Source organism: Rutidosis leptorrhynchoides, chromosome 4, assembly GCF_046630445.1.
Source record: "Rutidosis leptorrhynchoides isolate AG116_Rl617_1_P2 chromosome 4, CSIRO_AGI_Rlap_v1, whole genome shotgun sequence".
Taxonomy (NCBI): domain Eukaryota; kingdom Viridiplantae; phylum Streptophyta; class Magnoliopsida; order Asterales; family Asteraceae; genus Rutidosis; species Rutidosis leptorrhynchoides.
Window position 1 is genome coordinate 219539690 of NC_092336.1, and position 65311 is coordinate 219605000.

Here is a 65311-nt window from a genome sequence, read left to right on the forward strand (position 1 = left end):
AAATTTCACGAGATTCTGTTATTTTTATGTATTAAAATACATTACAATCAAATTAATGAACGTTTTAGAACAATTGTGTCAGTTAATCTCCTGTTAATTAAGAAATTTGATGATTTTCTGGAAATTTCATTTCAAATGTTCTTGAGAAGTTCTGCTCAAATTGATATTCAAACATAATTTGTTGTTATATCTGAATCACTTAAGTTTCAGTGTGTTTTTTATTTTCTCGGAAAATTCATTTAACATACTTTTGTCGGGAAATTACAATTCCACAACCAACTCTAACAAACCACCACAAAAATCTGACACAAGGTTGAGCCAAACCCAAAAACCTTAGGTCACTTTGTTTGATCTGTGTACTCGGTCACATGCACTACTTAGCTCAGTCAATTGTCCTAACTACAACTCTTGATAACCGGTCATCAGGTAAACCAAGGTTCAACCAAAAACCGATCACAAAATCTAAAGCGTCGTTTGGTTGAAACTTGAAAGAATGGTTTTCGAATGAATGAAATGTGTCAAGGGAATTGGAATTCGAAGAATTGGAATCCGAAGGAATTGGAATCCGAAGGAATTGGAATCCGAAAGAATTGGAATTGATAAATTCCATATAATATGAAAAGATGTGCTTTTTTATTTACAAGAAATGAAATTGAATTCCATTTTAGAAAATAATTAAAAAGTTATATAAAAAGTTTTAGGTTTTAAATTTTCGATTTCATTTTTAGACTTGCATTTCGGTTTTAGATTCACTAACCGAAAACGCGTGGCAAAAAGGCGCGGCAAAAAGGCGCGTCAAAAAAGCGCATCGAAAAAGCGCAGTGAAACACCACAGCTAAAACGCATGTCGGAAAACGTTCGGTGGAAACCCCGGGCTGAAACGCCGGGGCGAAAAGCGTCACGATAAGCGAGTCGAAACGCGTGTCGGAAAAAAACGCAGCGCCGAGGAAGCAAGCGAGAACGCGCCTCGAAAAACCGGCCTCGAAAAACGCACGTCGAGAACGCACTTCAAAACAGGGCGTCGAAAACGCGCGTCAAAATGAACAAAAAATATAAATGTAAATATTTGAAGTCGTTTTAATATTTCATAGATTTAATGTTGAAGAAATCCAAATCCACCAACATCCTGAAGGAATAAATATTCCATAGATGAATAAATCTCAAAGAATTTGATTTCTTCCTAAATATGTCAAATAAACGGAGCGGTGTAAGAAATTAAATTGCAATTCCATCAAATTCCCATGAGATTACGTGAACCAAGCGGGACCTAAGTTTCTCGGGAAATCAAAACACACGAGAATTTATTCTCGAAAACTGAATCAAATCAAATCATAAAACTAGCTTCTCGGTGATTTCCACAATCAACTTTCCACAATCAACTCATGTCGTATTTCGATTTGTCAAGAATTTAACAAGAAAATTTTCTCGGTAAATCGAGTTCTTGAAAAATAACCGGATACCAAGTTACGGGCATTAGTTCTAAATTTAAACCATTCTGAAAATTAAGTTCTTTCTTGATTGGAGTATCAGATTACAATTTAGACGAATACAGCAAGCAAATTGATAAAGATTTATCTTTAGTGAATATACAAGCCTCAAAGCTTCCACGACATTCTGAATGAAGATCACCAAGACACCAAATGTGCATCAATGACGATTTCAGCATGTCTAAAGAATCCTAAACTTTAAAACTTCGAAGAAGTCATCAAATAATTGTAGATGAAACGAAAAATCAATCAACGATCATGAACGAGTATGTCATCAAAGGAGAAAGATTATAAAGACCTTAAAGTTCAAGACCATAACTCATTCTACATTCAACCTTAGAAAGCTCATTCTACGTTCAACCTCTGAAAGATAAGTCTTCCAAGATCAAAGTATAGAGATAATCCATAACAACTCACATCTATCTAGGGGAGGTTGTTAGGGTTATGATCATTAAAATATGCATTTGTGATGGGGTTAAGTCTTTGTAAGGGAGCTTTAAACACAAGTCCCCCACCTTTATTCCATACAACTTACACCCCTAACACATAGTAAAATATCTAAACCTACCCACACACACCATTATCTTTCAAACTCTCCCCAAGCTTCCATTCACCATTGATGGAACATAAGCTAGTAGATTACAGAGTTTCCTAATTACACAAATTAAAGGAAGCTATCGAATTGTAATCATAAGTAATCATTTGACTATTGATAATTTATATGATTACATTTCCGTATTACAAACTGCAGTTCCTCAACAGATTAAGATATGCACAAGCAAACACACAACGCTTACAATGAAGAGAGCAGATTCTAGAAGGGCACTAGGTTGAAACCATACATTGGTAAGTAAAGCGGCTTAACTAGTAGTGTGCACACCAAATATCAGAAGTAACCCCATTGTAGGTTGTTTACCTCCATAAGAACTTGTTTCCATTTTAGTACAGAATCAACTATATCGATTTGAAGGGTGGTTCCAGAGCCAAATAGTGGTAAATGAAATCATGCTTATAATAAGATTGATAGTTTAGAAGAAAATAACATCATTCAAAATCAAATTAAAAGTTCATAACCCGGATCAGTTAGTTACTCGTGTCAAGTCTTGAAATATTGAAATCAATTTCATAACTCATCTTCATAAAACTTTAGAGACTCAAAATCACTTTTAGTCAAATGATGGATTTTTACATATAAACCATACATATTTGATTACTAAGAAAGCACACCAGCTGTTTGTTAATATGCCAATGAGAAATTTATAATTGTAGACCAACTGTAAGAAGCTCACAACCAGTAAGCATCGATCATGATACATAAACCTTACCATCTTTGTACAAAAAATTATAATGAACAAAAATAAGTGCCTATAACCAGCAATACAGATATACACAGCAAGAAATTATTAAACTACAGAGCAAAGCATATAAGTATTAATTTAGTTATTGCGAGAATCAATCAATCAATTACAAATTAAAAACCCTACCTTAATTACCGTTCACAAATCGTCTGTGAAGCTGAGAAATGAGAAATCCAAAACTGTGCGAATCCTTAATGAGAGTGGCAAAGAGGATAATGAGAGATGAGAAATCCAAACACCAGATTTATTATTTATTATTATTATTATTATTATATTATTATTATTATTATTGAAATGGTAAAGAGGATAATGAGAGTATACCAGATCGATCTCCTTGTTAAATTAGTTTGCGAAACCTGAACTGTATGCCAATTTAACCTTTTTTAAGATTTAGGATTGTAATGTAATTTAATGTAATGTAATTGGGTTAGACGCCTGTTAAATTTGAGTTGGAAAAAACAAGTCAATAATGAGTTGGGTGTTATTGTATTTTATGAGTAATTAAAAGACGAGATGGTGATATTGTACGGTTATAGTTCTATACAACCGTATGACAAAAGATCGAGCTTAATGTATACATGTATGTTATCCGATGAAGATTGCAGCTTAATTGAAACGCCCCGTTCATATCGATTATAAACGTTACATAATAGTTGATTTCATTGCGAGTTATTTGACCTCTAAATGATACATTTTACAAATATTGCATTCGTTTTTAAAGACAAACTTTCATCACATCGAAAGTTGACGGCATACATACCATTTCATAATATACCCAACTATAAATGACTTAATAATTAATATTATTCTTGATGAACTCAACGACTCGAATGCAACGTCTTTTGAAATATGTCATGAATGACTCCAAGTACTATCTCTAAAATGAGCAAATGCACAACGGAAGATTTCTTTCATACCTGAGAATAAACATGCTTTAAAGTGTCAACCAAAAGGTTGGTGAGTTCATAGGTTTATTATAAAGCAATAAAATTCTGTAATTTTGATAGACCACAAGATTTAAATGTTCATGGTACAAATGAGCCCGAATCCTATACCCGCCTGTAATGTACATGCGATACCTTTTAAATACAGTACACATATCTCGTGTACGAAATCATTTTTCAAAATGCTTCATAACCGTACACATATCTCGTGTACAAAATATCATACACATAACGTGTGTATAAAATCATTCTCTCGATACATAACATTCACATTTCTTTGCTTGCTTTCGATGCTTGGTAACCGACCTTAACATTTAATGCGCATCATAAATATCCCCAAAATAAACAGAACTTTCAGTCTGTAATCAATATATATAAACTTCGAAGTACTAAACACCACGCCCACTAGATCTTCCGTCTAGTGAACATTTTGGGTGGGGGTGTTAAACCCGGTAGCTACCTTTAAGATTCGCGTGAATTAGGGGTCATACCCGTTTCCTAATTCTTAGGTTACCAAGCTATAATAATCAGAGGAAAATATTCACATCAATTAGTGGCAATTATAACGTCCAACTAATTCAAATATAATAACCAACAGAACCTCTCGTCTGTATAATAATTCATTCGAGGAATGTTTTGCTTGTGTCTATCTCGTCAAACATTTATAAAAACATCTCATGTATTCTCAGTCCAAAAATATATTTCAAAAGCATTTAATAAAACAGTTATAAAAACAGCGCATGTATTCTCAGTCCCAAAAATGTAAAGAGTAAAAGGGAATCAAATGAACTCAATATACTGTATTTTGTAGTAAAAATACATATGACGACATTGAACAATGCAGGGTTGGCTTCGGATTCACGAACCTATATCATTTGTATATATATTAATACACATAATCGTAACCGAAAAAGTTTATATATATATATATATATATATATATATATATATATATATATATATATATATATATATATATATATATATATATATATATATATATATGTATATATATAATTTATTAATTATATCATTTTTATATTAATAATAGATGTATGTTCCATATATTCATAAAAATATTAATTCTGCTATGTTATATGTATTAAATATATCATTTTTTAAATAGTAATCATAATATTAGTAATGGTAAAAATAATAATAATAATAATAATAATAATAATAATAATAATAATAATAATAATAATAATAATAATAATAATAATAATACTTAATATTACTAATAAAAGTAATAATGTTAATAATAGTGATTTTTATAATAATACTTGTAACAATATTAATTTTACTGTTAATGATAGTTATGATAATGATCTTAGTAATTACATAATATTAATACTCATTATAATTTTAATAAAACTACTTATAATAATAATAATAATAATAATAATAATAATAATAATAATAATAATAATAATAATAATAATAATAATAATAATAATAATGATTATGATACTTATAATGATAATTATAATACTAATAATAATTATAATAGTAGTAATAATAATCATAATAATAATAATTATAAAATGATACAAGTATTAATTCTAATGAAAATAATAATAACCATATTAATATTAATCATAATAATCATAATAATGATAACAATACTTATATTAATCTTAGTAATAATAATAATAATGATAATACTTGATAATCTTAATAATAACAATATTAATAATATTTATAGTTTCTATAATTTTAATAATAATAATAATTGGTAAATAATAATAATAATAAAAATTTTAAGACTAATAATAATAATAATAATAATAATAATAATAATAATAATAATAATAATAATAATAATAATAATAATAATAATAATAATAATAATAAAAATCTTTGGTATTGAAAAACTACCTCAAATAAGCTTAAAAAAATTAGTTGCCACTAGCAGGGCTTGAACCTCTTGCTCACACTCAAACACACTTAACCATCCTGCCAAACTTGTTTTGCTGATTTATAATGCAAATCCAAAATATATAACTAGTTTCTGTTTCACTCGAATTCATCATCCTCTTCACCAAAATTCAAACAATCAAAATAACTCAAAGATTAAGATAACGTATTTATAGTTTTGTTAAAGACTTATAAACAACAACAAAAATATAAAGTGGTATTATTTATAAACAAGAAAAACGAAAAAAAAAATTGCTGCTTGCTGCCGTCGCTGTTATGAATGAGAAAAAAAACTTTGATTTCGAGAACGTTTTGGACAAATGTTACAACACGAAATAAGTTTCAAATCATTCCTAAAATCTATGGGAATCGTCAATTTAACTGAAAACATCACAGAAAGTTAGAATTTGATTGAAGAATGAAAGTTGACTTTTAAAAACCAAAATTTTGACTTCGAAATTGGAACTTGATATTAGGAATTGGAACTTCAAATTTTGCAGATAGTTTTATTAAATGATTTTTAACTCAACTGCAATTATGGATTTTGAAATTAAATTCGTATTCAAGTTTTTGCAACAACAAAAAATGACACAACAGAGTATTTGAGCTTTATTTCATAAATTTTTGTTTTATTTTTCCTAAATGCAGTAGAGGGTAGTAGTATTTAAAGGTAATAATCGAATAATTGAAGTAGTAATAAGGTACCATCGATTTTGTTTTGGATTCACAATTTGAAGTGGACGTTTACTAAAGCAGAAGGAAGGACAGAAAGAAAAAAATAAAAAAAAATAAAAAACAGGAATTGATATGCAACTGATTTTGTTGTGTTCTGTGATTCAAATTCGATTTTGTTATCAATTTAGCGACAGAAACAAGATTCATTACAGTTGATGGAGAAGTAAACGGGTTCTAGTTCTTGGTATATATATCTGTTTATATATGATTTGTATAAATAAATAAATAAGTAATTTAATAATAATATTAATACTAGTAATAATTATATAAGTAATAAAAATAATAAAACTAATAATAATGATAATAATATCAACAATAATAATAATAAATATATTACTAATAATAATAAATTATAATGATACTAAAATGATAATGTTAATAAGTTTAATAATAATAATCATAATAAAAATGATATTAATAATATTATAACTAATACTAATAATAACACTACTTATAATAATATTAAAAATGATATTACTAATGATAATCAAAATAAATTGTATTACTTTTATAATAATGATTCTTAATGGCAATGGTAATAAGAATATCTAATAATAATACTAATATTAATCATAATATCTAAAATTATAATTTTACTACTAGTTATAATGATATTAACCATGATAACAATAATATTATTAATAATAATACTATAACAAATCAAATGTATCAAATTTCATATTATAATTTTAATAATTTTAATAGTACTGATATTATTATTAATAATAATAATGAATGTAAAAATAATGTAACAACTATAATTAAACTTGTAATTACATTTAATATATTAATTTTACAATTTATTACTTATGTAATGTTTACTAATTATACAATATATAATTGAATTATTACATATAATAATACTTATACATAGAATTCCTATATATTTATGTGTATAGATTTATTACAACATACACATCTTTCATCACCAAGCAACTCAGATCCTCCGATTCTCAACTAGGGTTTCGAAACGGTAACAGCAGAAGCGTACGTTGTTGAATCAAAGTAAGTCGCGAAGGAATCACTAATTAATCAACAAATAATCCACGTTTCCATCTCAAATCCTGAAGGAATCACGCAGAAGAAAAACCTAATGAGGAGATCTCCATCTTTAACCTAATTCAAATCGCTACCACAACTCCCTCAGCTTCCGTCACCATCCACCGTCGCCAGATTCTCGCTTCAATTGCTCGGAACTGTCACCACGTCCCACCGCCTATCACAATTCGCGTCCCTGAGGTGTATACAACTTTTTGGTTTGATTTAAGATATATACAACTTTTTTTTTTTTTTTTTATGATGATGCTGAGTTTTGATGAGTTACTGCAATTTTTTTAATTTCTATTTTGTATTTGTATGTTTGATTTGCAGTTCCTCTGTTCCGGTTACCTATTGTGATTTTGTGAGTGTTTTGGATGCACACTAGGTGTTCGATTGAATGTCAGTGAGGCTTCAACGTTCTTATCTCAATGTAAGGAACCTTTAACTTGAATGCCTCCAAATTCTTATAAACTTGGATGTCATAATATGTTCCTTTTAGAGTTGGTTAGAAGAAATAAGTCCTGGAAGAAAGCATTCTATCAGTGGAGTGAATTGTTAACATCAAGATTTAGTGGTGAATATGAGAAGACAATCTGATGGATTTACATCTTTATTAGAATTGGAACAAGTAAATTCTTCGATTATACAAAATTATGGTATCCATTTTTGGTTGTTGAAAAAGGGCGTTGGTGGTTATTCATTGTATTGCCGACACTTGCACCACCTCCGCCGTTGTTTTTATTTGTTTCAGAACTTATTAGGTAATTTTAAAATAATCACTATCTGGTATATGTCAGTTGAATATGAGTGAATTTTTATACTGACATTGATTGAGCATTCAATTTTCAATTTCATTGAGTGAATGTGTTATACCGACATTTAATTTTTTCAATTTGTTTTGGGCATGTTGTAGCATGTGCCTTTGTTTGTAATTCGGTTTGCCTTCATATGGTACTAATTGACGCTATTTGAGATCTGCCTGTACGTATCTTTATTTTCAAGTTCGATAAGTTCATTTACGTCTAATTTATCGTTATCATACTTTATTCGTATTGCTATGATTTTTATGTTTTTTGTAATCACAGCTCTTCACGACATACAAACACTTCATTTGTGATGCTTAAGATCGACTTTTGTGGGATCTTGCGATTGATTGATTGCAGATACAATAGATGAGGTATGGCATTTGCACCTGCAAATAAGAATACTACAACTTTGGGTACAGGTCTTATACGGGCTAAGGTTTTCATTTAACTTATATCCATTTTTTACAACAGGATAAAGTAAGTATTACTCGGTCCTCTGGTCGATCGATGATTTTGGACGTTTGAATCGATCGACATGGTGAAAGGTTAGGGTTTACTTTCAGTTTGTTTGTTGCAATTAATTTTTAGAGTTGTCTATATTTGCAGGTTTTGTTTTTTTGAAAACGGGTCTTGAAATTATATTGGTTAAAGTGGGAAATCATGATGCATTTGGGTCATAATTGTCCATTCTGACCCGTTTACATTATTTTTTGTAAATTCGAAGTTGCTAACAGGTTTATAAAGTCATTTTAGAGTTGTGGAGTGATTTTTTGTAATCAATTTTAGTTGGTTTTTATTTGTATGTATGGACATGTGTGTGTACAATTGTAGTTTTCAATTTGTGTGCGTGTGTTGTGGTATGATGTTACTCTATGCTTTCGTGAAAGGCATATATATCTTGTAAAAGATTTGTTCTTTGTTTTATTTGATATATTATTCGACTAATATATCTGTTCAGATTTCAAATATTTTACTTGATAGATTTTTCAATTAAATAGCGGCATTCTTGAAATCATTCATCCTTCTTTTTATAAACTTGAAGGATGTAGAGGCTGTAATGGAATCAAGACACACAAAAACAATATTTCCTTGCAAAGATGCGTAAGAGAAAGGATGAAGAACGTGAATCAAATGACCCTCTAATGGTTAGTTACATCTATGTAAGTATGCAATTTTTTTTTACCAGAGGTGTCTAAATGGGTGGGTGGGTCAATGGGTTAGAAATTAGGAAACTTGCTGGACGAGTCCAAAACTATTGTTATATTAATCGCTATAATCTAATGATTTATATGTTCGAGGTGTGTTACTTACACTTGAACTATGGTGTGTTTGTTATTATGTTGATTTACGACGTGTTAGTTTGCATGGGACGATAGTTAGTAACAAAAAGTAAACAATCAGTTTCTAAAATTGTGTTGGGGTGGTGCGTCATTTGACCTAATTGTGCATGTTAGTAGGTATGGAATTTTGGATAGTTATGTGACGACCCGGGAATTTCTGACTAAATTTAAACTTAATTCTTATATGATTTCGATACGATAAGCAATGTATGTAATGTTGAGTCTCCAAAAATTTTGAACGGTTTTCTTTTATTCAATTGATCTTCGACTGTTCTCGACGATTCACGAACAACTAAATGTAAATAGATATATGTATATATATATATATATACATATATATATATATACATATATATATATATACATATATATATATATATATATATATATATATATATATATATATATATATATATATATATATATATATATTTAATTACATATAATAATTTGAAATATTAATTGAACTTATGTATGAGTTAGTTGTTGGAAATAAATATGTAAAATAATATGCGATATAATGAAAACTATTATTACAAATGTATATATATATATATATATATATATATATATATATATATATATATATATATATATATGTATATATATATATATATATATATATATATATATATATGTATATAAATATGTATATAAATATTAACACTCGGTTGATGTTTTGTTAGTTTTAATATAGATACTGTACATGTTCATGAAGGATTGAAATAAAAGTTGGACTGTAAATTGATTACAAAGATTTTAGATTTGTCAAAAATATTTTTACCTTTTTAAGATTAAATATTAGTACTCCGTACCTATAAATTGGAACAGAAAATAAATAATTATCGAACCTTTTTGATCAGGTTTCAAACAGTTAATGAGTGAAATAATTAAATATATTTAATCTAAAAATTTGAGATTTTTAGAAACACTTTTATATTTTAACTGTTTAGCAACGGGCACGATATTATATCATAATTAAACTGTCGGCACAAGAAGTTAATATTAAAGGGCTGCTAATTTGTTGTAACACGTTTTCTTTCTTTATGATTGACTACTAACATGATTATTATATTATTACTTGTCTCCAACTATTTCCTTTATAATAATAAAATGGTTTATGGACTAGAGTAGTTTGAGTATTCTAGTTCTGTGTTGTCTAATTTTTTTTATATATACATCTTCATATTGAGACTTAAAGAAAAACAAAAACCAAACACTTATCTTCTTGAATTACCACCTTATTACTTCCTCGATCCCTATTTAATCATCACCTTTAATCCCTCTAAAAATCGATCACCATTGGGTATGGTTAACTGAGATCACTACACCACCTTACAACCGAGAACAACCTTTCACCTAACTTGCATCGAAACCCACCATCTTGGTGAACCCACAAACCTTAACGACATCACCTGGCCTCCGTCACTTGCAACGAGTCACCCTACATCACCACAACCCTTCCCATCTAAAACCAACCCACTTGTAATTGCCGCTACTGTTATAACCACAAGAACCACCGCCACCTCCTTCATCACCAGACCTCCATAACCATTAATCAAAAATGTTACAATTGTAATTTTTATGTTTCTGTCGAGCCAAAGCCAAAGAACCACCACACCAACTTTGGCGACTAAGTCATTGCTACTACTGTTCGATCACCACCATGGACCTTCGATCATCTCTCTAACTCTCTCCCTCTCATCATCTTCCTCTTCTCTCTATCTTATTCCCTCTCATTTAACGATTTCTGTCCTAATCGATATGCAACACTCAATAAATGTTGCACGATTTCTAAAGAGCTACAAGGCCTGTTAACATCACCATCAACACCGTCGGCCACCTCGCACACACTTCATCGAGTCATCACTAAAAAAAAATTCACCACTATAACCGCCACCATCAATCATCTTAAATAACCATGATCACCATAACAAACCCTATCGAATTTCAATTGCAACTCTATTATACTACTGCTGTAAAGCTTCGAGAACATCACAATCATCGCGAGCTCCTGTTTGTTTTCTGTTTCGAACAAATAACTCAAACCCATCACCACTTTCGTCATTCACCACCCCATGCTTAAACCATCATCATAAAACCCACAACCCATCTCCAAAAACATGTTCTGTGCTCGACTTATTTACTTTGTTGTAACCGAACACCACCCATTTAACCACCATCGGACACCCTCATAAGTCACCATCACCACCGTAAAACACTAAACTCTTCCTATTTGTTAATTTAAAACCAACTGTTTTGCTATTTGTTATACGAAAACCACTGCAGCGTTTTCTTTTCTTTGTAATTCAACCATCTATCACCTTCATCTCTCTCTCTATTCTAGATTACTAACATTAAAACCCAAAACCCTAACCCACTTGTTCAATCTCTTTCTGTCCCAGCTGCAAACCGATCAAAATACTGCTGTTGCTACTCTCCTGTATCTATTTTAATAAAAGAGGTTGAAAATATTACAGCGAGAATGAAGACGTTGAATAGGGAAAATAACTAGCGAAGAAGAAGAAGATAAAGATGATTTTTGTGAGGATAATAACGTATGGTGTTTACATGAGATGACCCGACCCAATCCATAGGGACGAATACAATAACAATTGATAACATTGCGAGGTACTTGACCTCTATATGATACATTTTACAAACGTTGCATTTATTCTTAAAAAGGCAAACTATCATTACATCAATATTTGACATTTTCGTCTAACATTTCATAATATCCAAATGACCTAATCTGTCATTTACTTATTTATATTCTCTATTGAACTCCAATGACTCGAATGCAACGTCTTTGTATCATGGCTTAAAAGGTCCCAAGTAGTATCCTTAACATGAGCTAATGCACAGCGGAAGACTTAATTCATACCTGAGAATAACATGCTTTAAAACGTCAACATAAAGTTGGTGAGATATATAGGTTTGATGCTAGCAGCGTTATAACAATGGAACACAAGATTTCATATATAAACATTTTAATAAAAGTATTCTAAGTGGTTGAGCACTTGGTAACCATACTTAACATTTAATCACGTCGCATATTCCCTTTATTATGAAATCTTACTACACCGTACCAAGGTGTAGTCACGAAACGAAGTACTGTGCAACCGTTGAATACTGGTCGTCCAGTCCGGTTGGGGTTGTCAGGCCCGATAGATCTATCAACAGGATTCGCGTTTACAATACCGCTGTAAATATTAGTTACCAAGCTACAGGGAAGTATGCCAGTGGTACAACTCAACGTAGAATATATTTTTCAGTTACTTGTGTCCATAGCGTAAAACATAAAATACATGTATTCTCATCCCGAAATATTTAGAGTTTAAAAGTGGGACTATATACTCACTTTTGTCTTGAAGATATGTAATTTCGACTTGGTCTCCGATTGATATCAAGAACCTATCCATATATAATATATCAATACCTTTTCTTTTTAAACAATCGTCACATATATATACTTATAATACTTTTAATACTTTTAATAATTCCTTAGTCCGTAGTTAGCAGTCCGATGTTAGTAATTCAATTTTAATGGTTCATATTTAGTTGTTTAATAAACCCCCAATGAAATAAATAAAACCCCCATCGTATATGTATTGGTCGAGATTAATCTTGACCCATGGTACCGGTGTTGTCAAATGACGTGTTGCGTACATAAAGTACCGGTGTTGTCAAATGACGTGTTGCGTACAATCATGGGATCTTATGATTAATCTTCTCGTATTGTTTACGGGTGATCCTGAACCATATAAAATTAAATTATGAGTACATATGTATAAAATATCATGTTACTTTAGGAAGATGTGATTTATTTAATTTTCTCCAATTATTTTCGTGGCTAAACTAGTCTTGGATATCCGATTTTGTTTTGGTCATAATTTCTTCGTTACAACTCCGTTTTCGTTGATTCAACTTTCCACTTCCTTGGATCGAGTCCCTCTTTAAGAATATGAACTGTAAATACCTTAGTTTGTATTCGAAATCATAGGTCATAGGTCAAATTTTGGTGAAACTTATGAAGTTAATCATTTTTGTTACAAAAACATCATTTAATGACCATTTTTCTAAAAATACTTATACTATGAATTAAATCATGAAATTTTTATGTGTTAACATATTCATAAGAAATATCATTTTTCCAGAATATAAACCTCCAATTCAAAGTTCAAGATGGTTTTTAATTATCCAACCCAAAACAGCCCCCGGTTGCACTCCGACGTCATAAAAACAGTTTTTAAGGTATTCTTTGAAAAACCAAGTTATACCTTGTTAAATTAGCATATATTTAAGTTATATTACAGGTCTTGAAGTATTTTAAAAGTTAAGTTAGAAGGATCTATTTAGTTTGCAAACAAGTTTGAAATCATTCAAACTATGTTTTTGTTGTTAAAATTGTATACCATACAATAAGATAGCTATATATATATGAATCGAATAAGGTTATGAACAAAGTTACTACCTCAAGTTACTTGGACAAGATTTCTGTAAAAGATGAGTAAAAACCTAGAACAAAAAAAGTGATGAAATTGGATGAAAGATTGGAAGCAACTTAAGACATAAACTTGAATTGAAAGTTGTATTTTTGTAGTGTTTTTGTTGATCTTTTTATGGTGGTGTTTAAGGTGATTCTTGAGAGGATTTTTGCTGGAGTTCTTAGAGAGACATGAGGCTAGTAAGTGTGTGTGTTTAGCTAGAGAAATGATGTTCCAAAAATTGAAAATGGATGCATGTATTTATGGTGGTGTAAAAGGTGTATAAATTTGTAATTTTGTGAAAAGATCTTTTAATCATGTGGAATTGTCATACTAAATAACAAAAGTAGTTACCTTATACATAAGGCATGAACAAGGGCTGGTTGGTGGTGATTTGATGTGTATATACCAATAGTAAATACGTATAGAAGCTAGGTATGATACGAGTACATATACTCTAGATATACGTATAGAAATCTTGTGAAAAATGGAATGAGGATTCAAATATAGCTATCTTTTGTGAATATACTTATATTGTTTTATGTATTTAAGTCTTTAAAAGTGATTAAATACATTATATATACGATATATGTATAAACATTATAGGTCATAAGTATTTATGTCAAATAACGTTACGTATAGTTATCGTTTTGAAAGCTTAAGTTAGTAGTTTCAAAATATACTTATAACTTATTGTTATTAATACAAAATGAGATATTTAAACATCCTTAAATCATGTTAAATATGTATATATACATATATATACACAAACGTATAATTAACATATATTGTATAGTTCGTGATATCATCGGTCAAACTAGACGGTTAAACGTTATGTAAAACTCTTTTCAAAATCATAAATCTCAACAATTTAGATTGCTTATCATGTTGGTAAGTTTTAATTTATGTAAATATTAATCTTATAAGTGTAAAACGATCGGAAAAATCCGGGTCGTTACAGTACCCACCCGTTAAAGAAATTTCGTCCCGAAATTTGGTAGAGGTTGTCATAAATAACAATAGGAATGTTTTCATGACGAATATGAGGTATTAATAGAGTTTTATCATTATTGGAAGATATGGATAAAACGATTCGGTCATGTGAAGCGCACGAGTGAAGCTATCACAAAAGAATGAAATGAGTGAATATAGAATTGTTTTAACCGATGTCGAGATTAGGATTGATTTCCAGAATTTAAGGGATTTAAAGAAAATCTTATGTAATAAGATTTGGTTCTTCGATGATTTAGAAAACAGGATCTCCTTTGATTTAATGCGATAATCTGTTTCGATTTCTTTGTCGGATATTTCACTATAAATCCACCTCCTTCCCTTTCTTACTTCCATACCTCACATCTCTTACTCTTCCTCCTCTAATTCATACCTTAAGGTATCCTTTAAAATGCTTCATCCCGTTCTGATTTTTGTTATACTTCTAACTTTCATATCTTTCATTCTTCTCTTTCATCTACCGCTAGAAGAATCTATTCACTTTTATGATTTTCTTGGAATTATAATGTTTCTAATTCTCCCGTGTCTTTACGTCGCCATACGTATTGATACACACGGTTTGTAGTTTCTGGGTGGTTATTGGGTTTGATATCTTTCCTTATATTTCGATGCTCCTGCTTCTGTTTTCCATAATCATTATCATCCATAGTTAATACTCTCTCCTATTTGTTGTAATCTATACCCCAATTTCTATTTTGGGACTTTGTCCCTTCGTTTCTTCTTCCCGTCCTTGAGTCAAGCGATCAATAGTTCGAAATTCGTAGGTATAAAATTCGGAATGAACATAGCTAATGCTCTAAGAAAGGAATGGTAATGGCACGATTTTGATTTGTCAAATTACCAGAATATCCAGGAAAATAGAACTATCAAGATGATTTGTTCTTAATATGTTTCGGAATTGGATAGAATGTAAAAGTCGTGTAACATGGCACATGATGACGGTACTGTGAATCATCATATTCCATTAGAAACTTAACATGACTTACTGTAATATAATGAAGTTGATCAAGTTTCATTATATTATACTAGTTCATGTATCAGTTCCCAACACTGCTTCAGAACATTCCTATTTTAAACTTGAAGGATTTAGAAACTAACACAGTTTCCTTTATATTGTAACGCAGATATTACAGAGAGATAAATGATTTCAGATAAGGATAGTGGTGAAAATATCTTCAGAAATATTGAGGATATTTATAATGAAAGATATGATAATATCTTGGAATTTCTAATGTCGAAGGATGATGATGAAGATTGACCCGTAAGGGTTTAGATTCAGAAGCAAGGTGTTTGCTACAGAATCGTCATAATTCTTTATGTACAAGTTTAGTCCTTGTAACTTGTTCAGAGTCTCCTTCATGGTTTGTTCAATCCGGTTTTCAGTACCAATTTTCTATCGAGCGTTCCTAACACTTCCTTCTTTTATCATCAACATTTGGTCATTAAGACCTTCTACAACATGCTGCTTCGTCAGTATTTTCAAAGTTATCGGATCTGGGTCATTGGTTATCAAACCAAGATGGTTTAAGGAGAATTGTATTTTTAGATGATTAAACGCTGATGGTAATATGATGGAATATAAAAGGTTCTCCGGTAACGATGGCGAAAGAACAACGTATATATATATATATCGAGATTGTAATAAGAGTAGTCTTACTGAGATATCGAAGTGGAGCTGTGACAAAATTAGTTAATTGAAAAGGAATCGCGTGATTGTTTTTGCTAATGGATGATAAGGAATTCGATGCGGATACGTTTTAACTATAACTTCGAGTTCAAAAATTTTTAGGTGCATAATTGTATGCATAAATCTTTATTCCGTAGACGAGGTGCGGCTGGTTGAACTTCTCGATCGAGATGTTTTCAAGAATCATGAAAAGTTGTGAATGCGAATTGTAATCGTCAAGATACAAATGAGGTTTAAAATAGAATTAAGTGGCAAACTTGAAGGATTGTTTAGTTTCATATGTAATAATCATCATTTTAACTCATTTTTAATTGTCCAAAGTTAGCAGTCCAATAGTCCGATTGTCCAATGGTTCAATAAATTCATATATGAACTAAATATATAATATTCGAATTACTTAATACGTATCGTGACCCGTGTACTGGTCTCGGTGTCGATCACAACTCAAAGTATATATATATTTTGGAATCAACTCCGACCCTGTATAGCCAACTCCCACCTTCACATATAGAGTGTCTATGGTTGTTCCGAAATATATATATAGATGGATCAATATGATAAGTCGAAACCTTGTATACGTGTCCCGTTATTTAAAATGGGTAAAATAAATAAATATATATCATGACCCATTATACAACGTGTTGTCTCAGAATTAATCCGACGTGTTGTTGTACATGTGTCCCGACGGTATGTAAAGTACAGAAATTAAAATTGCAAGAATGTAAATTGCGATAAATTAAATATTAATCAGTTAGCTGGGAACAGTTAGCTGGAACAGTTAGCGTGTAATCCTATCACAATTTCAATTAATTAATTCATCTGTTTCTAACAATTTTTATTTTGCCAATGTTTCTTCATTATGCCACTTGTTGGATTCGGATAGGTATAAATCCAAATATGAAATTTAAATGGAAATGGTTAATCTGGGGTGAACGGATACGTATATCGGTAATTGTAAGTAGGATAATAAATGATCATTGAATCAGATTCGAAGAATGTACAGTGTAACTTGTTAATGTGAATTCTAAATATTCCTTGGGTACTACCCACCCGTTAAAATATTTTCATCATTAACAGTTTGTACGAATGAAATTTTTAATTACAATCTTTATGAAAATATATTTGCATATATATTTTCTTCGGAGGTAACTATGAATTTAATGAGTCAATAAAATACTCAACTCATTTGATTTATCGTTATTACTAGATTACATAATCTCCAAAACATTAGAGATTACATAATCGTCATGTCGAACGAAGAACGATACGTAAAGAAGAGGTAATCGGTGTAGAATGATATGTAGAACAAAGATCATATTCGAAGTTCAGATGATGATGTTGAGGTACGTGGTGCTGATGTGATTGTTGGTGGTGGTAATGATACGGTTGGTGTTGATGCTGATGATGTCGTTGACGTCGATGATGCTACTGGTACTGAAGATTGCGAGGTTGATGTTGTTAACGGTACTGGTTATGCTGCTGGTGCTGCTGCTGGTGTTTGTAACCTTCGCACCGTGTTCTCCAAAGCCGTCACACGAGCGCGAAGTTCGTTAATTTCTGCTAGTACACCAGGATGATTGGCGGTTGGAGTGAGCGAATGAACAAGATCCGAAATATGGGATAGGATATAATCGTGACGAGATACTCGAGAAATGAGAGAGAAAATGGTTTCTCGAACAGGTTCGCCGGTAAGTGCTTCAGGTTCGTCGCCAATGGGGCAATTCGGTGGGTGAAAGGGATCACCTTCTTCTTGTCTCCAATAATTTAGTATACTACGAACCCATCCCCAATTCATCCAGAATAGATGATGAGAAATTGGTTGATCCATTCCAGTGACGCTGCCTTCGGAGCCCGAATGGAAATCCATATCAGCGTAGCTGTCGGAGTCGGAGAATTCGAACTGGACGCGGAGTTCATCTTGTACAGTCGGGGAAATGAATTTTTGGTTTGGAATAGATTATAGGAGTTGGGTTTGGTATTCTTCAATACATAATTTACATATGTATTTATAATACTCAAAATCCCGTGAATTACGGAGAATCTTTGAAATTCGTCAGGCAATGTCTATAGCAACAGATACGCTAGGATACGAATTTTGTCTATACACTATCGATGCACCAAATGCAGTAAGACGTGTCTAGACTTAAGAATACTAAGCAGGCAATTCTTAAGGATGATAAGCAGATGATTTTCGACTAGATATGATAAGCAAAACTTTTGACATGTAGACACGGTCAAAGTCCAGACTCACTAATGCATCCTAACAACTACCAGTTAGACACACTAATGCAAGGCCTGGTTCGCTAAGACCAACGCTCTGATACCACATGAGATGACCCGACCCAATCCATAGGGACGAATACAATAACAATTGATAACATTGCGAGGTACTTGACCTCTATATGATACATTTTACAAACGTTGCATTTATTCTTAAAAAGGCAAACTATCATTACATCAATATTTGACATTTTCGTCTAACATTTCATAATATCCAAATGACCTAATCTGTCATTTACTTATTTATATTCTCTATTGAACTCCAATGACTCGAATGCAACGTCTTTGTATCATGGCTTAAAAGGTCCCAAGTAGTATCCTTAACATGAGCTAATGCACAGCGGAAGACTTAATTCATACCTGAGAATAACATGCTTTAAAACGTCAACATAAAGTTGGTGAGATATATAGGTTTGATGCTAGCAGCGTTATAACAATGGAACACAAGATTTCATATATAAACATTTTAATAAAAATATTCTAAGTGGTTGAGCACTTGGTAACCATACTTAACATTTAATCACGTCGCATATTCCCTTTATTATGAAATCTTACTACACCGTACCAAGGTGTAGTCACGAAACGAAGTACTGTGCAACCGTTGAATACTGGTCGTCCAGTCCGGTTGGGGTTGTCAGGCCCGATAGATCTATCAACAGGATTCGCGTTTACAATACCGCTGTAAATATTAGTTACCAAGCTACAGGGAAGTATGCCAGTGGTACAACTCAACGTAGAATATATTTTTCAGTTACTTGTGTCCATAGCGTAAAACATAAAATACATGTATTCTCATCCCGAAATATTTAGAGTTTAAAAGTGGGACTATATACTCACTTTTGTCTTGAAGATATGTAATTTCGACTTGGTCTCCGATTGATATCAAGAACCTATCCATATATAATATATCAATACCTTTTCTTTTTAAACAATCGTCACATATATATACTTATAATACTTTTAATACTTTTAATAATTCCTTAGTCCGTAGTTAGCAGTCCGATGTTAGTAATTCAATTTTAATGGTTCATATTTAGTTGTTTAATAAACCCCCAATGAAATAAATAAAACCCCCATCATATATGTATTGGTCGAGATTAATCTTGACCCATGGTACCGGTGTTGTCAAATGACGTGTTGCGTACATAAAGTACCGGTGTTGTCAAATGACGTGTTGCGTACAATCATGGGATCTTATGATTAATCTTCTCGTATTGTTTACGGGTGATCCTGAACCATATAAAATTAAATTATGAGTACATATGTATAAAATATCATGTTACTTTAGGAAGATGTGATTTATTTAATTTTCTCCAATTATTTTCGTGGCTAAACTAGTCTTGGATATCCGATTTTGTTTTGGTCATAATTTCTTCGTTACAACTCCGTTTTCGTTGATTCAACTTTCCACTTCCTTGGATCGAGTCCCTCTTTAAGAATATGAACTGTAAATACCTTAGTTTGTATTCGAAATCATAGGTCATAGGTCAAATTTTGGTGAAACTTATGAAGTTAATCATTTTTGTTACAAAAACATCATTTAATGACCATTTTTCTAAAAATACTTATACTATGAATTAAATCATGAAATTTTTATGTGTTAACATATTCATAAGAAATATCATTTTTCCAGAATATAAACCTCCAATTCAAAGTTCAAGATGGTTTTTAATTATCCAACCCAAAACAGCCCCCGGTTGCACTCCGACGTCATAAAAACAGTTTTTAAGGTATTCTTTGAAAAACCAAGTTATACCTTGTTAAATTAGCATATATTTAAGTTATATTACAGGTCTTGAAGTATTTTAAAAGTTAAGTTAGAAGGATCTATTTAGTTTGCAAACAAGTTTGAAATCATTCAAACTATGTTTTTGTTGTTAAAATTGTATACCATACAATAAGATAGCTATATATATATGAATCGAATAAGGTTATGAACAAAGTTACTACCTCAAGTTACTTGGACAAGATTTCTGTAAAAGATGAGTAAAAACCTAGAACAAAAAAAGTGATGAAATTGGATGAAAGATTGGAAGCAACTTAAGACATAAACTTGAATTGAAAGTTGTATTTTTGTAGTGTTTTTGTTGATCTTTTTATGGTGGTGTTTAAGGTGATTCTTGAGAGGATTTTTGCTGGAGTTCTTAGAGAGACATGAGGCTAGTAAGTGTGTGTGTTTAGCTAGAGAAATGATGTTCCAAAAATTGAAAATGGATGCATGTATTTATGGTGGTGTAAAAGGTGTATAAATTTGTAATTTTGTGAAAAGATCTTTTAATCATGTGGAATTGTCATACTAAATAACAAAAGTAGTTACCTTATACATAAGGCATGAACAAGGGCTGGTTGGTGGTGATTTGATGTGTATATACCAATAGTAAATACGTATAGAAGCTAGGTATGATACGAGTACATATACTCTAGATATACGTATAGAAATCTTGTGAAAAATGGAATGAGGATTCAAATATAGCTATCTTTTGTGAATATACTTATATTGTTTTATGTATTTAAGTCTTTAAAAGTGATTAAATACATTATATATACGATATATGTATAAACATTATAGGTCATAAGTATTTATGTCAAATAACGTTACGTATAGTTATCGTTTTGAAAGCTTAAGTTAGTAGTTTCAAAATATACTTATAACTTATTGTTATTAATACAAAATGAGATATTTAAACATCCTTAAATCATGTTAAATATGTATATATACATATATATACACAAACGTATAATTAACATATATTGTATAGTTCGTGATATCATCGGTCAAACTAGACGGTTAAACGTTATGTAAAACTCTTTTCAAAATCATAAATCTCAACAATTTAGATTGCTTATCATGTTGGTAAGTTTTAATTTATGTAAATATTAATCTTATAAGTGTAAAACGATCGGAAAAATCCGGGTCGTTACATTACAGCTGTCTTACCCTCGCTTTATTACTGCAAAAACGTGTTTATATATTTTTTTTGCGGCATACCACCGAACTATCCAGGCTATTATCAAGCCTTCTTATTACTTGGTGCTAGTGGGCCGTAAATCTGGACTGTTGGGCCGTAAATGATGTTGGGCTCGTAAGTGTATGATGATAATGATGACAGACTAGAAAGGGGTTAAAGGATTAAATCCGTAATTTAATTCAGAAAATAGGAAACAGAGGGACGGTTGGATGTATGGTCGCGGAACGAGAGGTTGTGGGTTCGAGACTAGGCAGAGACTGTTTAATTTCTTTTGGAAGCTTTTTCTTTTAAAGGTAGTTTTATTATTATTATTATTATTATTATTATTATTGTTATTATTATTATTATTATTATTATTATTATTATTGTCATGATGGTTAGTGTTATTATTATTAGTGCTATTATTATTGTATTATTACTACTCGTGTTATTATTATTATAAATATTATCATTTATATTATTAATGTGAACTTTCATTATAGGTATTTTTACTACTAAAAGTTATTATCATTAATATTATTTTATTATCTTTTTGTAATTCTTAAAAACTATCATTTTCATTATTATCAGTAATATCTATATTATCATTATTAAAATAATTATAATTATGAAAATAAAAGTTTAAAAGACTTGGTTAAAATAATAATAATAAAAATTGAAGATTTTATGTAAAGATATATTTAATATACTTAACTTACCTATACTTATATTATTATGTACAAAGTAAAAATATATAAATAAATAATAAAACTTATATATTATTAAAGATATAAACTACATCACTAATAATAAAATATATATATCTATTCGATTACAAGTATACGTTTTAATACATATATGAATGATATAGGTTCGTGAATCCGAGGCCAACCCTACATTGTTCAATATCGTTATATGTATTTTTACTACAAAATACATTACTGTGAGTTTCATTAATCCCTTTTTAAATGCTTTCGCAATATATATTTTTGGGACTGAGAATACATGCGCTGTTTTTATAACTGTTTTACGAAATAGACACAAGTAATTAAAACTACATTATATGGTTGAATGATCGAAATCGAATATGCCCTTTTTAGATAGTCTGGTAATCTAAGAATTAGGGAACAGACACCCTAATTGACGCGAACTCTAAAGATAGATCTATCGGGCCCAACAAGCCCATCCAAAGTACCGGATGCTTTAGTACTTCGAAATTTATATCATGTCCGAAGGAGGATCCCGGAATGATGGGGATATTCTTATATGCATATTGTGAATATCGGTTACCAGGTGTTCAATCCATATTAATGATATTTTTGTCTCTATGCATGGGACGTTTATTTTATGAGAATTGGAAATATGAAATCTTGTGGTCTATTAAAATTATGAAAAGATTGTTTATGTTAAACTAATGAACTCACCAACCTTTTGGTTGACACTTTAAAGCATGTTTATTCTCAGGTATGAAAGAAATCTTCCGCTGTGCATTTGCTCATTTTAAAGATATTACTTGGAGTCATTCATGACATATTTTGAAAAGACGTGGCATTCGAGTCGTTGAGTTCATCAAGATTAATATTAAGTCAATTATAGTTAGATATATTATGAAATGGTATGCATGCCGTCAACTTTTGATGTAATGAAATATCGTCTTTTCAAAAACGGATGCAATGTTTGTAAAATGTATCATATAGAGGTCAAGTACCTCGCGATGTAATCAACTGTTGTGAATCGTTTATAATCGATACGGACTTCGTCCGGATGGATTAGGACGGGTCCTTTCAGTTGGTATCAGAGCGGTGGTCTTAGCGAACCAGGTCTGCATTAGTATGTATAACTGATAAGTTGTTAGGATGCATTAGTGAGTCTGGACTTCGACCGTGTCTACATGTCAAAAGTTTTGCTTATCATTTCTAGTCGGAAATCATCTGCTTATCCTCCTTAGGAAATTACCTGCTTATCATTCTTAGTATAGACACATCTTACTGCATTGATTGCATAAATAGTGTATAGACAAAACTCATATCTTAGCGTATCCGCTAATTCATATCTTAGCATATCTATTACTGTAAACTCTGCCTGACATATTCCGTATATTCCTCCGTAATTTATGGGATTTTAGTATTATATATGCATATGTAACTTATGTATTGCAGGGTACTAATCTACATCCTATAATCTATTTCTTATCGAAAATCCTTCATCTGATCGTACGAGATGAATCCTGCAACCAGTTCGAGTCCCTCAGATTCCGATAGCTATTCCGATAGTTATTCCGACAGCTATTCCGACATAGATGTTCACCTAAGTTCTGAAAAGAGCGTCATCGGCATGAATCAACCAATCAGCCATTATCAATTCATCTGATGGGTTCGTAGTCGACTTAATTAATGGAAATGCGCAGAAGGCAATCCCTTCCACCAACCGAATTCACTTCTTGACAATGAACCTGGAGCGTTTACCGGCGAACCTGTTCGAGACACCATTTTCAGTCTCATTTCCAGGGTAACTCGACAAGATTATATTCTATCCACAATTATGAACCTTATTCATCCGCTCGTTCCGACCGACAATCATCCTGGAGAAATAAGTCAATGAACTTCGCGCTTGAATAATCAATTCGGAGGATATGGTGCAAAATGTACCAGCTTCAGCAACATCACCGGCACCAACAGTACAATCAATAACAGCACCAGTACCATCAACAATCCATACTTCAATATCATCATCTGTACTTTGAGTAGGATCTTCGTTCGACATGTCGAATATGTAATCTCTAAAGTTTTAAAGATTATTTATTCTAGTTCCAACCGAAAAGCAAATGAGTTTAATATTATATTAACTCATTAAATCCATGAATACATCTGAAGAAAATATATATGTATATATGTTTTCATAAAGATTGTAATTAAAAATTCTCTTGTACAAACTGTTAATGGTGAAAATATTTTAACGGGTAGGTAATACCCGAGGACTATTTAAATTTCACATTAATAAGTTACATTGTACGTTCTTCGAATCTGTTTCAACAGTCATATATTATCCTACTTACATCCACCGATATACAAATCCGTTCACCACAGAATAACCATATTCATCCAAATACATATTTGGATTTTGACCTATCAGAATCCAACAAGTGGCATAATGAAGAAATAATGGACACAATTAAAATTGATTAGAAACAGATTAATTAACAATATGAAATTCTATTAAGAATCCACGCTAACAAAATCCTAGCTAACTGCTCCTAGCTAACTGTTAATTCCGTATTACCATTTAATTATCGCAATTTATTTATCGCAATTTACATTCTCGCAATTTTATTTATCGTCATTTAATTTCTGTTATTTACTTTACGCACTTTGTTTATCGTCATTTAATTTCTGTTATTTATTTTACGCACTTTAAATATCGGGACATGTATACAAGGTTTTGACATATCATATCGACGCATCTATATATATTATTTGGAATCACCATAGACACTCTATATGCAGTAATGATCGAGTTCTCTATACAGGGTTGAGGTTGATTCTCAAATAATATATATACTTTGAGTTGTGATCGAGTCTGAGACATGTACACGGGTCACGATATGTATTCATTAATTCGAATATTATATATTAAACTATATATGAATTATTGGACTGTCAACTGTGGACTATCGACTAAGGACTAATAACATTGGACAATTAAAATGAATTAAAATATTGATTATAACATATGAAACTAAACAATTCTTCAAGTTTGCCACTTGATTTCATCTTAACCTCATTTGTATCTTGACAATTACAATCTGCGTTCAAACCTTTCACGAATCTTGGGAACACCTAAATCGAGAGGATGAACCAACCGCATTTCATCTACGGAAAGAAAGATTTATGCATATAGTTATATACCTGAAAAACTCTCGGAAACCGAGTAAACATTTAACACATGGCTGTGTTAATCCCTTTAGTGTTATTATTACCCAACATAACTTTGCAATTCCTTTCCAAATTAGCCAATTTTGTCACAGCTCCAACAAGTCAACTTCGACTTTTCACTCAGATTAACTTATTATAACCCTGATATATAAGTTGCCTTTCGTCATCGATACCGGAAAACCGTTTATATCTCACTACATTAGCAGTAAACTTACCAGCAATATCATTGATCTTTGACTTTATGAAAAGTTATTATATTCATTGAAATTCTATCATCTACTCATCTGCATCTGATAACGAGAATTGCCGTACCAAACACCGAGAATCAGCAATCAATATTTTGAAATCTCGCAGCATGTCTACATCAACAGTTATATGTAAACATATAACATTTATCTCCTAGAATTATGACCTTCCATTCTGAAATTCTGAAAAGCACCCAGTCTACAAGTCAATACCACAAATTCTGAAAAAGCTGAATACAGCGGCAAAAACTGTACACGATCTTAACCGACGAAAGTTTGATGATAAAGAATGGAATATTGAAAACATTCAATAGAAAATTTAGTACCGAAAAGCGTATTATACGAAACTATGAAGGAAGCCGTGGACAAATCACAAAGAATAAGTTTGACTTCAAAGAATCCAAATGATTCAATGCCTGCTAAACTCTTTAGTGAATATCTTGCTCCTTACTCTAAACCCTTGCAGATAATAGTCTCCATCATCCTCTGATCTTGGATATTCAAAGATATTATCATATCTTTCATTATAAATATCCTCGATATTTCTGAATATATTTTCATGACTAATCTTATCTGAAATCATTAATCTCTTCGTACTATCAGTAGTACATCATATAGAAACTGTTAGTTTCTATATTCTGTAAACTTTCGAGCTTAAAATATGAATGTTATTGAAATAATGTTGGGAACTGATGCATGAGTTAGTATAATATAATGACACTTGATCAACGTGATTATATTATAGTAAGTCCTGCTGAGTTCTAATGAAACGTGATGATTCACAGATCATAACGTCATCATGTGCCATGTTACACGACTCGTTCATTCTACTTCACCTCCGAACATATCAAGAAAATATATTCTTGATAGTTCTATTCTCAGTGATTCTGGTAATTTGACAAATCAAACCGTGCTATCACGTTCCTTCCTGTTTAGAACATTATAATTATTCGAAACTCTATATCTACAAATTCTGGACTATTATTCGCTTGACTTGAAGTCGGGAAGAGAAAACAAAAGCATAGAGCTTTGAAATATAAAGGAAAATATAAAACCCGATAACAACCCGTAAATTACAAACCGTGTATGTCAATGTTTATCGCAACATAAAGACACGGGAGAATTAAAAACACTATAACCCTAAGAGCGAAGTAGAAGAACACAGATTCCTCCGGTGGTAGTTGAAAGAGGAGAATGAATGTTGCGATAGTCAGAATAAGAACAATGATTAGAACTGGATTAAGCATTTTCACAATCCTTAGAAATATAAATCAAGGAAAGAAAATATAGAAGTGGTGAAAATAATGGGACGGTAGAGGTAAATTTATAATAAGATTATCCGACATAACAATCGAGGCAGATATCCGCATTTAATTTAAAAGATCTTAATTACCTTATTCAACGAAGAATCAGATCTTTTAGATTTCGAAGATTTTCTTTAAATACCTGGAATTTCAGAAATCCACCGTGATTACGTCAAAAAGTTAAAGCTCTAACTCAATCTTTGTAACAGCTTCACTCGTGCGCTTTACATAATCAAATCGTTTTATCTATATTACTCAATAATGATAAAACTCAATTTATCAACTCATATTCGTCATGAAAACATTTCTATTGTTAGCCATGACCACCTCACTCAAATTTCGGGATGAAATTTCTTTAACGGGTAGGTACTGTGACGACCCGGGAATTTCTGACTAAATTTAAACTTAATTCTTATATGATTTCGATACGATAAGCAATGTATGTAATGTTGAGTCTCCAAAAATTTTGAACCGTTTTCTTTTATTCAATTGACCTTCGACTGTTCTCGACGATTCACGAACAACTAAATGTAAATAGATATATGTATATATATATATATTTAATTACATATAATAATTTGAAATATTAATTGAACTTATGTATGAGTTAGTTGTTGGAAATAAATATGTAAAATAATATGCGATATAATGAAAACTATTATTACAAATGTATATATATATATATATATATATATATATATATATATATATATATATATATATATATATATATATATATATATATATATATATATATATATATATATATATATATATATATATATGTATATAAATATGTATATAAATATTAACACTCGGTTGATGTTTTGTTAGTTTTAATATAGATACTGTACATGTTCATGAAGGATTGAAATAAAAGTTGGACTGTAAATTGATTACAAAGATTTTAGATTTGTCAAAAATATTTTTACCTTTTTAAGATTAAATATTAGTACTCCGTACCTATAAATTGGAACAGAAAATAAATAATTATCGAACCTTTTTGATCAGGTTTCAAACAGTTAATGAGTGAAATAATTAAATATATTTAATCTAAAAATTTGAGATTTTTAGAAACACTTTTATATTTTAACTGTTTAGCAACGGGCACGATATTATATCATAATTAAACTGTCGGCACAAGAAGTTAATATTAAAGGGCTGCTAATTTGTTGTAACACGTTTTCTTTCTTTATGATTGACTACTAACATGATTATTATATTATTACTTGTCTCCAACTATTTCCTTTATAATAATAAAATGGTTTATGGACTAGAGTAGTTTGAGTATTCTAGTTCTGTGTTGTCTAATTTTTTTTTTATATATACATCTTCATATTGAGACTTAAAGAAAAATAAAAACCAAACACTTATCTTCTTGAATTACCACCTTATTACTTCCTCGATCCCTATTTAATCATCACCTTTAATCCCTCTAAAAATCGATCACCATTGGGTATGGTTAACCGAGATCACCACACCACCTTACAACCGAGAACAACCTTTCACCTAACTTGCATCGAAACCCACCATCTTGGTGAACCCACAAACCTTAACGACATCACCTGGCCTCCGTCACTTGCAACGAGTCACCCTACATCACCACAACCCTTCCCATCTAAAACCAACCCACTTGTAATTGTCGCTACTGTTATAACCACAAGAACCACCGCCACCTCCTTCTTCATCACCAGACCTCCATAACCATTAATCAAAAATGTTACAATTGTAATTTTTATGTTTCTGTCGAGCCAAAGCCAAAGAACCACCACACCAACTTTGGCGACTAAGTCATTGCTACTACTGTTCGATCACCACCATGGACCTTCGATCATCTCTCTAACTCTCTCCCTCTCATCATCTTCCTCTTCTCTCTATCTTATTCCCTCTCATTTAACGATTTCTGTCCTAATCGATATGCAACACTCAATAAATGCTGCACGATTTCTAAAGAGCTACAAGGCCTGTTAACATCACCATCAACACCGTCGGCCACCTCGCACACACTTCATCGAGTCATCACTAAAAACAAATTCACCACTATAACCGCCACCATCAATCATCTTAAATAACCATGATCACCATAACAAACCCTATCGAATTTCAATTGCAACTCTATTATACTACTGCTGTAAAGCTTCGAGAACATCACAATCATCGCGAGCTCCTGTTTGTTTTCTGTTTCGAACGAATAACTCAAACCCATCACCACTTTCGTCATTCACCACCCCATGCTTAAACCATCATCATAAAACCCACAACCCATCTCCAAAAACATGTTCTGTGCTCGAATTATTTACTTTGTTGTAACCGAACACCACCCATTTAACCACCATCGGACACCCTCATAAGTCACCATCACCACCGTAAAACACTAAACCCTTCCTATTTGTTAATTTAAAACCAACTGTTTTGCTATTTGTTATACGAAAACCACTGCAGCATTTTCTTTTCTTTGTAATTCAACCATCTATCACCTTCATCTCTCTCTATTCTAGATTACTAACATTAAAACCCAAAACCCTAACCCACTTGTTCAATCTCTTTCTGTCCCAGCTGCAAACCGATCAAAATACTGCTGTTGCTACTCTCCTGTATCTATTTTAATAAAAGAGGTTGAAAATATTACAGCGAGAATGAAGACGTTGAATAGGGAAAATAACTAGCGAAGAAGAAGAAGATAAAGATGATTTTTGAGAGGATAATAACGTATGGTGTTTACAGCTGTCTTACCCTCGCTTTATTACTGCAAAAACGTGTTTATTGTAACATCCCGCCTTTTTCCGTCAATTTTCCGTTTAACTATTTAAGTTCCGTTATATGTTTATAACACATCTCGTTAATACGCGTTGTAAATTATCATGTTTAGGTAATTTAACGCACCCGCAACCGAACTCGAGGGACTAGTTCCGCCAAAACACCTAAGTGGTGACTAGCTTTTGACTAAGTCAACCACCTCCCCACCATTATCCATTCATTTCTCTTTTTCTAAAATACTTCCATATTTTTCTCTAATTTCATCAAAAGGAAATCATCATCCAAATTCGTTCAAGAAGGATTCAATCAAAACAAATTACATATTTGAACTCCTCGTGATCTCCTCTTCGATTCCATACCGATTTCATCAATTTTGGGTAACTTTCTAAAATCACTAATTTTATGTGTTCTTGAGATTTTTGAGTTATAAAGTTGTTAATTAGTGTCTATGGCTCAAGTCTAGTATGATTATGTGATTTGTATGCTTGTTCTTGCAATTTTGATGTAACTAGTTCATTATGAAAGAACACTTGCATAATCTTGAGTTTTAGGTGTTCATATGATGTTTGATGATGAAAGTTCATGTTTTAATTGTGTTCCTAACATCACTAGCTTCAAATTGGTATGTAGGTTGACATGGATTAGTTTCATAATCATGATTGTTGAATTTGTGATTTTGGGTTAGGGTTTGATAGAAGTAAATTGAATCTTGATGCATTAAATGCTTGATAATGTTAATTGTAAGTGTTAGGTTGTGTTGTATGCTTAATTACCTTCGAAACGGCATATCGTTCATGTAATTTGGTTGCCAAATCATTAAATTGCATTTATGACTTGTATGCATTGAATGAGGAACATTAATTGCGGTTTTTGGTTGTTGCAAGTGGAAGTTTGATTGATGATATGTGTTTAGTTGTTTTACTCGTCAAAATACCTTTCCAACGATGTATGATAGGCGTTATAAGTGTTTGCGGGTCAAGAGTTGTGTTAGAAAAGGTTTTGGTTCGTGCACACTTTGAAAAACTGACCAGAATTCTCTGCCCAGGTAGTGGCGCGGCGCGCCCCATCCCCGCGCGGCGCGCAGAATCACCTGGCCAGATTCTGACCTCTAGGTCCCATTTCACGTGAAATGTTTGACTAGCTACCGACCTCCGATTCACATGAAACTTGTTTTAATATACTTGTATATGAATAATTAGCATGGAAAAATAGTCCGGGACCCGACCCGAACATGTTGACTTTTTCGTTGACTTTGACCCGACCAAGTTTGACTTTTTGTCAAACTTAATCAATTAATTATGCAATCTTTCTAACATGCTTTTATACTTGTGTCTTGCATGAAACTTGATGATTTGATTCACATGCTATATTAAATCGAGTCGTATTGAGCCATAGGACTAATTGAACATCTTTGACCCTTCGTGACTATCGTTATTGATACAACCTATTTGTTTAGGTCAAGACTAGCATTGTTCTTTGCACACGTTACTTGTCGAAGTACTTTTTGGTTCGTGCATACAAGGTGAGATCATAGTCCCACTTTTACTCTTTTTGAACTTACTTTTGGGATGAGAAAACATAAACGTTCTTTTAAACTACGTGAACACAAGTACAGGGAAAACAAACATTCTACATACGAGTTTGAACACAAATCCTCAATTCGATTATCATTAGTTACATCAGATGGTGTAAGCGAGAACTTATGTTATATGGCCATATGGGTTTGACAAACCCTCACTTCGGACGGTTCGCTACCGTCTACGGGTGAAATATATTTTCGGGAAACAGTGTATGTTCTAACACTATTATTACGGGGTTCAACGGACGGAATGTTAAGCTTTGATAATTGAGTGCTCGTGAATATTAACTTTTAGAATGTACTATGACTTTATCGATGTTGCAAATCTTGTGGTTCAACTTACTTTTACTCACTTACTTATTTAAACCTATGATTTCACCAACGTTTTCGTTGACAGATTCTCTATGTTTTTCTCAGGTCCTTGAACTTAGGTGATACATGCTTCCGCTCATACTTTTTGATACTTGCATTGGATGTCGAGTATACTTGTATACGTGGAGCGTCTTTTTGACTACTTTTAATTGTGTCGCACGTGTTTCATACAAACTTTAAACATTGTTATGTACTTGTTATGGAAACTACTTTTGTAAACCTTGAAACATCCTTATTTATGAAATGAATGCGACATATTTTTCGGTCAAACTTTGTTATAAAGACTTACGACCATGTAATGGGACCATACGTAGATGACGCCGTCATTTGACGATTTGTCGGGGTCGCTACAAGTGGTATCAGAGCCTTGGTTGTAGGGATTTAGAGTTCATTAGTGTCAACCCCGAGTCATAGGGTACATTGGTGAGTCTAGACTACAACCGGCATATAGACTTGACATAGGAATTACTTGACTACTTGTGCATTTATACTCGAACTCTCTTACTCATATCTACTCTTATTCTATCTTAATCTCGCGTTGTATAATTAAATTGGCACGCCACCTTGACTATATGAAGTAATGTCGCATGCACATATGAGTTAGGGTAATATAATTTCCGGGATTATATTACGGTGACACATATGAACATTCCGACATTATGACATAAAGAATTTAAGGCGGGTCAAGGATAATTTTCTCTCTATCTTTATTCCATATCACGGTTAGTATTATTTAGAATACTAACCAACGGTATTCTTTTGTTTTGAAGGAACAATGCCTCCTCGCCGTGTACGACGCAATGAAACTCCCGAACAAGCCTTACAACGCATGATAGCCACCGCCGTGGATGCGGCCATGGCCGGTCACTCGTCTAACAACAACAATAACACCAACCACAACAACAATAACCAAGGAGCCGGTAACTCTAGCGAAGGGTGCTCCTACAAAGCTTTCATGGGGTGCAAACCTCACACTTATGATGGAACCGGGGGACCGGTTGTGCTTACTCGTTGGTTTGAACAAACGGAGGCCGTCTTTAGTATAAGCGGATGTCGAGACCAAGATAAGGTCAAATACTCCACCCACACTTTCTCCGGTGTTGCTCTAACTTGGCGGAACACCTATGTTCAATCGATGGGGACCGATGAAGCTCACGCCCTTTCTTGGGCCGATTTGAAGGAAAAGATGATTGTTGAATACTTTCCGCGTGAAGAAACCCGAAAGCTCGAGCAAGAGCTAAGAGCTTTGAAGGCGGTCGGGAACGATCTTAAGGCTTACAATCTACGCTTCGCCGAACTATCTTTGATGTGTCCTAGTCTCGTTAACCCCGAATCTCAAAGGATTGAGCTCTACATGCACGGTCTTCCAAAAAGCATCAAACAAGGGGTGATGTCATCCAAACCCGCTACTCATCAAGCCGCTATGAACATGGCCCGCCAATTAATCGAAACGGTTGACGAAATCGTAGTGCCGGCTCCTAAGGCCGAGGACAAGTCGGGTGGCAACAAAAGGAAATGGGAAGCCACTCCATCAACCAACTACAACAACAACACCTTCACCAAAAAGCCTTTCAACAACGACGGCAAGAAGGGTTATGTCGGAAACTTACCTTTTTGCAACAAATGCCACAAGCATCATCACGGCGAATGTAACAAGCTAGTTTGTCACCGTTGCCAAGGTGTTGGTCATAGGGCCAACAATTGCACAAGCGCCGCCCCCGTTGCTCGAAAGGGGCCCAATCCTCCAAAAACGGTCACTTGTTACGAATGTGGCCAAACGGGCCATTATAAGAACGAATGCCCGAAAAAGAAAGCCAACCCCAACAACCGAGGCCGAGCCTTTAACATCAACACCGAGGAAGCCCGAGATGACAATGAACTAGTCACGGGTACGTTTCTTCTCAACAACTCTTATGTTACTTGCTTATTCGATTCGGGTGCCGATAAATGTTTTGTGTCTAAGACTTTGGTTCCTACCCTTTGCACTCCACCACACCCTTTAGATACTACTTATTCCATCGAAGTGGCCGACGGAAAACTCTTAAGTGCCGACACATATTACCGGGGGTGTACTTTGAACATTTTGGGTAAGGAATTTGAAATTGACTTGATACCCATGGAATTAGGGAGTTTTGATGTAATAATCGGTATGAATTGGATGGTCAAAAATAAATCTCACATTCTTTGCGATCTTCACGCAATCCGAATTCCTATCGAGAATGGTGAACCATTGATTGTCTATGGCGACAAAAATTGCACCGGACTCAATCTCGTTTCGTGCCTTAAAGTTCGAAAGCTACTTCGCAAGGGTTGTTTCGCGATTCTTGCTCACGTTAAGAAAGTCGAGGCCGACGAAAAGCGCATCGAAGATGTGCCAATTGTTAGTGACTTTTCCGATGTATTTCCCGACGGATTACCGGGTCTTCCACCTCATCGACCGGTTGAATTTCAAATCGATCTTATTCCAGGAGCCGCACCCGTAGCGCGTGCACCGTATAGACTCGCTCCATCCGAATTACAAGAATTGCAAAGTCAAATCCAAGAGCTACTTGACCGTGGTTTCATTCAACCTAGCCATTCACCATGGGGCGCTCCGATTTTGTTCGTCAAGAAGAAAGACGGATCCCTACGAATGTGCATTGATTATCGTGAACTAAACAAATTGACGGTTAAGAACCGATATCCCCTTCCTCGCATCGATGATCTCTTTGATCAACTACAAGGTTCTCGTGTATATTCAAAAATCGATCTCCGCTCGGGTTATCATCAACTAAGGGTTAAGGGGGAAGATGTCTCCAAAACCGCTTTCCGGACTCGTTATGGTAGTTATGAATTCCTTGTCATGCCTTTCGGTCTCACTAACGCAGCGGCGGTGTTCATGGATCTCATGAACCGCGTGTGCAAACCTTACCTCGACAAATTCGTTATCGTGTTCATCGATGATATTTTGGTCTATTCTAAAAGCGAAGAGGAACACAGAGAACATCTCCGACTCGTGCTTGAACTCTTGAGAAAAGAACAACTCTATGCCAAGTTCTCCAAGTGTGAATTTTGGTTGAAGGAAGTTCAATTCCTCGGTCATGTTGTAAGTGATCAAGGCATTAAAGTCGATCCCGCGAAAATCGAAGCCATTAGTAAATGGGAGGCTCCTACTACTCCTACTCAAATTCGTCAATTCTTGGGTCTCGCCGGATACTATCGTAAATTCATCAAGGACTTTTCCTTAATCGCTCGCCCTTTAACCGCGTTAACTCACAAGGACCGAAAGTTCATTTGGTCATCCGAACAAGAAACCGCTTTTCAAATCTTGAAAACTAAGCTAACCACCGCCCCTATCTTGTCACTTCCCGAAGGCAATGATGATTTTGTTGTATATTGTGATGCCTCGAAAAACGGTTATGGATGCGTATTAATGCAACGAAAGAAAGTCATTGCTTATGCCTCTCGACAACTCAAAGTCCACGAACGAAACTACACGACACATGATCTTGAACTCGGTGCCGTCATCTTTGCACTTAAGTTATGGAGACATCATCTTCTTGGTACCAAAAGTACCATCTTTACCGATCACAAAAGTCTCCAACATATCTTCGATCAAAAGCAACTAAACATGAGACAACGAAGGTGGATTGAGACCTTGAACGATTATAATTGCGAGCTTCGTTACCACCCCGGGAAGGCAAATGTAGTGGCCGATGCCTTAAGTCGAAAGGAAAGAGCGGTGCCTCTTCGTGTCCGAGCTTTGAATATCACCATCCACTCCAACCTTAATAGCCAAATTCGGGTAGCCCAAGATGAAGCTCTTAAGGACAACAACATCGCACGCGAACTTTTAAACATTCTCGTCTCCCGATTCGAAGTTAAGGAGACCGGACTTCGATATTACGCCAGAAAAATTTGGGTGCCTAGATATGGCGATCTACGAAACCTCATCCTAGACGAAGCCCACAAATCGCGATACTCGATTCATCCCGGCGCCAATAAGATGTACCATGACCTTAAAGAACAATATTGGTGGCCGAACATCAAAAAGGAGGTTGCTAGATACGTCGCCAATTGTTTGACTTGCGCTAAAGTCAAAGCCGAACACCAAAGACCGTCCGGGTTACTTCAACAACCCGAGATCCCGCAATGGAAGTGGGAAAGGATCACGATGGATTTTATCACCAAACTACCGAAAACGTCGGGCGGTTATGATACAATTTGGGTCATTGTTGACCGTCTCACCAAATCCGCGCACTTTCTCGCCATGAAAGAAACCGACAAAATGGAGAAACTTGCACGACTTTACATTAAAGAGATTGTAGCCCGACACGGAGTACCGTTATCGATTATCTCCGACCGAGATGGTCGTTTCGTTTCTAGATTTTGGCGTACGTTACAAGAAGCGTTGGGAACGCGTTTGGACATGAGCACCGCATATCATCCCCAAACCGATGGGCAAAGTGAACGTACAATACAAACCTTAGAGGATATGTTACGAGCCTGCGTTGTTGATTTTGGAAAAGCTTGGGACAATCACTTACCTCTCGCCGAATTCTCTTACAACAATAGTTATCACGCGAGTATTAAGGCCGCACCTTTTGAAGCGTTATATGGTCGAAAATGTCGCTCTCCTCTTTGTTGGGCCGGAGTGGGTGACGTGCAAATTTCCGGGCCCGAACTCATTCACGAAACAACCGAAAAGATTCTTCAAATCCGAGATAGGCTTAGGACGGCCCGGAGTCGTCAAAAATGCTATACCGACAAAAGACGCAAAGACCTCGAATTTCAAGTCGGTGACCGCGTCATGTTAAAAGTCGCACCTTGGAAAAGTGTCATCCGTTTTGGGAAACGTGGGAAACTAAATCCGCGGTATGTTGGTCCTTTCGAAATCTTAGAGCGTGTTGGAACCGTTGCTTATCGTTTAAACCTTCCGCCTCAACTAAGCTCCGTCCATCCTACTTTTCATGTATCTAACTTGAAGAAGTGTCTCGCCGAGCCCGATATCGTCGTCCCTCTCGAGGAACTTACTATTAATGACAAACTCCATTTTGTGGAGGAACCGGTTGAAATTGTGGACTACGTCGAGAAGGAATTAAAACAAAGCCTGATCCCGATTGTTAAGGTCCGATGGAACGCCAAAAGAGGACCCGAGTTTACTTGGGAAAGGGAAGATCAAATGCGAAAGAAACACCCTCATCTATTCCCGGTTCCGGAAACGTCAGATTCTGAGGAAGAAACTACGATTACTACGCCTGCTTAAATTTCGGGACGAAATTTCTTTTAAGGTGTAGGTAATGTAACATCCCGCCTTTTTCCGTCAATTTTCCGTTTAACTATTTAAGTTCCGTTATATGTTTATAACACATCTCGTTAATACGCGTTGTAAATTATCATGTTTAGGTAATTTAACGCACCCGCAACCGAACTCGAGGGACTAGTTCCGCCAAAACACCAAAGTGGTGACTAGCTTTTGACTAAGTCAACCACCTCCCCACCATTATCCATTCATTTCTCTTTTTCTAAAATACTTCCATATTTTTCTCTAATTTCATCAAAAGGAAATCATTATCCAAATTCGTTCAAGAAGGATTCAATCAAAACAAATTACATATTTGAACTCCTCGTGATCTCCTCTTCGATTCCATACCGATTTCATCAATTTTGGGTAACTTTCTAAAATCACTAATTTTATGTGTTCTTGAGATTTTTGAGTTATAAAGTTGTTAATTAGTGTCTATGGCTCAAGTCTAGTATGATTATGTGATTTGTATGCTTGTTCTTGCAATTTTGATGTAACTAGTTCATTATGAAAGAACACTTGCATAATCTTGAGTTTTAGGTGTTCATATGATGTTTGATGATGAAAGTTCATGTTTTAATTGTGTTCCTAACATCACTAGCTTCAAATTGGTATGTAGGTTGACATGGATTAGTTTCATAATCATGATTGTTGAATTTGTGATTTTGGGTTAGGGTTTGATAGAAGTAAATTGAATCTTGATGCATTAAATGCTTGATAATGTTAATTGTAAGTGTTAGGTTGTGTTGTATGCTTAATTACCTTCGAAACGGCATATCGTTCATGTAATTTGGTTGCCAAATCATTAAATTGCATTTATGACTTGTATGCATTGAATGAGGAACATTAATTGCGGTTTTTGGTTGTTGCAAGTGGAAGTTTGATTGATGATATGTGTTTAGTTGTTTTACTCGTCAAAATACCTTTCCAACGATGTATGATAGGCGTTATAAGTGTTTGCGGGTCAAGAGTTGTGTTAGAAAAGGTTTTGGTTCGTGCACACTTTGAAAAACTGACCAGAATTCTCTGCCCAGGTAGTGGCGCGGCGCGCCCCATCCCCGCGCGGCGCGCAGAATCACCTGGCCAGATTCTGACCTCTTGGTCCCATTTCACGTGAAATGTTTGACTAGCTACCGACCTCCGATTCACATGAAACTTGTTTTAATATACTTGTATATGAATAATTAGCATGGAAAAATAGTCCGGGACCCGACCCGAACATGTTGACTTTTTCGTTGACTTTGACCCGACCAAGTTTGACTTTTTGTCAAACTTAATCAATTAATTATGCAATCTTTCTAACATGCTTTTATACTTGTGTCTTGCATGAAACTTGATGATTTGATTCACATGCTATATTAAATCGAGTCGTATTGAGCCATAGGACTAATTGAACATCTTTGACCCTTCGTGACTATCGTTATTGATACAACCTATTTGTTTAGGTCAAGACTAGCATTGTTCTTTGCACACGTTACTTGTCGAAGTACTTTTTGGTTCGTGCATACAAGGTGAGATCATAGTCCCACTTTTACTCTTTTTGAACTTACTTTTGGGATGAGAAAACATAAACGTTCTTTTAAACTACGTGAACACAAGTACAGGGAAAACAAACATTCTACATACGAGTTTGAACACAAATCCTCAATTCGATTATCATTAGTTACATCAGATGGTGTAAGCGAGAACTTATGTTATATGGCCATATGGGTTTGACAAACCCTCACTTCGGACGGTTCGCTACCGTCTACGGGTGAAATATATTTTCGGGAAACAGTGTATGTTCTAACACTATTATTACGGGGTTCAACGGACGGAATGTTAAGCTTTGATAATTGAGTGCTCGTGAATATTAACTTTTAGAATGTACTATGACTTTATCGATGTTGCAAATCTTGTGGTTCAACTTACTTTTACTCACTTACTTATTTAAACCTATGATTTCACCAACGTTTTCGTTGACAGATTCTCTATGTTTTTCTCAGGTCCTTGAACTTAGGTGATACATGCTTCCGCTCATACTTTTTGATACTTGCATTGGATGTCGAGTATACTTGTATACGTGGAGCGTCTTTTTGACTACTTTTAATTGTGTCGCACGTGTTTCATACAAACTTTAAACATTGTTATGTACTTGTTATGGAAACTACTTTTGTAAACCTTGAAACATCCTTATTTATGAAATGAATGCGACATATTTTTCGGTCAAACTTTGTTATAAAGACTTACGACCATGTAATGGGACCATACGTAGATGACGCCGTCATTTGACGATTTGTCGGGGTCGCTACATTTATATATTTTTTTTTTGCGGCATACCACCGAACTATCCAGGCTATTATCAAGCCTTCTTATTACTTGGTGCTAGTGGGCCGTAAATCTGGACTGTTGGGCCGTAAATGATGTTGGGCTCGTAAGTGTATGATGATAATGATGACAGACTAGAAAGGGGTTAAAGGATTAAATCCGTAATTTAATTCATAAAATAGGAAACAGAGGGACGGTTGGATGTATGGTCGCGGAACGAGAGGTTGTGGGTTCGAGACTAGGCAGAGACTGTTTAATTTCTTTTGGAAGCTTTTTCTTTTAAAGGTAGTTTTATAATTATTATTATTATTATTATTGTTATTATTATTATTATTATTATTATTATTATTGTCATGATGGTTAGTGTTATTATTATTAGTGCTATTATTATTGTATTATTACTACTCGTGTTATTATTATTATAAATATTATCATTTATATTATTAATGTGAACTTTCATTATAGGTATTTTTACTACTAAAAGTTATTATCATTAATATTATTTTATTATCTTTTTGTAATTCTTAAAAACTATCATTTTCATTATTATCAGTAATATCTATATTATCATTATTAAAATAATTATAATTATGAAAATAAAAGTTTAAAAGACTTGGTTAAGATAATAATAATAAAAATTGAAGATTTTATGTAAAGATATATTTAATATACTTAACTTACCTATACTTATATTATTATGTACAAAGTAAAAATATATAAATAAATAATAAAACTTATATATTATTAAAGATATAAACTACATCACTAATAATAAAATATATATATCTATTCGATTACAAGTATACGTTTTAATACATATATGAATGATATAGGTTCGTGAATCCGAGGCCAACCCTACATTGTTCAATATCGTCATATGTATTTTTACTACAAAATACATTACTGTGAGTTTCATTAATCCCTTTTTAAATGCTTTCGCAATATATATTTTTGGGACTGAGAATACATGCGCTGTTTTTATAACTGTTTTACGAAATAGACACAAGTAATTAAAACTACATTATATGGTTGAATGATCGAAATCGAATATGCCCTTTTTAGATAGTCTGGTAATCTAAGAATTAGGGAACAGACACCCTAATTGACGCGAACTCTAAAGATAGATCTATCGGGCCCAACAAGCCCCATCCAAAGTACCGGATGCTTTAGTACTTCGAAATTGATATCATGTCCGAAGGAGGATCCCGGAATGATGGGGATATTCTTATATGCATATTGTGAATGTCGGTTACCAGGTGTTCAATCCATATGAATGATATTTTTGTCTCTATGCATGGGACGTTTATTTTATGAGAATTGGAAATATGAAATCTTGTGGTCTATTAAAATTATGAAAAGATTGTTTATGTTAAACTAATGAACTCACCAACCTTTTGGTTGACACTTTAAAGCATGTTTATTCTCAGGTATGAAAGAAATCTTCCGCTGTGCATTTGCTCATTTTAAAGATATTACTTGGAGTCATTCATGACATATTTTGAAAAGACGTGGCATTCGAGTCGTTGAGTTCATCAAGATTAATATTAAGTCAATTATAGTTAGATATATTATGAAATGGTATGCATGCCGTCAACTTTTGATGTAATGAAATATCGTCTTTTCAAAAACGAATGCAATGTTTGTAAAATGTATCATATAGAGGTCAAGTACCTCGCGATGTAATCAACTGTTGTGAATCGTTTATAATCGATACGGACTTCGTCCGGATGGATTAGGACGGGTCCTTTCAAGTTAGACATTGTAAATTGTCTTATAATCATGACATATAACTTGACTTGCAAATAAACATTTTCAATTGAAATAATAGTAGTTGACTGTTTCTATGCTATGTTTAATTAATATGGACATGTAATTATAATAATTTATGGCATCTCACAAACCTGCTAATGTACTACGTTATGAGAATATTGTAAATACGTTATGCCCTTATAGCAAAACCCTTTTATAGTTAATTAATTAATTCTTGATTGGTTGATTATTAATTATACAGTGGTTGATACTCTATTTGATATATTTTGGTTTTATTTAGCAACAATATTGGGATCCTCTCATATTACTGAAAAAATTAGCCTGAAAAAATTAGCCTGCATTCGATAATCAAAGCTCCACGTAATCATCTACTACTATAATTGTGATAGTTTCAGTTTGCATATCATGGAGGGCTATATTCCTCTGCTCTTTAATTTTCTTTAAAACTGAGTCGGGAATCTGACTTGCTGGAGAACATCGACAATGGTGGTGGTGGTTGGATGTAATCTTTGCTTGAAAGAATGTATTGAACTTGTGAGAAAACTATACAGTTGATGTAAAAAGCTTACCCTACTGTATTCTTATTGGATGACTTTTTTTAAGAAATAGCATATGACATAGAAACAACTATTAATAATGTTGTTGAGGTACGTACTGACATTCAACCTATGATTAGTTATCTTATAATTTGCAAAGACTAACCACATGTTTTGTATTCTATTGTTTTAGTATCAAGTAAATTATTGATGTTTCTAAATCATTTCCACTTTAGGAGCTTTCTGGAATAATAAAATCGTTAGCATATTCAAACTTTCATTTGTTTAGTTGTTTAAAGTTGTTACCGCCTCTAAGTCACCTGAATCTTAAAACAGATTTACATTTATCCCTTAAAATTTTTAGAGATTTTCTTCATGTTCACTTCATCTTATGTATTATGGGGTAGGTTTTTGACGATGGAATTTTCTATCATCAGAGGAGTATATTGGGCTGGATGACTAATAAGTACATGTTACCTGTTGAAAAGGATGATGCTGCACAAAATATTACTAACGAGAATTTTTACGATCAGAGCTGCTAACGAGATCTTTACGGTATGCTAACAGTCTAACGAGATCTTTACGATTAGAGATGCTAATCTTGATCGTTGCGTCATAGAATTCCGCGTCGAAAAGGTTTATGGGAATTTGTAAAAAGTTATTAGAAGAGACATCTAAATCATCTCGAGCTCATAAAAGTTTTATGGGAAGAGATTGACAAATTGACCAAACTCTATTTCTCATAAACTATTTATGTGAAGAGACTTGACAAATTGTCATTAATGTGTATATTATTCAAATGTACAAAGAAGAAGCTTCGTAAGTATGCAAAGAATCAGGTACATTCTTACATTGTATTTTATTTTATTTTATTGTTTTACCCTAATTATTACTGTGTTCATATATTCATATATTAATTGGATACAACTTTTGGTATTGTGTTGTTTGGGCCAATCTATAAGATTGTATATCTTAGTTTTAAGTACCTTCTTGTGACACTTTTTAAAAAAAAGTAAATGATTTTGAAGCACATGTTTCGAACTTAAAAAATTTGGGTCTTTGGTACTATTCATCTCTAAAAATTTTTGAACTTTGGATGCAGTTTCAATGGGTTAACGTGGACTCTCTTTTATGGGACGGATAAAGTATTACATTGCAAAAGATAGAAGAATTACTCGAGATAAGGTAAACAACATTGGCGTTGTTACAACTAGCGGCTATTTCATGAGACTAAGGGTGCGTTTGATAAAACTGAATGATTTAGCGCTGAATGGTTCAGAATCTGAATGATTCAAAGTCTCTGAATAAAGTTTGTACTGAATGAAAATAAGCTGTTTGATAATCATTTAGAATGAACGATATAAACTGAGTAAAATTACCTTATTAAAGTGTAACATGAATAAAGTATTCAATATACTTGTTAGTTAAGTGTTCAGAATAAGATTTAAGGAGAAAATTACAAAAGATTTAGGCTCTTAATGGTTAAGAGAGTGTTTCCTCTCTGAATGGTTCAACACTGAATCCTGAACCATTCAGCACCATATGTCATTCAGAGGTCAGAAACAAATTCACTGAATGCTGAATGGTTCAGCATTCAGCACTGAACCATTCCATTAAGAGGCAAACAAACGTACCCTAAGTAGTCTTTTATTAGGCTCTTCCAATACCTTGATAATTTCAACATTGTCATAGACATATTTTAAAGTCTTTTTTCTAATTACATTTTGCATAATGAATACTCTTATATAATATATAATTGTATTATGTTCATTGAAATTTAATCTATGTTGCTTAACGAATTCACTCACAAAAGTACTTTTGACATTGTCCGTATAATAGCGTTAATTGATATATCATTTTAACATTTACCCAATCTAATTTGTAAACTATTAGCTCGCTTGTATAATTTTATTTCATTATATAAGTGTGATGTTGCAACTTGCAGTTCATTACTAGATAGAAATATCAATGACTTGAAAGTGCCACTTGATGATTTAATTAAAAAATGCTTGACTATAAGTGTTCATGTTCATAATTTTTTTTAAATGTTTTGCATTATTTGTTTTAGACTCCGTTAATTGCAGGATGCTCGGTTCAGGTTGTTGAAGTTAACATGGTTAGAGTTCAACTAAGTAAGTTTATTATACTCTTTTTATGAAATTGCAAGTTTTCATTGTAAGACCTGAACATAAACTTTCATGATAATGCAATTAGGTTGATAAAGTATAAGGGTGGATATAGTTGATGTAAGCTTCTGAAATACTACAAGATATAGCATTGTCAAGCATCATTCTCAAAGGTGGCAAAATGGGAGAGGTGCTCGGGTTTATTTTAGCATTTTGTATAGATACTTGGTGTCATATATATGATTACACAAAGCTAACTGATCAAACCAAAATCGTCCCGTGGAGTATAGATTTCGGGTTTGAGTGCTTAATTTGAGAAAAAGAGTAGGTTGATTGTTTTTGTCAATACCCGTCCAAAATCTTCCTGAACGAACACAATAACATATGGTACCATCGCGATGAACTGACGTCTATATTGAGACGACCCGACCCAATCCATAAGGACGAATACAATAACATATGATTACATCGCGAGGTATTTGACTTCTATATGATAAATTTTACAAACATTGCATTCGTTTTTAAAAGACAAACTTTCGTTACATCGACAGTTGACAGGCATGTAAAGCATTTCATAATATATCCAAATATAATTGACTTAATAATAATCTTGATGAACTCAACGACTCGAATGCAACATCTTTTGAAATATGTCATGAATGACTCTAAGTAATATCTCTAATATGAGCAAATGCACAGCGGAAGATTTCTTTCGTACCTGAGAATAAACATGCTTTAAAGTGTCAACCAAAAGGTTGGTGAGTTCATTAGTTTATCATAAAGAATCATTTCATAATTTTAATAGACCACAAGATTTCATACTTCCATTTCTCATAATCATACGTCCCATGCATAGAGACAAAAATATCATTCTTTTGGATTGAACACCTGGTAACCGACATTCACAATATGCATATAAGAATATCCCCATCATTCCGGGATCCTCCTTCGGACATGATATAAATTTCGAAGTACTAAAGCATCCGGTACTTTGGATGGGGCTTGTTGGGCCCGATAGATCTATCTTTAGAGTTTCACGTCAATTAGGGTGTCTGTTCCCTAATTCTTAGATTACCAGACTTAATAAAAAGGGGCATATTCAGTTTCGATCATTCAACCATAGAACGTAATTTCGATTACTTGTGTCTATTTCGTAAAACAGTTATAAAAGTTGCGCATGTATTCTCAGCCCAAAAATATAAAGGGTAAAAAGGTAAATGAAACTCACCATACTGTATTTTGTAGTAAAAATACATATAACATCATTGAACAAGTGTAAGGTTGGCCTTGGATTCACGAACCTATATTAATTATATATATTTATATGTTGGTCAATATGCGTCTAACAATTTAGATTAAGTCATAGTGTACCACCATCCTAATGCTCGAGTCTAATATGCAAAAGTCAACAAAAACTAGTTTGACTCAAAATGATTTCCAGAATTTATACATGATTAATATATAGTTCAAATATTGTCATTTTTTATTTTTAAATATTTTTAAAAGATTTATAAGAGTAAATAATAAATAAAATTTATACTAAAAGTTATATAATAAAATATACTTTTATATATCTTAGAATTTATAAAGTTCATTGAATATCATAAACTGTTATGTTAGGTTTTATTAAGGTATTTATATTATTTGTAATACATTTTTATTTGATAAAAAATAACATTGATAATAATAATAAGTAAAAGTTGTATTATTTTATATTAATAATTATTAATAATAATAACAATATTTATATTTACGAAAATGATATTATAAAAATATGATAATTCTTATTACTAATGAAATTCTATATTAACAATGATATTCCTATTAAAAATAATGATTTTTGTAAAGATGATATTTTTTTATATTAAATATAATACTTTTAATAATAATAGTGATAAAAATAATGAAAGATGATAATTTTATTTAAATCAAAATCTTTAAATTTCATCATGATACTACTTCTTATATATAATGATAATATAATAATAATAATAATAATAATAATAATAATAATAATAATAATAATAATAATAATAATAATAATAATAATAATAGTAATTATATAAAAGTTATAACGACGACGATAATAATATTCATTTTTAATAATAATACAAAATTCATTTGACGATAACTTCTAATCCATTCGTCAAAACCATTCGGTATCTAAAGGAAAAGTTCTTAATTTTTCACTAGCTTTCCAATGACATGCATATCTTATACCTTATCTCATCCCTAGTATAACAACCTTTAAGATTCAACATAACCTATCTAAGGGCAATATCAAATGTACAAGCATGCATAATCCTATTTTCTCGAGCACTAGTCAGGGATACACTATTAGTATGTAAAAATTTAATTAGGAGTACTCACGTATCAATATTGAGATTCAATATTGCAGGAAAGGTACGTAGACACAACGGAGATGATAAACACCAGGTTGAGCTCATGAGCTATACCCCTGATCCATACCCATAACCTTCATAGCTATAACCCATAATTTTCTTAGCCCTATCCTACTCATAAACTTGTCTTGAAATGACCCGCTCATGACCTCGTTGTAATATTTTATGTTTAATACTACTAATAATCTTAATATCACAAATAATAATAATAATAATTAATATTAATAATATTTATAAATATAATTTATATATTGAGAGAGTGATACGAGATTGATGTTGAATGAATGAATTATAAACTGAGTTCGTTCGGTACTTAAAGAGATTTGAGCTCACCAACCTAACTATTTCACAATTAGCCAATGAAACCTACCGACACTTTGTAAACCCTTTATAAACGTAATTTTGACACACATGTGTATTTATTTATTTTATTTAATATATAATATATTTAATCTTTAGAATTAATTAAATATTATATTATATTTACGCTCGTGGTAAAAATATAATTTTTACAAAAATGACACGGTCGTGGTCTCACGACTCATGTACCACTTTCGGTTTTTCGGGCGCACTTTCGTACGTTTAGAAAACTAGCCTTTTACGTTACACGACGTGTACCTTTTTCAAAAATTAGACTTACTCATCAATAAATTTCCTTTATAAAAATATAACTTATAAAATTGAGCGTTGTGGTCATTTACTTCTATAAATCAGTGACTCATTGTTTATCAAAATATATTATTTTAAATCAAGACGTTTTATGAATCGTACCTTTATCAAAATAAAGACTTAAATAAATGAAAAATTAACCCACTCAAAGTGTAACTTAATCTTTTGAGTAATTTGGTTATTTACTTTTATAAACCATAATCTCGTTATTTATCAAAACAATTTTAATGATATTAGTTTAGATCAAAACGTTTGTTGACTAATTATAATATAATAATTCATCACCCCATAAAATATATATATATATATATATATATATATATATATTTATTTATTTATTTATAAAAAAAAACTATTATAAACTCGTATATATCGTATATAATGGAAATATTAACGTAATCATATTATATTTAGTTTTTCAAACTAATAATAGTTCAAAGTTTATTTTAAAAACATAAAACACGTAACGTTTACACTCTAAACTTATAATTCCTTTATATGCTAACGTTTATTTTAGTTTCCTTAACCTTTCTAAATAAAATAACTTAGTATCTATCGAATCAAATAACAAGGGTTATGAAATTCAATCCTCCACCAACTTTTGTATAATCCCCAATAATTAACACTTTTGTTCTTATATACAATCACTTTTCCAAATATTCCGAATACCGTTAAAAGTAAGGGTTTTCTAATTCAAAGTGGACCTCATAACAGAGACTCTTCATCCTAATTCAATGTATCTTATAAATCAATCATTTGATATTTTCATCTAAACATCGATAAACATAATAAACTTATTTTGAAACAAAATACGTTCTTGTAAAGTATTATATATCTAATACCTTGTTAACGCCTTCACTTATTAAGTATTTATTATATACACATATCCATATACACATAGATGTTCGTGAATCATTAGGCATGGTTAAATGGTAACTTGATTACATGAATATAGTTTCAAAGCTTTCGAGACTCAACAATACATATTTTGCTTATCGTGTCGGATATATATATAAAGATTAAAGTTTAAATTTGTTCGGAAATTCCCGGGTCATCACAGTACCTACCCGTTAAAAGAAATTTCGTCCCGAAATTTGATAGAGGTCTTCATGGCTAACAGTAAGAATGTTATTATGACGAATGTAAACTGATACATAGAGTTTTATCATCATCGAGTAATATAGATAACCCAATTTGCTTATGTGAAGAGTAAAAGTGAAGTTATCGCAAAAGAATGAAAATGAATAAATGTAGGTTTGACTTAACCGGTGTCATAGTCAAGATTGATTTCCGGAGTTTAAGGAATTTAGAAGAAATTTTCATAATAAGATTTGATTTTTCGGTAATTAAGGAGATTCAAATCTTCTTTGGCGAAACGCGATAATCTGCTTCGATTGCCTTGTCGAATATTTTCCTATAAATCCACCTTCTCCATTTCCTTACGACTCACACCTCTACTCTTTCTTCCTCAATTCATACCTTAAAGCATTCGTTAATATGCTTCATCCCATCCTGATCCTTGATATCCTCTTAACTTTCATATCTGTCATTCTTCTTTTTAATCTGCCACCGGAAGAATCTATTTACTTCTACTATACCCTAGGGTTTATAGTGTTTTTAGTTCTCTCGTGTCTTTACGTTGCTATATGCATCGATATATATGGTTTGAAATTTTCGGGTTGTTGTTGGGTTTTATCTCTTCCCTTATACTTCGATGTTCTTGTTTCTGTCTCCTATAATCATTGTCATCCATAGTTAATGTCCCTTTCTATTTGATGCGGTTTATACCCCAAATTTGTATTTCGGAGGTTTGTCCCTTCGTGTCTTCTTCTTGTGATTAAATAGCTCTTGTAATGGTCCAGAATTCGTATCCATGGATTTCGGAATGAACATAGTAATTGTTCTAAGAAGGAACTGGTAATGGTAAAATATTGATTTGATAAATTACCAGAATACCCTGGAAAGAATCGAATCATCAAGAAATATTTTCTTGGTATGTTTGGAGATTAGATAGAATGTCAGAGTCGTGTAAATGACACATGATGACAGTATGTTCTGTGAATCATCAAATTCCATTAGGAACTTAACATGGATTACTGCAATATAATGACGTTGATCAAGTGTCATTATATTATACTAACCCATGCATCAGTTCCCAACACTACTTCAAAACATTCATATTTAAATTTTTCAGAATTTAGAAACTAACACAGTTTCTTTTATGTTGCAGGTATTACGGAGAGATAAATGATCTCAGATAAAAATCGTTGTGATAATATTTCCAGAAATATGGAGAATATGTACAATGAAAGATACGAAGATATCTTATAATATTTAAGGTGAGATGATGATGAAGAATATCTGTCTGTGAAGGTTTAGAATAAGAAGTAAGGTATTTACTAACGAGTTCAGCAGACACTGATTCATTTGGATCCCTTGAAGGCAGATTTAGTTTCTGTGATTTGTCCACTGCTTCCTTCATACTTTGCTCAATTCGTTTTTTTTTTTTCAGTATCAAATCCTTTCTTTTTCTGAGCTTTACCAACTCACTATCTTCTATCATCAAAATTTTGGCCGTTTAAACCATCTATCATTTTTATGTTTCCTCTGCATTTAATGCTATAATATCTGAATCACTGGTTATCAATCCGAGGTGGGTTTAGAGGAATCTTGTTTTAGATGATTAAACGCTGGTGGTAATATGGTGGAATATGAAAGATTCTCCAGTAACCATGACGAAAGGGCAACGTATCTATCGGGGTTATAATAAGACTGGTCCAACTGAAAAGTCGAAGTTGACTTGCTGAAGCTGTGACAAAATTGGCTGCTTTGAAAAGGAATCGAAATGTTGTTTTTGTTAATAAATGATAAAGGATTTGATGCGGGTACGTGTTAAACTACGACTTTAGTTTCGAGAGCTTTTCAGGTACAAGACTTCGGGCAATGTGCGGTTGGATCATCATCTCAATTGTTTATTATTTGAAGTGTCTTCTAGAATTTCGAAGGGTTTTAATTACAGATTGTCATAGTCAATATCCAAATGATGAAATCGTCCTAAATCCCGAATGATTTTTCATATCCATCTTGTGTGTTACGATTAAAAGTGATGTTCTATCACAGTTTTGAAGTCAAAGTATAGCTTTGAAAAATGTAAAGATCTAAGAGTGATGATTTTGGTTGTATCTCGAGTTGAATTCTGAAATTCCCAAAATCAGAATATGTAATTAGATTCGAATGAGTATGGTTGTTTTGATTTCTATAGAAGAATGTATATTGGTTTAGTTGATGATTATTGAATCAGAATTGAAGAATGTAACATATTAATTGTGATTTTATATATCTCTCGGGTATTACCTACCCGTTAAAAAAATTTCACAAATAATATTTTGAACAAGAATTCTCATTACAATCTTTATGAAAATATATGTGGGTATATTTTCTTCAGATGTAGTACAGATTCAATGAGTTAATATCATACTAAGCTCATCTGATTTTCGGATTGAATTAGAAATGAATTTTCTCTAAAACATTAGAGATTACATAATCTTTGCGGTTTATTTCACTAATGTAATCAATGCTTCAATATTTATATGTATTTCCTTAGTGAATCATGCTGATGCTCATAGAACTCTTGCTAACTTCGCAAGATACGAATATTGTTTTCCCGTAAATTTCGGGTATATCGAAGATGAAAGTGTATAATCAAACATGTTATTGAATGATACACTTGATTTATTATGAAATAAAATTCATTGAGTTGAAGCAGAGATTGTAGTTAACAATGATTAAATTGTTAACGAAAAATGTACATCATAGCAAATTAGTAATATGAATTAACCAGATAGTTAAGTTCCATACATAATAGCTTAGTACAGAAAGATTTATTATGGTTAAAAATTTATATATATATATATATATATATATATATATATATATATATATATATATATATATATATATATATATATATATATATATATATAGAATATACATATAAATTCTTTGGAGAGACTGAGTTAATACTAATATACTCGTTATTAATTCGTAATGGTTTCCACAGTGATTCTTAAACTGGCGAGACTTGTGAGGTTGGAGATGCTGACGATTCTAACAATGTTGACAGCATTGACTGTGTTGGTGAGGCTATTGGTACTGCTGATGCTGTTGGTAAAACAAGTCTAGCTTGTACCTTACGCACTAGTCTTGTTAGGGTTTCGGTTCTTCACTCTATCATCTCTGTCCACTCATCTAGTTTTTGGTTAAGGCTGAGATAGATAATCTCCAAAACTTTAGAGATTACATAATCACCACAGAATGTTTCTCCGATGAAGTTATGAATCAATACTTCATCGTTTGTTGTTGTTGGTACTCCTTGGTATCTTTGGTGCGTGTGACGTTGATATCCGATATACAAATTGGGATATTGAGGTGTGTGATGCGGATGTGATTGTTGGTGGTGGTAATGATCCTGTTGTTGATGGTGGTGCTGTTGATGCCGGTGATGCTGCTGGAGCTTATGGTTTTGAGGCTTGCGATATGGATGTTACTGGCGGTACCGGTTACGCTGCTGGTGCTGCTGATGATGCTTGTAACCTTCGCACCGTATTTTCCAAAGCCACCACCCGAGCACGAAGCTCGTTGACTTCTTCTATCACACCGGGATGGTCAGCAGTTCGGACGAGCGGATAGATATAATCTAGAATTTGGTGTAGTATATAATCGTGACGAGATACTCTGGAAATGAGAGAGAAAATTGTTTCTCGAATAGGTTCGCCGGTAAGTGCTTCAGGTTCATTGCCAAGAGGGCAATTTAGTGGATGGAAGGGATCACCTTCTTCTTGTCTCCAATAATTGAGGAGACTACGAACCCATCCCCATTTCATCCAGAATAGATGATGGCTGATTGGTTGATCCATTCCGGTCACACTGTTGTCAGAGCTCGAATGCAACTCCATATCGGAATAGTTGTCGTAATCTGAGGAATTCGAACTGGTTGTGGGATCCATCTCGGATGACCAAGGGAATGATTTTTTTTTTTTTTATATATGGAATAGATTATAGGAGTTAGATTTGGTATTCTTCAATACATAATTTACATATGTATATATATTACCAAAATCCCATAAATTACGGAAGAAACATTGAAAAATGTCAGTCAAAGTTCACAGTAACAGATATACCAGGATAAGATTTCGTCTATACACTATTATGCAATAAATGCAAGAAAACGCGTCTAGACTTAAGAATGATAAACAGGTAATTTCCTACTGATGATAAGTAGATGATTTTTGACACGGAATGATAAGCAAAACTTTTGATATGCAGACACGGTCGAAGTCCAGACTCACTAATGTATCCTAACGACTTATCAGTTAGACACACTAATGCAGACCTGGTTCGCTAAGACCACCGCTCTGATACCACATGAGACGACCCGACCCAATCCATAAGGACGAATACAATAACATATGATTACATCGCGAGGTATTTGACCTCTATATGATAAATTTTACAAACATTGCATTCGTTTTTAAAAGACAAACTTTCGTTACATCGACAGTTGACAGGCATGTAAAGCATTTCATAATATATCCAAATATAATTGACTTAATAATAATCTTGATGAACTCAACGACTCGAATGCAACATCTTTTGAAATATGTCATGAATGACTCTAAGTAATATCTCTAATATGAGCAAATGCACAGCGGAAGATTTCTTTCGTACCTGAGAATAAACATGCTTTAAAGTGTCAACCAAAAGGTTGGTGAGTTCATTAGTTTATCATAAAGAATCATTTCATAATTTTAATAGACCACAAGATTTCATACTTCCATTTCTCATAATCATACGTCCCATGCATAGAGACAAAAATATCATTCTTTTGGATTGAACACCTGGTAACCGACATTCACAATATGCATATAAGAATATCCCCATCATTCCGGGATCCTCCTTCGGACATGATATAAATTTCGAAGTACTAAAGCATCCGGTACTTTGGATGGGGCTTGTTGGGCCCGATAGATCTATCTTTAGAGTTCGCGTCAATTAGGGTGTCTGTTCCCTAATTCTTAGATTACCAGACTTAATAAAAAGGGGCATATTCAGTTTCGATCATTCAACCATAGAACGTAATTTCGATTACTTGTGTCTATTTCGTAAAACAGTTATAAAAGTTGCGCATGTATTCTCAGCCCAAAAATATAAAGGGTAAAAAGGTAAATGAAACTCACCATACTGTATTTTGTAGTAAAAATACATATAACATCATTGAACAAGTGTAAGGTTGGCCTTGGATTCACGAACCTATATTAATTATATATATTTATATGTTGGTCAATATGCGTCTAACAATTTAGATTAAGTCATAGTGTACCACCATCCTAATGCTCGAGTCTAATATGCAAAAGTCAACAAAAACTAGTTTGACTCAAAATGATTTCCAGAATTTATACATGATTAATATATAGTTCAAATATTGTCATTTTTTATTTTTAAATATTTTTAAAAGATTTATAAGAGTAAATAATAAATAAAATTTATACTAAAAGTTATATAATAAAATATACTTTTATATATCTTAGAATTTATAAAGTTCATTGAATATCATAAACTGTTATGTTAGGTTTTATTAAGGTATTTATATTATTTGTAATACATTTTTATTTGATAAAAAATAACATTGATAATAATAATAAGTAAAAGTTGTATTATTTTATATTAATAATTATTAATAATAATAACAATATTTATATTTACGAAAATGATATTATAAAAATATGATAATTCTTATTACTAATGAAATTCTATATTAACAATGATATTCCTATTAAAAATAATGATTTTTGTAAAGATGATATTTTTTTATATTAAATATAATACTTTTAATAATAATAGTGATAAAAATAATGAAAGATGATAATTTTATTTAAATCAAAATCTTTAAATTTCATCATGATACTACTTCTTATATATAATGATAATATAATAATAATAATAATAATAATAATAATAATAATAATAATAATAATAATAATAATAATAATAATAATAATAATAATAATAATAGTAATTATATAAAAGTTATAACGACGACGATAATAATATTCATTTTTAATAATAATACAAAATTCATTTGACGATAACTTCTAATCCATTCGTCAAAACCATTCGGTATCTAAAGGAAAAGTTCTTAATTTTTCACTAGCTTTCCAATGACATGCATATCTTATACCTTATCTCATCCCTAGTATAACAACCTTTAAGATTCAACATAACCTATCTAAGGGCAATATCAAATGTACAAGCATGCATAATCCTATTTTCTCGAGCACTAGTCAGGGATACACTATTAGTATGTAAAAATTTAATTAGGAGTACTCACGTATCAATATTGAGATTCAATATTGCAGGAAAGGTACGTAGACACAACGGAGATGATAAACACCAGGTTGAGCTCATGAGCTATACCCCTGATCCATACCCATAACCTTCATAGCTATAACCCATAATTTCCTTAGCCCTATCCTACTCATAAACTTGTCTTGAAATGACCCGCTCATGACCTCGTTGTAATATTTTATGTTTAATACTACTAATAATCTTAATATCACAAATAATAATAATAATAATTAATATTAATAATATTTATAAATATAATTTATATATTGAGAGAGTGATACGAGATTGATGTTGAATGAATGAATTATAAACTGAGTTCGTTCGGTACTTAAAGAGATTTGAGCTCACCAACCTAACTATTTCACAATTAGCCAATGAAACCTACCGACACTTTGTAAACCCTTTATAAACGTAATTTTGACACACATGTGTATTTATTTATTTTATTTAATATATAATATATTTAATCTTTAGAATTAATTAAATATTATATTATATTTACGCTCGTGGTAAAAATATAATTTTTACAAAAATGACACGGTCGTGGTCTCACGACTCATGTACCACTTTCGGTTTTTCGGGCGCACTTTCGTACGTTTAGAAAACTAGCCTTTTACGTTACACGACGTGTACCTTTTTCAAAAATTAGACTTACTCATCAATAAATTTCCTTTATAAAAATATAACTTATAAAATTGAGCGTTGTGGTCATTTACTTCTATAAATCAGTGACTCATTGTTTATCAAAATATATTATTTTAAATCAAGACGTTTTATGAATCGTACCTTTATCAAAATAAAGACTTAAATAAATGAAAAATTAACCCACTCAAAGTGTAACTTAATCTTTTGAGTAATTTGGTTATTTACTTTTATAAACCATAATCTCGTTATTTATCAAAACAATTTTAATGATATTAGTTTAGATCAAAACGTTTGTTGACTAATTATAATATAATAATTCATCACCCCATAAAATATATATATATATATATATATATATATATATATATATATATATATATATATATATATATATATATATATATATATATATATATATATATATATTTATTTAAAAAAAAAAAACTATTATAAACTCGTATATATCGTATATAATGGAAATATTAACGTAATCATATTATATTTAGTTTTTCAAACTAATAATAGTTCAAAGTTTATTTTAAAAACATAAAACACGTAACGTTTACACTCTAAACTTATAATTCCTTTATATGCTAACGTTTATTTTAGTTTCCTTAACCTTTCTAAATAAAATAACTTAGTATCTATCGAATCAAATAACAAGGGTTATGAAATTCAATCCTCCACCAACTTTTGTATAATCCCCAATAATTAACACTTTTGTTCTTATATACAATCACTTTTCCAAATATTCCGAATACCGTTAAAAGTAAGGGTTTTCTAATTCAAAGTGGACCTCATAACAGAGACTCTTCATCCTAATTCAATGTATCTTATAAATCAATCATTTGATATTTTCATCTAAACATCGATAAACATAATAAACTTATTTTGAAACAAAATACGTTCTTGGAAAGTATTATATATCTAATACCTTGTTAACGCCTTCACTTATTAAGTATTTATTATATACACATATCCATATACACATAGATGTTCGTGAATCATTAGGCATGGTCAAATGGTAACTTGATTACATGAATATAGTTTCAAAGCTTTCGAGACTCAACAATACATATTTTGCTTATCGTGTCGGATATATATAAAGATTAAAGTTTAAATTTGTTCGGAAATTCCCGGGTCATCACATATATGTCATGAACGACTTCATGTAATATCTTTAAAATGAGCAAATGCACAGCGGAAGATTTCTTTCAGACCTGAGAATAAACATGTTTTAAAAGTGTCAACCAAAAGGTTGGTGAGTTCATAGGTTTATCGTAAACAATAAAATTCATAATTTTGATAGACCATAAGATTTTAAATACAGTACACCTATCTCGTGTACGAAACCATTTTTCATAATGCTTGGCAGAGTAGGTTCGTATCCTTTTCTCCCCGTAGGTTGCCTCGCGATTTTTAAATAACCGTACACATATCTCGGGTACAAAAATAACATACACATAACCTGTGTATAAAATCATTCTCTCGATACATAACATTCACTTTGCATTCATTGATTGGCATGGTAACCGACCTTAACATATAATGCGCATAAAAAATATCCCTAAAACAGAACATATCGTCTGTATAATATATAAACTTCGAGGTACTAAACATCACGCCCACTAGCTCTTCCGTCTAGTGAACATTCTGGGTGGGGGTGTTAAACCCGGTAGCTACCTTTAGGATTCGCTTAAATTAGGGCCATACCCGATTCTAATTCTTAGGTTACCAAACAATAATAATCAGGGGAAAATATTCACATCAATTGGTGGCAATTATCACGTCCAACTAATTCAATCATAATCAACAGAATTTTTGTCTGCATAATAATTCATTCGAGGAATGTTTTGCTTGTGTCATCGCGTCAAACATTTATAAAAGCATTTCATGTATTCTCAGTTCAAAATATATTTCAAAAGTATTTAATAAAGCAGTTGTAAAAACAGCGCATGTATTCTCAGCCCCAAAAATATAAAGAGTAAAAGGGAGCAAATGAACTCACTATCCAATATTTTGTAGTAAAAATATTCATACGACGAAACTGAACAATGCAGGGTTGGCCTCGGATTCACGAACCTATGTCATTATATATATATATATATATTAACAATTATAATTTTAATATATATATATATATATATATATATATATATATATATATATATATATATATATATATATATATATATATATATATATATATATATATATATTAACAATTATAATTTTAATCGAACAAGTTTAAATATTATTATTAATTGTTATTTCAGTAACTTGTATGTTTCATTGGTAACTATATTAACTATATTTATTTTATATACCTTAGATAAATAATTAGTATTTATTATGAAAATATTAATGTTGTTATGCGATATGTTTTAAATATATTCTTATATAGCTATTTATTTGGTAAAATAATATTAATAATAATAAATAAAAATTTGTATCTTTTTATGATTATAATAATAATACTAAAAGTAATTAGATTTAGTAAGGATACTGCTATTAATAGTTTTGATAATAATACTAATAATAAAAGTAATGTTAGTAGTAATAATAATTTTAAATAAAAAGATAATAATGATATGATAAAAATGTTAGTTTTCATAAAATAATATTTTAAATAATGATGGTACTTTTAAAAATGATGATTCTAATAGAAATTTTAATAGTCATATTAATAATAATACTATATATTTTAATAATAATAATAATGATAATAATATTAATTATACTAATAATCTTATTTCTAATATTGATAATAATAATAATAATAATAATAATTACTTAATAACAATCAATAATCTCTTTATCTCTTTATATTATAATAACAAAGCTAAAAATAGATCATCTAAAATTCAAATTAGTAATCATAGCCTTTCATTATCATTAACATCCATAATCTAGACCATTTAAATTTTTTAATCAAGACTTCATAATCACCTTGATTAGTTATTTGATGACTAAATTAGCCTTCTAATTAACATTTGGGCTGAATAATACTCAAAAAATACGGGTTTATCACACTGTGATTAGCCGTCAATTATCTTGCCTATATCTACGCCAGTATTTTATTCTTCCCACAAACTCTTAATTAGGGTTCCACAAATCACCACCCCTTCGATTGATACTCTGTATCATCTATGAAGATGTAATATACGTTCTATGAAGATGTATAATCGATATTAAAATGGCTGCGTTTTGACCAGAAGCTCTTGCGTGAATGTGTCTAAAAGAAAAGGTTAGGGTTTGCAGTATTTGATTGTTTCTTATAGTATTTATTTGATTTCGTTTTATATTACAGTATTTAGTTAAATTTAATTTATTAGGAGGTTGATTAGAAATTCATGAATTAGATTCAATATGGTTGTTTCGGATATTTGATTCTCAGTTAGTTGGTTTGTTACTTTTTTGGATGTCGGGTAAGCTGTTCAGAATTTGATCGTTTCTTATAGTATTTATATTCGATTTCGTTTTATATTATAGTATTTAATTTAATTTGATTTATTAGGAGGTTGATTAGGGATTCACGTATTAGATTCAATAGGTTGTTTCGGATAAAAGGTATAATATTAGACGAAAGCAATGTTCAGGTATAAATTATTTTTTCCCACTCAAGTTCTTTTTTATTTTTGTTACCATTTGTAATAAGTTCGTATGTAGTTCTGTATGTACCCATCCAGTAAAAAGCCAAATCATTATCTGTGGTGACATTCATGGGTGATTCCATTATCTTGCTTAGTTTTTTTCCTAAAAGAGCACAGGTAATACTTCGATATTACATCTGCATCTGCATAAATTTATATAAGAATGTGTTTAGTAGAATAAGCATGTTTTATAAGAATGTGAATTTTTATTGAGCCAAATTGGTTATGAAGCAATATTCAAAACGACTAGAACGTAATCAAGTACGTGTTTTTGGATTGCCTGTTCAGCCTTCATTCGCCGGTGCTGTCCTAAAAAAGGTAACCACTTTTTCTTCTCCGTTTGACTTTAATTTTACCATGGTAGTTTCGGTTTGACGAGTGGAGTGAGTGACAACTTGTCTATAGAGTTTGATGGGCAGAAGCAATGTTTGTGGATGTGTAATAGACAAGTAATTTATCAAATGTTGTGTAATTATGATTCTTTTTTTGTATCCGATAATGATAATGAAAGTTTATATGTTAAGAAATTAGTGTTTATAAAATTGACGGGTTTAATAGACAAGTTATGTATCAAATGGGCATGAGCATGCTTAAGGAAGAGGTAAAAATGGGCGGGTCTAATATGGTGTTATTTTTTAGATATATTGCTTCATGTGTCTGGTTGAGTTTGTCGATATATTGTGAATAAAATTCAAGGCTTCGAATCTGTAGGAATTTTGGGCTTTTAAATTCAAGGTTGTTCATGGACCTCACATTGTTTTTTTTTTTTTTTTTTTTTTTTTTAATTGTGTGGTATAGCCGTATAGGAGGCTATATGGAATTCGGAATCAAATAAAACAGTTTTTAATCCCCATTTTATTAATCATCTGATCAATTAGCCATTTCTTTTCTTTTTGTTTTTCAATATTTTAATTTGTCCTGCTAACATGCTAAAAAATTAACCTTCTCACTTGAGGTACTGCAGAAAGTAGAAAGTAGCGTTGAAACAGCTGACGAAAAGGTAGCACAATTAATAGATACAATGGGTGAAAAGTGTAGATTTGTGATTTCTTAAAGAAGGCCTACAATCGTTGGACTACACGTGTTGTTCTTGCAGGTTTCGTTTTCTATTTTGCATCCTTAGATTGTTGTCTTTTGTCGCGCTGCTTACATATACATCTTAACTGAGGTCTATCTGGGAATGAAGTTAAGATTTCTGACAGGGATGGGTGGTTCCAGCCTTATTGCAAAAAGTGCAATAAAAAGGTTGTTGAGATATACAATCTTGAAAAGGAGGAGTATCAAATGCCAATATGAAGTTGAAACTGTCCCAATGTGAGTAACATACTAACTATCAACCAAAAAACATTATTGCTTTTATAAGTTGCTAAATGTTAACCTAACATTGTGATGATGTTTAGTTTTACTTTTATAATATACTCTTACATTTACATAAATGTTTTGATTTGTTAATACATGAATGTTATGTACAGTAATAGACCTGCAAAGTTTGTGTTCATCACAATTAAGTTGATAGAAACATAAACGTTTCTTCATTCCAAATATTTCATCTTTTGATTTGTAGCCCGAAGATGTTTGCAACAGTCACAAGATCAAATCCAACTCACCATTCTCACCCATGTATCTTGAACTTCAAAAATTTCAGTTTCCATGGCCATATATTAAGGTTTGTTGCTTACCTAATGTCTTAAACCGGGAAGTAAATGGTGGTGGCGCTTTAAAACGGAAAGTAATTGTTTGTATTCGCTTTACATCTGAATTGACCTCATTTAAATTAGTCCGAACCTGCATTCTGATGAAAACCTGTACATGTTATCTTATGGTAAATATGGTATGCATTTGGATACCAAATAAGAAAGAGGTCTTTTTGTGTTTATATTGCAATAACTGGGTTATGTTAAATAAGATTACAAGAAGGCTATCGAAAATGACTGATGAAATTCGAGCTGAAATTGCACAATACTTTTTTCACACTCCTCCCATTGTCGATGACGACAACATAAAGTTGCCAAAACTTGATTTGGACACTCCTCACCATGTTTACAAAGGTTTACCTATATGTTAAACCAGCAATTTATGAATATTTAGTTTTACCTTTTATGCATGAAAGAAATTTTAGTGTTCATATTATTTTTTGAATATTCTGTTTTGAAAGTCAAAGTGGAGTTAGTTGGATGTCAACCACAACATGTAAACAATGTGAAGTATGTTGGCGGGGTCTTTGAGGTAACTCTCGACATTTATTGAAAATACACGTACCACAATTGGCTTGCAAAATTCTTGAATTTTTGGCAGGAATTAATAATATGACAACTATAAATTTGTAAGAATACATTATATTAGCCGAGTGAAAGCCATTGTATTCCATCCTCATCAATCTCATTGAGCAGGTGCCTAAAAGAAGCGTTTTACGGTGACAGAATCATGTGTGTACGTCTAATCCCCCTTATGTTCTAATTAAGTAGCAGGGCATATGCATTAGATAATCCTCAGATTGAAGAACAAATTGGTACTTTTTAGCTAATTTCAATTTTCTTTTTCTTATGTAGTGTGCACTGTACAGGTCCTGTTTGTTGTTGCGTACTATGACCCTTACAGTTGCAAACGTTCACCCGATTGTTATATATCCAACCTCGATGCAGGCGTCATCTTACGATGTGTGAGCCTGCCGTTGATGATTTAATCGTCTTCATGTTGTTCTCCAGAAGGTAAATATTTATAATTCTCATTTAACATGTGTACAATATTTTGTAACAAACATAACCATATACCTATAGTTATAAGCCTATACATATCAATGTTTCTGCGAATTCGAATTTGCAATGTATGATACCATGATTCAAGAGATTGTACGCTAACACAGAATCATGTGCAAGTTCCAAGGTCAAGTTCGCGAGATTATATAGACTAGAGTCGAATAAGCAGGTTATGGTTGGTGATAGGCTGATTAGAAGCGAATCAGAAGCTCTTCCTACTATCTGTTGTAAATGGGTCCAAAAACCCATGGGACGGGTAAGAGATGAAGTACAAACACCTTAAGCAATACTACAATCTGGGTTAGTGAGCAACACGACTTTAGATGGGTGGAAATGGGTACTTCATAACAATGACAAGTTCAAGGCAAATTCATTGGTGGGACTACTAAAAAAACAAAATTGGAGTGGCATCAATGGATTTAGAATCCATCTTGCTAATACACGTCGAGCTATTCAAAAACAGGTGTAGGCTGAAGTTTTGCAACTGGTCTGAGTCAGAATGACCGCTACTGACATCAGGCGAGAAGTTAGACAACAGGTTAGTAGCGTTTTTAATTATTTACCATACATTATATTTTACAAAATTTATATTATATACCGTCCTTTCACTTCAACAAAATTATTTCAACGAATTTATTCTCAAACATACCCTTAAAAAATCCCGCGAAATCGCGGGCTTTAAACTAGTAATAATAATAATAATAATAATAATAATATAATAATAATAATAATAATAATAACAATAAAAATAATAATGAAATAAAAATAATAAGAGTATTAGTAATAATTACCTCAAAGGAGTAGCCCTAAAAAAATAATGCCCAAGCCCGAGTTTAAACCCGCGACCTCGCGCTAACCCGAAACATCCCTTAACCAATACGCTGTAGCTTCTTTTCTGTTACAACACTTAACTAAATTTTATTTAACCTATATCTCTGTCTGTTCTACTTCTTTTAAAAAAAAAAAAATGAATATGCCACAGCCTGGTTTCGAACTCAAGACCTCTCGCTTAAACCCACACGCCTACCCAGTTGCCCTGCCCATTACTTTCTGCTTCAGTTCATGGGATAATTCCTTTTAACCCATATTCGTCATCATTCTTAAGCTTATTCCATTATCCATCAACTAATTATCAATCTATTATCCTTTCATTTGATATCACCATGTACCATCAACATCTTTTTAAACTGAAATAATTAAACTATGTCTTGGCCCATCAAACTCAAACGGCCCAAATTGTAAACCCAACAGAAAAAATATACGGCCCATCTACAATATGAACTTAATTGGCTTTTTAGCTTACTCGACAAATTATGAATATAACACTTGTATATTATGGCTACCGTCGTCATCCTAACATGTATCATAATCATATAACCGAGCATCATTATCGTTATCATCATCCACCATCTAATCGTGTATAAAAGAAATATATATAACGTTATCTCTTGTTAACCATATTAATTTAAGTTATCCCTCAAGTATAATTGGTGTCCCAACCAAAAATGAAATGGCAGCTTGTTTTCTATTTTCTGTCCCACCACCAACTCAACATTCCACTATTCTTAATCCAATTTACCTTCATTGTCTATATCAACTTTAATCTGTTAGAATCCCACTACTTTTATCAATGAACCACCTTGTCATAATTGCATTTCCTTTATAATTTTTTTTAAATCTATTAATGTGCATTTAGAGTACCTTTACGATTGTAAAAAAAATATAAAGATACCTATATCGACCAAGAGGAAAAATACCAGCTGTTTTCTATACATAAAGGGTTGTTGAATTGAGTGGCTGACGAGACCGAAACAGCACCGTAACTAAGTATATGGTTCTTGATGGTTGTTGCTGAAATAGAGTGGTTATTTGATCCGAATGAAGTTAAGGTGTCGGTAACGACAACAGGAATGAAAATAAAAGGGTTGTATTACTTTAATTTGGCTCCATCACTTGGATAGTGGAAACAAAGTAGTAACAACTAGTGGGTATAAACATAAATTGGTATTGGGTGAGATTGTTTGGTGTGTGTAACGCTAACGGTGCCACATTGTGGTTCATATCCAGTTGTTTATTTCCATTGCATCGTGGCCCTATGGTCTCTTGAGGTTAATGGGTTGTGGGGTTATATGTCGGCCATAAAGAATGAAAATGTAATGTGCCTTTATAAATTAGACAAACTAATACCAATCAATTTCAAATGAAAACAGATTCCATAGTAGCTGAAACAGCAACTGTCGTGGTGAATTATATGGTGTTCATGGGTGTTCACGAAAAATATATATATAGAGAGTAGAGAGAGACGGTTGAAAGGGTGGTTTAAAATGGTGAGGTTGTGGCGGTTTCATCAAGACCGAAATAGAAGAAAGAGAGGGATATAGATAGAGAGAAGATATTGGTGCAATGTGGTGGTTGTTTCTTGTTCGGTGGCTCATGGTGGTGTGGCGGTTTAGGTTGATTAAAGGTGGTGGTCGATGGCTGTTGTTTACTTGACTAAAACAGAAATTTTGTAGCAGTGAGTTGGTGTTTATAACCGTAAAGGAAATGGAAGGAACAAGGTGGTGAAATGCAACTCTATAACTCTCTCTCCCTCTCCCTCTCCCTCCTTTGTATATATGTAATTATCTATATATATTGTGAGTGATACCGCAAATAATAATTGATCACGTTTTGTTTTGTAGGGTATAATTGAAGTCGTCTAAGAATCTTGAGCAGGGAAAGGAAGGACAGTCGACAGAAGGAATCGAGCAGGAGGAAGAAAACAAGAAAAATAAAAGTAGATTATGACCTGTAACAAATTCGTACACTTATTTGATATTTATTTCTTACAGATTTTGTTTTGTATCTGTGATTGAATCTTGATTTGTACTAGTCTAGAGCTAGAAAATAAATTACATATAGTAGGATTGTAACGTGAAACAGATTCTGTATGATTTGTGAAATGAATTTGATGTGTAACAAGATCAGAGAGAGAGAAACAAAACTACACAAAGTTTGATCATGATGTGTAGCAGAATTGATTCTTTATCTGATTTTTGCTTTCTAACAATATTAGACAGGAAACAAAATTTTGAAAGTGATGGAAAATGGATTCAGATTCATTTGATTACAGACAACAGAAAGAATTAAAAGTTGATTTAGATGGCTAACGGATTCGAACCATTTATTTACCTTTTTAATTTATTTATTTTAGTAATAATAATTAATAAATATATTAAATAATGATATTACTACTAATAATATTTTTGATGAGGATTCTAATGATAATAATATGATAATATTAATAATAATAATAAAAAATTATAATTTTTAATGATAATAGTTATAATATTTATAAAAGTAATAATAATAATAATGTAACAATTTACATTTATCAAACTTTATATCTATTAATAATACTGATATTATTATGAATGTAGTAACTATATTTTAATTTGTAATTACATATATTAATATTGAAATTTATTAATTATGTAACATTTACTAATTATATTTTGTGACGACCCGGAAATTTCCGACCAAATTTAAA

General features: G+C 32.1%; 2 long non-coding RNA genes across 16 annotated transcripts; both read left to right on the plus strand.

The window, feature by feature from the left end:
* Positions 1–7362: 7362 nt before the first annotated feature.
* On the plus strand, positions 7363–44643 carry LOC139843328 (uncharacterized). 8 transcript variants are annotated; one of them, XR_011757517.1, is made up of 8 exons: positions 7363–7680; positions 7813–8659; positions 8760–8833; positions 9331–9448; positions 42535–42966; positions 43230–43312; positions 44196–44259; positions 44342–44643. It is a non-coding gene; the product is annotated as an uncharacterized lncRNA (long non-coding RNA). The 8 variants fall into 8 exon arrangements; XR_011757516.1 differs by having other exon boundaries at positions 44212–44259; XR_011757522.1 differs by lacking the exons at positions 44196–44259; positions 44342–44643 and having other exon boundaries at positions 7813–8463; positions 8568–8659; positions 43230–43522.
* A 13811-nt stretch (positions 44644–58454) lies between these two features.
* On the plus strand, positions 58455–64763 carry LOC139904470 (uncharacterized). 8 transcript variants are annotated; one of them, XR_011778819.1, is made up of 8 exons: positions 58457–58620; positions 59315–59344; positions 59991–60122; positions 60229–60340; positions 60591–61734; positions 61890–62320; positions 63993–64340; positions 64464–64763. It is a non-coding gene; the product is annotated as an uncharacterized lncRNA (long non-coding RNA). The 8 variants fall into 8 exon arrangements; XR_011778818.1 differs by having other exon boundaries at positions 58455–58620; positions 59315–60122; XR_011778823.1 differs by having other exon boundaries at positions 58457–60122; positions 60591–61252; positions 61322–61734.
* The last annotated feature ends 548 nt before the right edge of the window (positions 64764–65311 follow it).